This window comes from Nymphaea colorata, chromosome 1, assembly GCF_008831285.2.
Source record: "Nymphaea colorata isolate Beijing-Zhang1983 chromosome 1, ASM883128v2, whole genome shotgun sequence".
Taxonomy (NCBI): domain Eukaryota; kingdom Viridiplantae; phylum Streptophyta; class Magnoliopsida; order Nymphaeales; family Nymphaeaceae; genus Nymphaea; species Nymphaea colorata.
The window spans coordinates 22260103-22332191 of record NC_045138.2 but is presented as its reverse complement, the minus strand read 5'-3'; the positions used below and the strand labels follow the sequence as shown (position 1 = coordinate 22332191).

The 72089-nt window shown below is 37.6% G+C and overlaps 3 protein-coding genes across 4 annotated transcripts; all 3 read left to right on the top strand.

Annotated features, from left to right (window-relative positions):
- The first annotated feature begins 20529 nt into the window (after positions 1–20529).
- Positions 20530–31778, top strand: LOC116246003 (uncharacterized). 2 transcript variants are annotated; one of them, XM_031617669.2, is made up of 11 exons: positions 20532–20822; positions 20931–20976; positions 21462–21542; positions 26033–26149; positions 27041–27472; positions 28192–28580; positions 29472–29571; positions 29731–29790; positions 29865–29951; positions 30866–30994; positions 31124–31778. In XM_031617669.2, the coding sequence occupies exons 1-11, from the start codon at positions 20767–20769 to the stop codon at positions 31430–31432; spliced, it is 1806 nt and encodes a 601-aa protein (XP_031473529.1). In that variant the 5' UTR covers positions 20532–20766; the 3' UTR covers positions 31433–31778. The 2 variants fall into 2 exon arrangements, with proteins under 2 accessions (XP_031473530.1, XP_031473529.1); XM_031617670.2 differs by lacking the exon at positions 26033–26149 and having other exon boundaries at positions 20530–20822.
- A 7118-nt stretch (positions 31779–38896) lies between these two features.
- On the top strand, positions 38897–45689 carry LOC116257801 (pyruvate kinase isozyme A, chloroplastic-like). Its single transcript, XM_031634791.2, has 6 exons — positions 38897–39792; positions 41395–41485; positions 41639–41832; positions 42442–42563; positions 43960–44438; positions 45259–45689. The coding sequence occupies exons 1-6, from the start codon at positions 39241–39243 to the stop codon at positions 45558–45560; spliced, it is 1740 nt and encodes a 579-aa protein (XP_031490651.1). The 5' UTR covers positions 38897–39240; the 3' UTR covers positions 45561–45689.
- A 21232-nt stretch (positions 45690–66921) lies between these two features.
- Positions 66922–69542, top strand: LOC116265398 (BTB/POZ domain-containing protein At3g50780-like). Its single transcript, XM_031646015.2, has 2 exons — positions 66922–67740; positions 68172–69542. The coding sequence occupies exons 1-2, from the start codon at positions 67135–67137 to the stop codon at positions 69099–69101; spliced, it is 1536 nt and encodes a 511-aa protein (XP_031501875.1). The 5' UTR covers positions 66922–67134; the 3' UTR covers positions 69102–69542.
- Positions 69543–72089: the final 2547 nt, after the last annotated feature.

The window sequence follows — 72089 nt, the reverse complement described above, 5'->3', positions numbered from 1 at the left end:
CTACAGCATTGTCTCTGTGATGAAGAATAAAGCTGCCATGATGATGGCTAGGACGGACAAGGAGGAGCTCTTTAGCACAAAAGAATGGGTCACCTCTCTAGGCATGCATTAAATAAATTTATGTCAAATCTTTGTTTTGATTTTAGTATTCATGAAACTTGCAAAGATTACTAGACTGCCTTTTCTATAAATCTGATTTTAATGCTCATGCTCCATTTGAATCATTTCACTCTTATGTGTGGGGCCTGCTTGTTGGTGTATGGAACTTGATTCATACTGGACACTCATGCAATACCGTGGATCCTTATGTAAGAGCATTTATGTCATTTTGTACAAATGCGGGTTTGCCCTAATCCTTATGTTGTGAGGGGGGCCGCAGTTTCTTTTTTGGTCTTCTCTCTAAGAGTGTCTGTGTTCATCTGAAAGTGAATAGTGAAAGATCTGTGCGACCGTGGACATAAGAGATTATTACTCTGAACCACGTAAATCTTTGTATTCTTCCTTGTTGCTTTTATCCCCCTCTTGAGAGTGCGAGATGAGAGTTTTGTGTGTTGTTCCTAACACTGCTCCCGTGGACTCTTATACTATATTACTATACTATGTTTCACTAATTGACGATTTCTCTGAAACTATGTTGATTTACTTGTTGAAAACTAAAGATGAAGTCTTTTTTAAGTGTAGAGAATTTTACAAGCTAGTGGAAACTCAATTTGAAGCTCAGATCAAGATATTTAGATCTTACAATGGATTATAATTTAGTCTTTGTTTTGATCAATTTGAAAAGAAACACACAATACACCACCAATGTACTTGTGTTAGTACTCCTCAATAGAATGGTGTTACAGAACGTAAAAACAGTCATTTGCTTGTGACCACTTGTGCACTTCTTTTTCAAATGAACATGCCAAGGGATTTCTGGAGTGATACATTGATGACTGCTTGCTATATAACTAATAGAACTCCATCTAAGCATTTAAATGGTATAGCTCCTCTTGAGATTCTCCTAAACAGGAAAATTAAAGTTGGTCACGTTAGGATATCTGGATGCATAGTTTATGTCAATAATAGAGCATCGACAAGCTCAGTCCTAAAGCCACAAAGTGTAGATCCTTAAGTTATTCTTGTTCTAAAAAGGGATGTCCTTGCTATGATGTTAGTTCCTAACGATTTGTTGTCTCTTGAGATATTATTTGTTATGAGTTACAACCATTTTTTCAATGCAAGAATGATGTCATGACAGGGGGAGACAAGCTCAATGGGTGTTGTGATACCATAAATGTCTCTCAAGATATTATTTTTGATACGTTGCAATTATTTTTTTAATGCAAGAACGATGACAGACATTGGGAGCTAAGCTCAATGGGTGTCGTGATGCTATCAAGGGGTGACTATAAAGACATTGATGTCACTGTATCTATGATAACCGCTAATGGAGAGAATGAAGACATGCCTGTCATACCTATATACCAATTCAGTGAACCAAGTAATGAGGAACCGATAGAGACTATGGCGTGAAGGTCCGAATGGGTTGTTCCATATCCAAGGTACTTTGATGATTACATTATTTACTGCTAGTACATATTGCAAACTATTTGAGATACAACCACATGCCTAAACACCACATTACTTACATTGACTCTTCTACATACCAAGAGACCGAACAACAACATGTGTGGGCTTGTGCAAGGGAGGAAAAGTTTGTTGTTCTCCATACGAACTACACATGGAATATTACAATGTTGCTAGATGACTAAAGCAGTGGGTTGTAAATGGTTATACAAAACCAAATATAACAATGATGAAAGACATAAAAGCTCAATTAGCAGTAAAAGGCTCTACTCAAATGCGTTGTCTCAACTACAATGAGACATTCATTCCAGTAGCCAAGATGAATATCATAAGAGTTCTTCTATATATTGTTTGTAATTTTGAATGTCCTTTATTCCACTAAGATGTAAAGAATATCCTTTTATCGAGAGATCTGAGTGAAGTAGTATACATGCACTTAGCTCCTGTCCATCCTCAAGAAGGAAGCCCTTAGTTTGTGTGTCGTCTTAGAAAATCCTTATATGAATTGAAGCAGTCACCGAGGGTCTAGCATAAAACTTCATTATAGCTTTAGGATGTAAAAAAAATCGTAAAAAATTAAGACGATAGTTCTTTATTTATTAGACGGCCTGGAGAAAAACTTATTTTGTCCTCGTATATGTAGATGATATCATTGTAACTGGGAATGATTTGGACACTATTTCTAAAACCATGCAGTTCCTCAAGCATGCATTTGAGATAAAGGATCTTGAAAATTTACACTATCATTTGGGTAAGAAATATATACATCCAAAAAAACCTTATTATTGTCTTAACGCAAATACGTGCTTGACTTGCTTAAAGAAACTGAAAAGTTGGACAGTAAACTTGTTGATACCCCAATTGAGCCGTATGCAAAATTTGATGAAGCAAAAAGTGAGAAAGTTAAGGACATTTCAACATACCAAAGGCTGGTTTGTAAGATAATATATTTAACTGTTACCTGACGTAAGACCATTCACGCTATCAATATTATCAGTCGGCATATGCATGCTAGAAAAAGGTTCATATGAATACAATCAAAAGAATCTTAGGATAATTGGAGAGGAATCCTGCAGAAGGTTTGTGGTATAAAATCAATAAAAACACTGAGATTATAGGCTATTCAGATGTTGATTGGGCTGGAAGTTCAAATAGGAACTCTATAGCAAGATATTGTGCATATGTTGGTGTAAAGAAACAACATAAAGTCTCCACACCTAGTGCCGAGGTAGAGTACTATGCTATTACTGCTAATGAACTTATTTGGGTTAAATGTCTTTTACATGAACTTGGTTTTCAAGTTTATTATTCTATCTCTATGCATTGTGATAACCAAGCAGCCATCCGCATTGCCACAAACTCTATGTTCTACAAACGAACAAAAGATTTGGAGATAAACTATCACTACATTCATGAAAAGGTGCAAAAAAGAGAAACCTCCAGAACATTTTTCAGGAGCTTAAAACAATTTGTTGATGTTTTCACCAATGGCTTGATGTCCAAACCTTTTAATGACACATGAATCCCTATAACTGACTTGAAGGGGAGTGTTGAAGGAAAGTCGTTCTAATGTGATTTTGTGATTTCGCTATTATCAAATATCTTATGTTTTCTGGCTTATCATATATTATTCTTTTGGGATATTTTCTTTTTCTGGAAGTGTTATTATCACTTTATTTTTTGGCAGTGACTGGTGATCCATCTCATTTGCCTTTATATCCCTTGTACAAGGTGAGAGGTAATTAATTGAATAGAAGATCCCAGCTGTTACTTTTGTCACTGACGTAGGCCTTGTAGCTGAACCACATTACTCCATTCTCTTGGTTTCTCTCTTTTGTTTTTTTCTGTGTTCACAACATTGTTCTATCTGCCTCCATTAGCTTGAGAAACAAAAGCAACAGTAGAATTTTTGTAGTGGGTTGTTGCTTAGGATGTTATAGATCTCAGTAACAGATGAAAGAGATTTAAAGGATGTCATGATTGCAATGAAGCTTTCGTATTGTTTTGGAAAACCATTCAGAGTGTAGAAAACTAAATCCTTGTTGGTAATACTTTCACTATTGACACTCAATGAATCAATAGAAATTTTGCCTCAACGAGGTACTCAAGCATAAGTCAGACTTTCCTAATATTTTTCAAGTGTTGTTTGATTAGAAGAATTCCCAAGTTGGACGACGATGCATGCAATTACTCTAGTGCAACCCAAGTATCACATGTTGAAAGAATTCACATAATCCTGCTAAACACCTACCTTGATGCAACTAAGAGCTAGTTGGTCGGCATGTTTCCATTTAAAGTATCTTGGATTGGCAACAGACTTGTCGGGTTCAATGATATTAGTAGGAGCTTTAGATGAACCATCAATAAACTTAAGAAGGTTTTGAGAGAACATTACCAACTCAATCTTTGACTGCCAGAATCGGTAATTTGTTTGATCCAACTTGATGGAGACTAGACTAGCTGTAGTGTTTCATTACCCAACAGCATTCATAACGACCATGACAACACCAATAGAGAGAAACTCAGTCACAAGCAACACAATAACAAGCAATACCCTCAATGAAAGTAGACCACTGCAATGGCTCTAATACCATGTCAAAGTATAAGGTTAGAGGAAAAAAAGCAAATCACTTGCACAAGTTATAATGGTTCGGCCATCAAGCCTACGTCCACTTCTTTCTCTCTCAAGTTTAATATTTTTGTGAGGGAGGTCATAATCACTGTTTTACATCAACAATGATGCGACTATTTCCATTTTGACTTTTGATACACTTGCCACATTTGAGATTTTTAGTTTTCTTAATTTTATATATTCCTGACTTTGTGCCTTCCTTATCCTTCTCTTGCCTTATCTGATTCCCATGGTTGAAGGAATGTGATTTGTCCTCAATCTTCTCTATGACTTGGTTAACAGCCCAGATGTCAATTGTTGCATTCATGTACTAGAGAAAGTCCAGATTGTGAGAGCGCACCATTGTTTGAATGTGACCACATCACATAGATAAAAAAAAAAGTACAATAAATTTTATTTGCTAGTCATTTGAGTATAGATTGTACATTCAACTTGGAGTTGGATAAATTCAGCTTCTCATAAGACATTAGTTAATTTTTTGGACCACTAGATTTTGGTAGAATGTCTGAACAAAATGACTATTGAGATAAAGTGGCAAAGAAGAATGTACAGCAAACCAAATGAGAGGGAACCAGGAATCGGTCATCTTCATGTTCCATGTGTACTTTGGTATGTGATAGTTAGTAGTGATTGTAGTATTAAGGTGAACTTTTGTGTTACATATTAACATTCAAAAGTCAACAAAAATGTCTGCATATGTATTAGGGATGTTTCTTTTTTGTTGATGATCAATACTTTTTCCTTCATTTCTTTGAATTACAATAATATTGAGATTATGTGAAGAATCCATAGTTTATTAAGCCTGCATTTTTCCTTATTTTTTTAGAATTAATTACTAGTTATCTTTTTCTAATTCCAAACTTGATTAGGTTTGCACATCCAAATTTCCATTGGTATAGACTTCAGAGCTGTGTATGGTGTAAAAATTTCACCGCTATGGATATCTATACAGGGTGAAACAATTCTATTGCAATGGTGTTCGTGGCATTTTAATATCACAAGAATAGTCCTCAAGTTTTTATATATCACGTGGTTCAGATCCAGCAAAAAGGAGTTGAATTTGATACTTTTATGGTGTTTATTAGTCTAGGTCATGGACGTGTGGTGGTGTCAATATAGCATAATTATGGTCCTAAATATGGTTTTGATAAGTGATGACATTTTCTTCGGATGATATCCAACAAAACTTTATGCAATTTTGGATGCATGAAACAGATGATATCCAACAAAAAGCATCACCCAGATTGAAGTTCAAACTCTAACGTGCGAGCTACCTAATCCAAGAGCTACCAATGCTTTGCTGTTCCATTTGATCGCAAGTAAGATGCATATGCTCCTTTAAGCTCGATACCATGCATTAAGGTGCAAAGAAGTTTAGATGATTTGAGCAATAAACTCCATGCCATCATCGGTGTCAATATATTTTGACTTGGAAAAAAATTAGGTTTGATCATTGCATCAAAGTTTTTTTATATAAAACCCAAAAAGTTCTTTGATTTACATAATCTCACTAAGAACCCAATATGTTTTTTGAAGAAACGTCCATTGTAATAGGAAATGGGAAGCAGTGGTGCGTAATGGTGCATTTTATCTTGCTCACTCATCTCAGCACACAAAACCGATACATTCATATTTTAGTTCAACCAATGAGTCTTGTTTTGCATGCATAGTCTCACCCAGAGGGCTCACGCATGATTTACATAAGCTCATCAGTTAAATTCCTGTGAGTGCTACTCTTGTTGACTACAAATGCCAGTAGTCGTTGCTCTTGAGCTAAAAGGAGTAACTGTAACTCCACCCAAGTTACAAAGCAGCCTTGAACCCCTGGGACAGTGAGAACTGAGAAGGGGGAAGAGCCTTTGGTTGCGTCTTCAGGGTATCTCCTCATTTGCATATTTTATCAAAGTGAAAATGAGATATGAGCAAAAAAATATCCAAAGCTTAAGCTGAATCACGTGAAGATAATTGAGTAAGTTTTTTATGCAACATATATGCAGTAGTGGTTTGAGAACTATGCGAGCATGGCAACTTCATTAAAAGAAGTCGATTAAATTGGGATCAGGCTGTGGAAACACGGTGTCGACCTAGATAATACTCAATAAGTACAAAAACCGAATCTAATTAATTAGAATGTGTGGATCAAATCATAATCTAATTGATCTTATAGATCCCGTTGCTAGTAACTTCAAGTAGATCTGATGATTTTCGTAAAGCAACACAACGATATCAGAGGTAGAACATACATATGGATCTGCCATCACATACCATATTAAATAGTTGGTAGGCGCTGTTGTTCATGTTTAGGTATACTTTCATACAAATATAACTTATCATGGACCAAAAATGGGCTTGCTTAAATGATTAATTACTCCCACTGTCTACTTAGCCATACCTTTTCTTCCCAAGCTCCCCCAAAGAAGATGACCAACTACTGCCTCCCTTAAATGTGATATTATTAGTCTTCACATCAGGGTTTCCCAAATACCTTACACTATCAACTATATCTATATATATATATATATATATATATATATATATATATATATATATATAACTCATTTTGTCCTTTTGGCTACGTGTAGAAACCAATTCTTTGTTCCCCATTACAAATGGTGGTTTCTGCATACGTTATGTGCTCAATAACCAGTTTCTTGCTGACAGCGTTCTACCTTATCTGGTGGCTTTAATTAGTTTCTGAGTTGTTGGACAACACTTTTGTCGCAACCCAAGAATTATGGAATTTTTCATGCAAGTAATCAGCCTAACCTCTCTATTCCTATTGTATATGCATGTATTAGGTCAACCATAGAGCTCTTTGCGGTTGACCTAAATCCTTCAAAGTCTCTCTCTCTCTCTCTCTCTCTCTCTCTCTCTCTCTCTCTCATATATATATATATATATATATATATACCTCCTTGAGTACACATTTGTGCAATCCATTTAACAGTCAAATTAAATGAATTCCAAGTGCAGCTGGTCCAACTGCCGCCAACACTCGCTGATCCTTCCTTTTAGGAGAATATTGGGCTTAACTGCAACTAAAAACTGCAACTAGAAAGACTTTGCGATTTTGATTTCTGCTCTTTCAGATAAGTAGGAGGTTAAACAACCCAGAAAGAGACCTGATGACCCCCTCACTTTTCTTGTTGAGTAGGGTACGGTACACTTGTCAATTAGAATATTACAATCTCTTTGTCTATAGTTTGAGGATTACTTATCCAACCAACTATGCTATGCCCCTTAAGTGAATTACTTTTTAGTTTCTTCATCTCCTCTCATTGCCAACGAAATCTTTAAAAGAAAATTTTCAAAAGAACTCCACCTTTGTTGGTAGATCACAAGAACGTGCTTAAATTAGAATTTTTTTATTTAGCTGCCTGTCTTGCATGTAGCGTGTGCCCCGTCGGAAGTAAGTCCAGTGATCTTTTAAAGCTCTCAAATCAAGTACTACAAGTTCTTCACTCCCCAGCACAGGCTCTGCAGCGTATTGAATCTGCCTTGTACTCATATGCTTCCTAAACGAGGGAGAGCAACTCATTATCTAAAAATGAAACAATCAACAACAATTTATACGTTACGAACCCAAGAACATGTGTTATGGGCTAGAAATGACCAAAACACCCCTGTTAGTTAAATGGAATATCTCTCCCCAATAAGGGCAAAAGTAGAACATGGAAAATTTCATATAAAATAAGCAAGAAAGCGCTCTATCATAGCAAGAAGCCAAGGGACCTGACACATAACAGCAATGCCATAGTGCTAACGTTGGCTATTCACTTGCTGCTCAGTGTCTTTCAGTTAAGATATTCATAACAAAGCCAACAAATTGGTGACCACTAATTTGAAAAGCTTCTTACTTTAATTTGGCATGGATCCGTTAAGGAAATTATATGCAGAGTTGTAGTTTTGTCTGAGCATCTCCGTCGGATACGTTGAAAGTGGGGATGACATATCCACTAACCAAAGTATCCTGAACCACAAACAACCTCCATTAATGGTTCTATTATTAATTATGTGCTTTTTGACTTACCGAACCGCCATGAAAAGTCGCATCGGCAACAGGGTGGCGATAGGAGCAAAAGAGTTCAGAAGCTTGCCAGTTCCATATGAGCTAAAGCTGGACCAATGCACGATAGAGCATGGATAGTGGGATACAGAGATGGAACATGAACGTTTGCCGGGGAACCATCATCACTTTTATCATTATTTCAAAAGAGCATGAATGTTCTGAGGGCCATAGTATAAGTCATAGTCACACATAATGTCCCGGAGTTTTAACGGCAAGGTTTTTCTCGAGTACAATACCATAAGCTTGAAAAAAACAACAAAAAATATGGTGAATTTTTAAAAAACTTTAAAAACTAAAAATGGAGGACAAACAAAATAAGTAAGAAACTAATAATACCAACATCAAAAGATAAGTAGATTTGCAACAAATAAAAAATTTAAAAACTGTTTGACATTAAAAAACTGAAAAAAAATGAACAAACTGAAAAAAACACAAAAAAATGCGTTTTTTTGTTTTTTAACATTTTTTTTAAAAAACACTTTTTTTTAAGTTTTAAATGGCTAGTTAATTTTTCATGTTTTTTTTTTAAAAAAATGCTATTTCTGTGACTATGGAGGTAGTCGGGGTGAGGGCCGTGCTGATGCGTCTTCAATTCGATTTTCGTATATATTATTATTTTATATTGTGTATTTTATCTACATGAAAAGGTGTACCATAGACCACCCAAGTACTGAAACAGCGTTAGACTCTTCGAGAAAGGGGTTGGTCTCGCCTCTCGTGAATCTCCAAGGGGAGCATGTGAATCAACTAACTGATTCTTTCTTAAGGATTGTTTGTCTGAAGTTGGGTCAGCTCTGAAATATACAGAAAATGTAAGCAAATGCAATGCCACTTAAGTCTTCCCTTTCTCTCTGCACAAGTCATATTTCTAATTTAACGGTGAGAAGTTGACGCAGGATAGTGGATCAATTCTTTACCCATTTAGTTATTTTATTTGTCATTCATATTTGGACCCGGCTCCTTCGAGAGATCCAAACTGTAAGTGATTACAGACCCTATGTAAGGATCATGTCCTGTTTATTTTGGCAGTCCTTTAACTTCAACTTTCTTGGCTTTCTTTTGATCTTGTTTTCTGTTCATTGTGTTATTTCATCGTTCAATTTTTTTTGTTTCGTTTTTTTCACGGGGATGGGGATTAGAATGAGAAACTCTAATCACTGCATAAGAAGTGCATGTCTGTGAATATCGTTATCGACTACTCCCTACTAGTGGAAAATGATGCTGAATGCTCCTACGGTTGCCCACTTGCTGGTTCATCGAAGGCCTTAGATCTAAATTTAAAGGCCTTATGTGACAAAGTTTTGCTACTACATGTATGAGACAGGTTCGCCATATGAAACCTGCAGAATTTCACACTTGAACTTCGTCAGATTCAATTCATATGTTCACCTTTGAATCATTTTTACGTTGAAAAAGATAGATTTGACCACTTAAACTGGAGGATCTCAAATCTTATGGGCACAGATGATCAGTCTGAAAGTGCCATCAAATGATGTGTGTGTCACTGTCAACGCTTTGTCTTAGCCCCTCAAAGTTCCGTATATGTAGCTGGAATAGTTACGTAGTTATAGGCAACCAGCCTGGGCTCGAGCTTGCTCGGCTAAACTCAACTGGAGCTGGACTAATTTAATAACCAAGTCGAGTTCGAGTTAGGAAATATACTTGTTCAAATAAACGAGTTGAACTTGAGCTGGGTAGTTACGCACAATTGAAGTCGTGGAAAGAAAATATATAGGTGTTACACAAAAAAGAAGTTGACACAACAGAGTTCTTTGATGCTAGCAAGCACGATTTGATAGTTCAAACCTGGTCGTTTCCTTGTGTGTTAAAATTTGAACTTTTGGACAAATTTTCATCCTGCTCCGCTAAGCTCAAGCTACTTCTCAGCTCAAGCTTTTCCGAGCCAAGTTTCAGTTGAGCCTAGCTCAAGCTAGAAAACTCTAAGTCTACTCGAGCTTGACCTGAGCATTTTGGTACTTGAGCCGAGTTCGGACAGCTGGGCTCGAACTCGTCTCATGAACATCCCTACTTACCTACCCATATATGTTTCACTTTCAACCCATCTCCTTTTACAAATATGTAAAATCATTTGTGTACTTATTCATTTGGTAGGAAAGTGTAAAAAGACATAGTGCCCCATTATTTGTTGTTTTGGGTGTGTCCAATCTGACATATGTCCCCTGTTAAATTCCTACCTGCCAAAACATCTACCTTTATATCCCACATTTTTTGTCTTGGCAAGATACCAAAAATGGAGAAATTTAATTTTCTTACACAATTTGTCGTAAACTAAAAATCCAGGAAGGCTACTTGATTAGAAAATCTGTTTTATGCGGGCTTGCCACTGCGCCTAGCCAGTTTTTTTATACCCAAAAAAAAAAAAAAATCTTCGATCTCAAGAATCTTTTCTTTTTAGTGACCAGAATATATTACTGCAGCGGTTATGAAGAAAGCCATCGTTCATCTACCTGACATTTAATGACATGCAAAAGCTTTGATTCCTAATTGATCCCACACCAACACCTAACTTTTCTCATGGCCTGTCAAATTATGTAGCTTTTCACACCCAAACAGTGGAAAAAGGTTAAATTAATAAAATTAAACAGAAACCGGATTTCTAAGAGAATCTTGGAGGTATAAGAGTATGGCCTTAGAAATTTTAGGTTAAAAGGGGTTTCCTTTAACTAAACATTAAAAAAACATACGAATACTTGTGGGTATAATGGGTGGTAAGGTTAATGAAAAGAATGAATAGAAAAAGACAGTTTACCATTTTGCTGCAGTAAACTCTTTGTTGCATGTGTTTATTGAAAATTCTCATAAACTTAGATCACTAAATAGAAAAAGAAAGCAAATTAAGGATCTTTTGAACTTACAAGCAATGAGGAACACGTAGAGGCAGATGGAGGTATAGGTTACCTGTGGGCAATTGTCACGCGGAGCGGAATCAAAATTTTTTTTATATTTTATATTGATAGTTTTGCGAAAAAAAATTTATTTATATATCGAAATATACACTGGATAAATCGCTAAGCAAGAGTGGTGATGGACATCTGCAATATGGACAATCTACCGCCCGCCTGCTTCAATATTTTTAGACGCGCGTCTTATTTGAAATATTAGAAAAGCTTGATGCTAAATAAAAAAAATGCTCATAGTGTGGTCCCTTTGTATTGGTGACCATAAATCGTGTCTCTCACTTTTCCACGCGTCGTGACATGCTCGATTCCAAAAAAGCAGCAATCAGGCTATCCTCTTTCTTGAACGAATTGGTAAGAATTGGTTTGGTTATAAAATGTAAACTAGTTGGGATGAAAGAATTACACATAAAAACGATCAGAAAGAAGAAGGGATGAGGAGTTACACAAGTTTAGATATACCGTGTTCATGTTCGCCCAAGATTCAGATCTTTGGAGAGCTCCTCATCTTTAAAACAAATAATGATAAAAACTTGCTTGGAAGTTTAGATAAGGGTTATTTCACCGCTCTTAATCAAGGGTAGGTGGGATAGTCTTTTCTTTTTCTCTTAATTGGTCGCTAAGTGGTTTAAGTTAGGAAGGTTTGCTCGACCAATTAGTTAGGTTGGACAGTCCTCTTAATCAAGAGTAGGTGAAATAGCCTTCTCTTTTTCTTAATTGGCGGCCAGATGTGCATAATAGATGGAACCAATTGATCTGTCTCAAGTTCAAGAACGTCACCTTCTACATTTTTTAATAAACCTTTTGTGACAGTTGCTAACTTCATTCGACCACAGAAGTTCATCATGTTTAAAAACTAGCTAGCTATTGCACATCCTAGAACTAGAGAGGGTAGTTCAAAAACGCTGCAGTGATAATTTTCTGTAGGGATGGATAAAACAAAAATCTGTCTCTACTCCTTTGAAGCTGTTGCAAGTTATGAAGACATTGTTGGGATAGCTGAGAACTAATAAATCCAAAACATTGATATTTTTGTTCACTGTGGAATATGATTGGGCTAGGAGTAGGGGTGAACACGAGCCAAGTCGAGCCCGAATTCAGTCAGCTCGAACTCGGCTAAGCTAATGAAACTTCGAGCTCGACTCGGCTCGAGCTCGATAATAGCTCGACAAAAGCATCTCGAGCTCGACTCGGCAGTTACATGTTGAGCTTAAGCTCGACTCGATTAATGCTCGACAAACTTGTAAACTCGTTTGAATATATCGACTTGATTAGGACTCAACAAACTTGATTAAGACTCGAGCTCGACAAAGTAGTTACATGTTGAGCTCAAACTCAACTCAATTATTTGAACGAGTCGACTCATAAACTTAAGCTCAACTCGTTAAGCAAATGACTCGTCTCGAAATCGTTCACGAGCCGAGCTTTAACAAGTCGAGACTCATTGTTCACTCCTAGCTAAGAGGAAGGTTATTACTGATTATACTCGAAAAGTGATTTCTTTCCTACTAAATATTTGGGCTTTCCTTTGCCCCTGGTTCGAATACTAAAAGAGATGCAATGGGATGTTCTTGTACTTCATGTTAAGAGAAGACTAGTTGGATGGAAGCAGAAACTTATCTTCAGGAGATTAGGCATGTCATTGTAGCCCTCTGTGTAAGTGTGTATTGATTCATGGTATCAGCAGAGGCGAAGCTAGAATTTTTTTTTTCTTTTTTTTGAGGAGCAAAGCATTAAGGCTCGACAAACTCGATTAAGGCTTGAGCTCGACCTAGCAATTACGTGTTGAGATCGAACTCAATTCGATTATTTGAACGAGTCGACTCATAAACTCAAAGTCAACTCGTTAAGCAAATGACTCGGTTCGAACTCGTTCACAAGCTGACCTTTAACGAATGGAGACTCATTGTTCACTCCTAGCTAAGAGAAAGGTTATTACTGATTATACTCGAAAAGTGATTTCTTTCCTACTAAATATTTAGGCCTTCCTTTGTCCCTGGTTGGAATACTAAAAGGGATGCAATGGGATGTTCTTTTACTTCATGTTAAAAGAAGACTAGTTGGATGGAAGCAAAAACTTCTCTTTGGGAGATTAGGCATGTCATTGTAGCCCTCGTGTAAGTGTGTATTGATTCATGGTATCAGCAGAGTCGTAGCTAGAAATTTTTTTTTTTCTTTTGAGGAGCACTAATGCTTTAAATTATATTTTTAAATGGCATGTAACATGTAAATAATTAAATTTTTATGAGAAAATAATATGTAAATATATAATCTATGTGGGCCTGTGTAGGCAATTGCCCATACACGCCCACATGTGCCTCCGCCATTGGTGGTTCAAGTGTCCAATAAAAGTCTTATAGAAATTAAAGTTGTTGCGTAGGTCGTTTCTTTGGAGCCAGGATGAAGATGGTAGGAAAGTTCATTTCATCCTGTTAGTTGTAAACAACTTTCTTTGCCTGTGGGAGAAGTTGTGCTGGGTTTGGGAAAAGCGAAGGAGGTAAATCAAAGCCGCCTCAGTTATAAATCTTGATATAATGGAATAATGGGCACACATTTAACATGTTTCACTCTTTGTACATCTACATCCATGCCTACAAGCCTCTCTTTGCTCTTTTTTGCCTTTTTAAGCGAGAGTTTGCCATAAGTTTGTATTAATACATTAAAGTGATCATAACACCTTCCTTGGATTGGAGATTACAACTCATATCTGCATCAGAGTACATACGTGGGCAAGGAGTGGTAATAGTTGCAACAATTTTACATATTTTTCCAAATATTTTAAGACATTTGGATCAATATTTATTTACACATTTCCTTCTTTAGTACTAAAGTGGGTGTTGGCTGGCAATGGTTTGAGCCATGGCATGAGAGATCGAGAGAGAGGAGGATGATGATAATGAGCCTAAACCAGCATCTTCGAGAGAGAATAGAGACAGCAGGGCATGGCTATACTGCCTAGCTTGTAGATTTGTTGCCATTGTTGTCATTGGCAACACTGCTGCTAAGGCAGCCCCATCTTTTGTTTATAGTTGCTGCGTCTACAGATGTGTATGAATCAAATTCAAATGGCATATCTGAAGGAACTGATTAAAAAATGTTGGTTTTTGAAAAAATTTAGCATCTGATTGAGAATGTAGATCAGATACAGATTTAAAAATTGATATATGGTGGGATTAAGATTCTGCTTTGAATGATTATCCGTTCCGATCAGGTCGGAGTTCAGATTCAGGTTGAGTTTCAAATATATATCGTACATCTAATGCATATACATTTTGAAAGTTGGTTTCTAACATATCAAGTGGGATTCGGATTCCATTGTGTAAGTTAGAATCGGATGTGAAAATAAAAGTCAAATTGGTTTTATGAATATAAAAATCAGATTCAGATTTGCTATATTGAACTTTTCTTTATTCATATTCAAATATGAATATGTGACAATCTGCTTCAAGTGGTGTAGTTGGTCGGGCAAGCAAGCTTTGCATGTGGTACATTGCATGTGCTACTTTCATTGACCGTATACAGTGGGATCTCAACACTCGAGCAGAAAGGTGTATTGTACCATTCCCAGGTCCCAATACAGTCCAGGATCTCGAAGGTAAGTGGAATGGAAGGGCCTTCAGGCTTCAGTCTAGGATGTGGGCGAACCCAAAAAAAGATAACCATGAAGACGTAAATGTAGATCAGGTCAATGGATGAGTTACCTCGTTAATGTGAACCATACACTTGTTGGTGCAAATTATAAGAAAATGGAAAATGTATAAAAGCTTAGAGGCACATCTAGAAGGTTGCATTCTTTAGAAAAAGAGATGAAGAGACTGCATTCTCAAGTTACAACTAGGCTAACACCTCAAGAGATCTGTCTTGAAAACACAAAAGAGTTCTATTAAACAAAAGATGTTCACTCAAATTGCCAATGCCAGACAGAAAGCTAAAGACCCTAATTTATAAATATTGGAAGGACAAAACCCTTCATGAAAACCCCCAAACATTCGCAACTTTTAAAACTAAACAAACTCCTTCAAAGCATATCATTTCATGAAAAAACGCCTATGCAAAGGCACATACTTTAGAAAAATCATTTCTGTATTTACTTATTTTAATTTTAAAATATTTATGTTGAAACTTTATTAACAACGCTTTATAGCATAGTCATAGATAACACGTTTTTTTGGGGGGAAAAATGCGAAAAAAACGCAATAAATTAAATGGTCGATTGAAACTAAAAAAAAAACACATTTTTTTTAAAAAAAATTAAAACTGAAAAAAACACGTTACGCATTTTTTCGCTTTTTTTCACTTTTTTCATTTTTTTCAGTTTTTTTAATGTCAAACTGTTTTCTTTTTTTTTTTCATTTTCTATTTTCTATTTTCTATTTTCTATTTGTTGCAAATCTATAAATCTTGTGATGTTTGTGTTATTAGTTTCTCAATTATTTTATTTTTTCTTTATTTTTAGTGTTTTAAAATTTTTAAAAAATTACCATATTTTTTCCATTTTTTTCAAGTTCACCTATTATAACTGAGAAAAACATTGCCATCCATCTCTCTTGCTTCTGTCCGATGCATCAGCGGCTAGTTAGGGTTTTAAAAGCAAGTCAGCATCAACATGCGTTGCATCTTCTCGGCGTAACATCAGGTAGCGGATCATCCAGTCCTCGTAGCCAAATCCACTCTTCCTGCACACACAGGGATGATGCAGCCTTCACCTTCAACTTCAAGCCCGATGAAGAAGCCCAACCCACGTATTTACCCTTTTTCTATTGCTTCCTTTTTCCTGCTTTGGTGGGGAAGACCGAGCCCCACATTTACTATTTGCGCATTGAAGGCCCAAATGGAAAGTACCATATGAGATTTCTCGATTGTTGCTGAGAATGACAATTTTATTTTTGTTTAATCAGAGCCATGTCTTATAGGGAACACTAATTAATATGGAGATCGGGGGACCATCTTCTATTTAATTCATTTATATTTTATCCTTTGTTCTATGTACATAAGCCCTAGAAAATAAAACAATTGGCTGGCGCACTTCACATGTAATCAATAAGCAATATCTCTTGCCATTTTCTTTTGGTTGCTTTTTTTTTTTTTGCCTTGTTTGTTGATTTCCATCTTTTTCTCATTTTATATTTGGAAATGAGTTAAACAACGGTACAGCCACTTGAATTAGGCAGCTCTTGTCTGCAAAAAGAAGAAAGAAGACTAATTAAAGCTTCTTTTGGATTTATTTTATTTAGAATGCGTACTCTCCAATAAGAGCAGGAGCGGGATGCAGTGAGTAGAAAAAAGAAGTTTGATGCTTTCTTTTTCTTTCCTTTTTTATTATTTTTTCCTGCTCTGGTTGCCAACTTCAGATCCTTTGACGCAAAAAGTTGGGGCTTTGGAAATGCGGCATTCAAGTGAAGTGTGAAACTATTAAACTGCAGCAGACTTACGCGCTGCTTTAAATGCCCAATAATGTTGACTCTGAATTCTTCACGGTCTATTTTTCCAACAGATCACCGTCTCATTCCTATGACGTTGTGTTATCCGGCCCAGTGGGAGACTAGCCCAAAAGAGGTCTGAACGTAGGGGTGAACACGAGTGGAGTTGAGCACTTGAGCCTGAGTCAAGCTAGGTTCGACTAATGAAACCTCGAGCTCAAGAATAGCTTGACGGAAGCAGCTCGAGCTCAACCTAGCAATTACGTGTTGAGTTCCAGCTCGACTCGATTATGACTCAGCAACCTCATTTGAATAGAATTGATATTCATCGTTACGCGTTGAGCTCGAGATCGACTCGATTAACACTCAACAAACTCGTAAACTTGTTTGAATATATCGACTTGATTAAGGCTCAAGCTCTACTCGACAGTCACGTGTTGACCTCAAACCCAACTCGATTATTTGAACGAGTCGACTCATGAACTTGAACTTGACTCATTAAGCAAATGACTCGACTCAAACTCATTCATGAGTCGAGCTTTAACGAGTCGAGCTTTCACCCCTATTTGAATGTCCTTCCGCTTCCTTTACATGTTCTCCAACTAAACCAATTCTGTTATGCCTCAAGAGGCTGTGAGCTTGTGCTATCAAAATAAAATCAAAATAAAAAAAGACCAATGGATTTTGCCAGTCTGCCGATTCATGGACGGCCTAAATTAATAATGAATTAGTAGAAAATATTGTTTTATTTTTTATAAAAAATATTAAAAAACCAGAAAAAAGATAAGAAAATCTTGCATGACACGTGCCACCCTTAAATCGACCAGCGAATCGGCTTGATTGGTCACATTTTGGGGTCCATTTTTACAACATTATGGGCATTAATTGACAGACTTTTTGATAGGTCCCACTATTATATTGGAAATGGTTGGACTAGACCAAACCAGGGTAAAGACACAAGATTCCCACCTCTTAAATGCATGCGTCATTTGACTAGATCTGGTCCTGTGGTTTTTTTTTTCTTTTCTTTTTTCCCTTTTACCCAATTAATGCACATTCTACAAGCTTTTTTGACCGGAAAAGCATAGCTGCAAATAGTCATGTATGTCCGTCATTTTTAACTGTGCCCAATCTGATTCTCGATGCATTTAACTGATCCAAACCCAATTTATCCAGATCTTTTCAGTTTTCAATACTTCAATTTTGTGATTGCCATCGTCATGTTGCTTTTTTCTTTAGTTCTTTAGGGTGTTTAGTATCAGAAATGCTCGTACAATATTCATTTTGAAACATTGCATTATCCAGAATTCCTATTACTAAATACCTCATTCTGATTTTTTTCCGTTTTTAAAGCTAGAAAAAGTTTTGGGTAGTGTTCATGAAACTTATAGGTTACGGTTCGAGGTGTTTTGCTCCACCGAACTGATGAGCCAATAACGAACCCGTTATACTCCACCGAACTGATGAGCCAATAACGAACCCGTTATACTTTAGTTGACAGGTGTCTCATTTCTGACCTACGTCCAGAAACAACCTTGCTAATTAAGAACATGAGAAAAAAAGAAAAAGAGTAAAGGCATCTCTACCACCAAGTGTAGTTCCACACTTTTCAAGAAAAATGGATCGGGTCGGGTTCTGCAGTGCTTCGGGTTTGAAGCTGACCCGGAACTTGACTGGACAGATCCGATTAACTGGCCGGAACGGATATTAATTAAATCTTCCTCTTTTCGCCAGAACAGAACCACATGGACTTAAAAAGTATGGGGCGGAGCGCAGCTTGTTGGCACACATACATGTTAGGTACACCATCCCTCAACAAGATCATCCTATCTTAAATAATGACTGTGTGTCTCGGGGTGAGAGAGAGAAACAGTGAGAGACAAATGGTTGAATGGTTGTACCATTAATAATTCTGTTGCTTAATTACTTCAACTGTGATAGTAGTCCTTGTCCCCTCGAGATTAGAATGGCCTGATCTGAGGCACCTTAGTATAATCAGATCCGATAAGCCGTAGTAAGTAGAGTCAGGTGAGCCAGAGGTTAACAATTTATCATTTTGAAACCGCAATTCTCTTATTCCCCTTGCCTCTGGAGTTCTGGGCTACGTCGGAGCCTAGGTGAGAAGTGGATCGCCTTTAGTGGCTCAAGGAAATAGCACCCACGGGTATCAAAGTAGGGATGTGCCGTCAATACGCACATTGCCTCGACCAACTATACTACACCCACTTGAGGCAAAGCGATACCAAAGTGAGTCAGACTAAGAAGAGTAGAATGAGTTCAAGATCACCTCATTGAGACTGACAAAAAATGATGCTCAAATGCCCTTTTTAATGGATGAATGGTGCAAGTGCGTCACTCTCAGAACCACTAAAAGCATAAGAAGAGTGGGATCTGAACCCGATTTGAAAATGGGAACAGCCTGAAATCACAGTAACTTTTGCCTGAACTCAGGTCACTTGGAATCATGACCCAAATTGGTGGTCTGCCAACAGTTGATCCGTGGTCTTCAGAAAAAGTGCTTCACATATTTATCGTGTCCAGACTAAATGCAGTCAGAGCTGCATAATGAATGCGTGTCCTTGCCATAAATACTATGCAAATGGGGTTGAAAAATGAGCTCGATATGTCTTAAGAGGAGAGGGATGCCGGAAAATTGGATGTTCAGTTTCTGGCGTCCCTGAAAAAGAATGGGCAAGCGCTGCCCAACTGGTGATCGGTTCCTGATCATCTCCTAAGCTCAATGAGTAAAGACAAACTTCAGTTGGTTAAAAGAAAAAACTGAAAGACAAAAAGTTTCGGACAAGCGGTGCCCAACCTCATGTCGGGTTATATGATTTGCTTTTGCTACCTCAAGATGTTGCGCCCACTGCGCTTTAACTTATGCATCAGTGACCATCTTTTTTTGCAGTATAGAAAGCTAACACTTCTAACTCTCAAAATGAAGATTTCCATCTACCAGTTCCTACTCTAAACTGTTGTGCCAACCCCTGTGGGGACAGAAGGCAAAAGCTTGGTGCGATAACTTATCAAATGAATAACTTAAAAGTTAACAAGGTGAACACAAATATCCAAATAAAATTTATTGTTCTGTTAGGGGAACCAAGATGAATCTTCTTTTCCTTGAATTCAAGTGAAGCCGACCACCAAGCCTTACAAAAACAGCACCATGAAAAAGTTCAAGCAAATTAATAGGAGACTTAAGATTCTTAGAACGGCGACACCATTTAGGTGAAGCAGAAACCGTTCTTTTTTGTGATTTTAATACTCCTTGGTAGTCTTGGATTTACCTGCAAATAACAAGAGAAAGGAAAAGGCATTGGTTCGTCCGAAGCTACGAAACTATTGGTTGGTAGAGTTGGTCCGGATGGTAGGTCATCAAACGCACTTAATGAACGTGTCCTGGTTGCAGACAGACATCATCTCATTGGAAACCAGAATCTCAACAAATGTGGGGATTAAGGTGAAACTCATTAATCAGATTCCATTATAACATGGGCAGCTGTAATATTGGAAACTTGAAGCAGAACGAATTGATGATGAGACACATGAGTCTCAATAGATTTTTTTTTTGTTTCCTTCCCTTTTTTCTCTCCAACACTTCGGTTTTCGTATGTGTGCGGGAAAGGTCAAATAAAAGGTGCCTAAAGATATAAGATTCTCAGAGTAAATGATAGATTTCTTCCTGAAAAGGAAAACATGTTTTACATGGCACATCTGAGTGTTCATGTATTATTGTTGTCGTCTTATTATATAGAAATTTTTACTCATCCTGAACTAAGCTACGCTGGAAAAATGCAAGTGATTTCATATCTTATGCTTTACCAAACAAAAGGCGGGTAAAAGCTAAATTTGGCATTGATTAATGGCCAGTTGTTCAGATAAACAGGGAAGGAAACCAGGACGAGAACGGAAAGGAAGGCGGGGCGGTAATTTCCAGACAAGGACGTGCCCCATTCAGTCTGGAAACGGAGACAATGGCCCCCGCCACATTTTGCACCAGTGTACCCTCTTTTTGATTTTGTGCAGTTGCTGCACCACTTCGCTCTCTCTCTCTCTCCCTCCACCTGCTCCAATTTCTTCACCGACTCCTCACTTTGCTTGCTTGAGCCTCAGACACTGCCATTATAGCAAAGCATTCGGTATTTGAAGCAAGCACAAATGCCGGAGTCCTCCACGAGGGACGCCTCGCCGCCTCGGCACAGGCGTTGCACGAGGTAGTGTGTCATTCTTCGGCCTTTGAGATTTCCAATCGCTTTTGCGCCTTCCTGTTCCATTTCTGGTTTATGGGTATTTGACAATTTTGCTGTTTGTGTCACGTTTAGTGCTCCCGGTAGTTATTTGCGGCGGGGATCTCCGCGACTGATGAAAGTAAGATGATCATCTCTCCCTTCTTTCTGTTTCTGCTTCTAGATTTTGATCAATGTGTTTATTCGGATTGGAGGAGGGCGAAGTTTTCTTTATATTTTTTTTTTCCTTTTTAATTTTTTCCCTTCCTCATGGACGTATCGGCTCCTGGAAGATGCGTTAGCGCAACATTGGGAATTGATCCCACGTTCAATCTCGTGTTGGTTATTGTAATTTTCCATGTTTCCGTTTGTTGATTCTGTTATTTGACGCTTTCTGGAAGTGATGGTGCAAATTCGGTAGTACCGGGACCATCGGGGTAGATTTCTTAATGCTCTTTACTTTCACCTTCTTTTGTTCCAGGAATGCGATTGATTTGTTCCTTCTGCGGGTTGATTTTTTTTTTTTTCTTCCTTTTTTTCCCCGGCAGAGATCATTGTTGTAACTTGTACCTGAGTTCTTCACTTCTTCTTCTGTCAATGCTGTTTACTAAACCAATTAATTTACAGAGGTGGCAACTTGACAAAGATAGCATGGGCAGCAAGGGAAAAGAATCCCTCAACAATGAGCGAAATTCACTAAATCAAGAGGTGATTTCTGTGCTTCATTGTTTCTTTTGTTCGCTATTTATCTAGCTTCAGCATACAAGGGTTTTGAATTCGCTGAACGGGATGACATCTATTTTTCTTCTTACAAGGTCAATTATATATGAGACGGTTCATGTTGTTTTTCACAGTGATAGTACGATATTCTTTGACATAGTTGTGTCATGGAAGAAATTACATTATGATATTGCAAAATGATTATTTTGCTTTCACAATGCCAATCTACGCATGCATCCTCTGATTATCAGGGGACAATGCCAACCACCCTCCACTTCTTGGCATGTATGTATGAATGGAACAGATGCTTTAGGAAAATGAAATCTTCATAACAGAGCATGAGCCTGATCTTACTTGTCAAGGCGGTAGGCGCTGCCTGGAATACCACCCTCCACTTCTTGGCATGTATGAATGCAACAGATGTTGCATGAAATGGAATTTTCATAACAGACCATGACGCCTGATCTTAGTTGTCAAGGCACCCAGGCAGCGCCTGCCCCTAGGCGCGGACTAGGTGCTCCTAGGCAAAAAGGGCGACTTTTTCTTTTTTTGGTTTTTTTAGTTATGTTAAGTTGTTAACCATTAGATAATAAAACTATGTACTCACTGACTGAACTGTAAGCTTCTATTCCAAGTAAAACTTGAAAAGCTGTTCTGTTCAGTTCTAATTGACTGATTATACTTTGTAAGTAAAGCCAAAAAGTAAAATATGAAAAACTATTCTGTTCTTTGTTTACATGGCAGCTTAACAGTACATTTCCAGCTTGTTTACATACTGGAAAACTGTGCTGTTCTGTTCTAGCTGATGCCTTAGTTTGATACACAAAAGAAAACATGTCATTCTTGTTTACATACTGGACAATGCTTGCATTTCTCATAGACTATTTCAGTTATAGACCTTATAGACTATTTCATTTGAATCATTTCAAACAAAAATCATATCAAATCAGTACATATAATATACATACCAGTTTACAACAAATTGTACATATAACATATAATATACATATAACACACAAAACACCCTCACAAATGAGAAATAATCTGTATTCAGGTTGAAAAAGTAAGGTCTGCACGTATTTCTCTGATTGTCTTTTTAGCATAAAACTAGGTTTTAACATGGGTGAGAAGGCTGGCATAGGTTCTACGAAATATGTTTTAGAGCACATAAGATATATACAGAAACTCATTTATTTTATAGAATATGTACTTAGCATATGGCTGGAAATTCCACTTGATGAGTTGATATAAAATATGTAATTAACGTACAGCAAACTGTACTTAAAGAACAGAAATTATAATATAATGCATATAATATAAGCTATATCACATGGGTGCCGGTGCGGTACAGGTTCGGGTATGGAAGTACGGGTTCGGACACAGTAATTTTGAAAAATGTGGATACGCGGGTACCGCAAATTTTATATTCTCAAAAATGATAAAATGAAAAAAAAAAGCATTAATAGTCTTATAATCCACAAAAATTCTCAAAATTAAAGAAAAGTGGGAGGAAAATATGGAATCTTAGTGAAATGGAAATATAAAAGAAGGGAAAAATCAAAATTAGAGAAAAAATTAAGTTTGAAAATATAATTTTAAATGTTTTAAAATGCAGCCGTACCCAGCGGTACCCACATACCCGTGTCGCCGTACCCACGTATCGACACAAGTATCTTGGAAAAAATGGCGTACCCGTGTCACATAGAATATAAGTGTATATGGTAACAGTGTGTAATAAAATTACATGACTTAATTTGAAGGGAAGGTGACTTTTTACCTTCCCATGGACTAGGCGTGCTAGTGCCTAGTCCAGCCTAGGCGTGCTAGTGCCTAGTCCAGCCTAGGCGCACCTAGGCATCAGTCTAACGCCTGTTGCCTAAGTGTGATGGACTTAGGCGATGGGTGTGGACTCATGCCTGGGCGATGTCTAGGCGTGGACTAGTTCACACTTTAACAACTAAGTGCCTGATCACAATTCTAATATCCAACTGCAGTGTTTTAACTCCTCTTGTTCAATCAGGCCCAATTTTTCCCGTTAAAATTTCACACCAGAGTCAGCGCAATATAATATTAGCTGATAGAGGGCCTTTGATGGACAGTCTACCTAGTTGATAAATAAACGGCAGCTATTATCCAAACATGTGCACTATGCCAATTTTGTTTATTATTTACTTTTGAAAGTCAAACTGTGCTTAGGCAGCTGGCAAGATAAGGATATAATTAAACCAAAAAAAGCCAGAAATGATTTTTGTGAAAAATCCAAAATTTACGCTTCTTTAATCTTGTGAATTTCTCAGTATGATACTATATCCTTATCATAATATGGTTTGATATAGCCACTTTGTATATAAACCTACATAAATCTTAACCATCAACATAAGAATTGAGCAGTACAAATTAATAGACAGGTTGATTGCATGCTTTGAGTCGATATTTATTTTATGCCTGCAATTCAGGATGAAGGCAAACAAAAAATTGAAACAGATCAAATTCTTGTTTTCTCTGTTTTCCACTTAGCTATATACCATAAGAGGTATCGTCTTTTTATCACGAAAACAATGTAAATTATAAGCCATTTTTCAAAAGAAAATCTCTCAATATTTTCCAAATATCACTAAAAAGTAATAGTTGTGTTAATATCTCGATATTGTCATATATTATTGCAATAATTTCCCCTTCCTTCATAACACAAATCTGTTTTTAAATGTAGTTTTAGTGTACACTTCCATTATTTTTTATTTCAAGGTTTTACAAAATATTTTCAAAGCTTTGTTAATGTGTCTATACAAAAAGTAGTACATGACTCTTCATTTCATAATTTTTGTTATTTTTATATTTTTTTATTCTTGTGATTTCCTTTTGGGACTGAACTTCTTTGGATACTTGCACTAATTTTGAAATTAGAAGTGTTGCATGGACCTCTATCTCTTATACACAGAAAGTAATATCAGCCTCAAATGTGTCATTAAAAATAAAAATTCCTTGGATAAATTTTAAGGAGGGAAATACACGAATAGGGTACACACACTGAAACCTCACCACCAGAGCACACCACCCATCAACAACTTGTCGACAAATTTTCTTATTGTTGGTTTGATAAGAGCATGTGTATAAAGGTCCTGATGAATTAATATCATATCTAGTCTTCCATGTAAAGAATCCTGGATTTTTAGGATCCATTAAATGTTTATTCTGCTGAGCTTTTGTTCACATGACCTGAATTATTAACATAGAAGTACTTAGACTAGTCAATGTTGCAGCTGCCTAGAATAAGTCCACATTTATTGACACTGACCTGAATTATTAACATTGAAGTAGCTAGAATAGACAATCTTGTGGCTGCACACAGTAAATATGCATTTATTTGGAATTTGTATCACTAGTAACTTTCATATATGGCATCTGCTAGCGATCCTTGCTTCTACTTTTCTACGGATCATGAATATAATACATGTCTCTTTCACACACACACATTCAAACTAGTATAATACATACACCTTCTTTTTCATAATTTAGCATGTCTTGTAATTAATCTAACCTTGTAAATATGTTGCTTCTACTTTTGTAAGAATCATAAGTATAATGCATGTTTCTTTCATGCACACATACAGACTAGTGTATTTCAAGCACTTTTTATTTCATAATTTAACATATTTTTATTAATTTAATCCAACCTTATAAGTAATGTTTCAATTGCCTTAATACAGAAGATATGTTAAAAATTGTCACCAATATTGCTGAATTTTTTTCCCAAAATATGAATAAAATGGGAAAATGAAAAAGGGGAAAAAATGATATTTCGAAAAAAAATGCCAAAATCAAAATATTGGGAATTTATTGCACTATTTTGCCCCTGTTTTTTCAGACAAAGGTTCTTTTAAATATATTTTACATTCTTTTTTGCTTCTTTTAATATTTTCGTAACTATTTGGATTTTTCTTCAGTGTTTTTTTGTAAGAGAATTAGTAGAAAACTCAATTTTTCACAAAATTTTCTAATACTTTTGTATTTTTAAATTTTTTGATTCCTGAGATTTTGTGGAGAAAAATAAGCTTCCTGTTTAATACCTGAGAAAAATCTTGCAAATAAAAACTTGAGAATGATGTTTGTGGTAATGGCTAAAACAAACACTTTTCATACTCAGATGTGTTTTCCAATCAAATAAAAAGTTGAAGGCTCATATCAAACCAGAAAAATGATTACCAGAAACCAAGTCCTTTGCCCATATCCACCCATGAGTTGTCTTATGGTGGTTCTGATCTGGAATGTTGAATCAGGTGTTTTTTTTGTTATCTTAAAGAGTATGTACTGGTTGGTGCACCATAGTCATTACAAGTTAGAAATACCTGTTCCAAGAATGATATCTGTTATTTTGAATTCTGATGACGTTGGTAGCAAGTATGAAATTGAAAGAAGTTTTTGTTGTCCTTTACAGTAACTTCATTCTATGTTATCATTTTTCTCTTTTTCTGTTTCAGATTTTAATGCTTGAGAAACGACTGCATGACCAATTTTACTTGCGTTGGGCCCTGGAAAATGCACTTGGCTATAGAAGTACATCCTTGCCTGATAAAGATGTTTCTCCATTACCAAAGGTTGCCTTTTACCTGTTGGAGTTTGATACTTCAAGTTTAGATGCTTAATTGAAACTACATAATAAATCAAGGTGCCCGCACCAGAGCTGAACTGTGCTGAAACAGATAATTATTTTCTCGGGGTAACTGTCAGAATCAGTAGTAGGAATTTGAACTAGCAGGGGCACAAATACATGATAAAAAGAGTATAAATAAATATTAATAAATTGAATAATAAAACAAGGTTACATGTTTAGTGAAAATAAACAGTTAATTTTATTTATAACAACATATTCAATAAGTTAATTAGAATTAGATTTATGATAGTGGGCATTTAATGACGAGTAACATATGCAATCCAATATTTAATTAAAATGTCTTTAAATTTAAAAACTATAATATAACTATGCTGAAATCTCCAAGACAATTGAGGAGTTGAGACTTTGGACAAGAAAGGTAGAATGATATGATAACAAAAAGAGAGAAAACTTTCTTTATAAAAAGAAGTTCAAGCGAGATGGACTGGATCATGGGTGGACAACCCATCTTGACCCAGTGTAATGTAACTAATGTGCCTCTGCCATTAAGCTGTAACGTGAGGCTGCTTCAGGAAGGTTTAGTATTTGCCTACTCTGAAGAAGGCTGGAGAAATTTTCTCTCAATTTTTAAACAAAGATGACTGTCAAGTTTAAAGAAAGATGAAGTTCGTACTTGGCAAAGCATGGAAGGAAGAACTCAGAAGTCAGAACTACTGAACAGGCTTTGCTTTATTTTCAGTAACCCTTTCATGAAGCATTGTCTAATTCATGTCGATACATGAGATTCCCTTCTTTGTGAATATGTATTTAAATTATAAATTTACTTGGATTCTTGTCTGGATGGACAGTCTAATATTTGCTGCGTGGAATGCAGGCAGCTACTGAACTCATCAAGGAGATTGCTGTGCTGGAGGTTGAAGTTCTTCATTTGGAGCGCTATGTACTTTCTTTGTATCGAATGGCCTTTGATCGTTGTTCAAATAATTTTTCTTCAGCTGACATGAACCAATGTTCCACTTTGCCTTTGACTTGTCACGAAAAGTCTGTACATCAAGATAATGAGGTCATAGAACGGCAGGATGATTTTCATGTCCCATCCAGTACAATGTCTGTTCCCAATTATTCCCACAGTTCAACAAATAGTTGTCATAGTATTGGAAGTCCAAGGCAGATAGATTCCATGATACAGCAGAACAAAGTTTCTCTTTCACGGTCTGTTTCTGATCATGATAAGTGGAATTCACCATCAAGGCAAGACTATGAGCACTTGGATGGTTGTCATTCGAGGCCCAGATCATTGGCAAAGGTGATTAGTCTTTCATGGTTTTCTATGCTTCAAAACCTACTTCAAAGTTTAAATAAGTGGATTACAGATATAATAGATCTGAAATTTTTACACACTATTGTTATAATCATCAAAATATTTATGCAAGTTGAGATTATTGCTTGTTGATGACAAAGATTGCGGTATCCTACACTCTCTTGAAATAGGTAAACAGAGTCAACAGGTATGGGCAGAATTTGTGTGCAGTGACGAGGAAATGATTTTCTGGTGACAAAATGAATAGGATACATGTTCATTTTCTGATAGGTTCATTTTCAGAACACTTAGTCCTGATCTGACTGTTCCTCTTGTCCTTTCTAGTAGTTTCTACTAAATATATGCCTGAGTTCTCCTCCATAGCACAGGGCTCTTATGCTTCTCAGGACTATTCTAGCCTTATCTTATCATTTAAAATGTCTTCCTTGTCCTGGCAGTGGGCCTTAATTTTCTCTATTTTACTCTCAATGCAATGCCTGATCTCTCACGTTTTGAACACAATACTTAATTGTTATGCCGATCACTGAAATGTTGCTATGTCAGCCCATCCTTTTGTTTGCATGGCATTTAGAACTTTGCTTGAGCCTTCAGCTCACAAATGCATCTGGTTTTTAATGATGGTGGATAGAGTATCTAAAGATTCTATACTGTTCTCCCAAATGGCCACTGAAAAATATTTTCTCCATGATATTATGTTGTCTCAGAATATGAAAAATTCTTCGCGCACCACTTCTCTGGCTGATCATCTTGGGACATCCATTGCCGATCATGTGACTGAGACTCCTAACAGGCTCTCTGAAGATATACTCAGATGCATGTCTGCAATCTACTGCAAACTTGCGAATCCCCATTTACCACAAGCAGGATTGACATCTTCACCAACATCATCATTGTCCTCTGGAAGCACATTCTCTCCACAGGATCAGCATGATAATTGGAGTCCTAGGTGCAATGCTGAAGCTGCCACTAATCCTTATCGTACCAGTGAGTTGGGAGAAAATAATGGACCGTATAGTGCAATGGTGGTAGTGCCATGGATACATGTAGATAGTGACAGGTTAAGCTATGCAGCACAGATACTGCAAAAATTTAGGTAGTGTATTCCCTCATACTATGGTTATTCTTCTTAGAGGTTTGAAAACTTATTACTGTCATCATTTCTTTCATGGAACTTGGAAGCAAGGATGAGACAGTTTGAGGTTTGAAATGAACTGTTTGTTTTTTAATGCGTTACAATGTAGATTAGGATAATTATGACATGTAGTACGGCAAGTATTATCAAATTGTATAATATTGAGGTTTAGGAGAATTACCAAAAGTGATGCTTCCACCTTGTGATTGACCAGCTTCCTAATGATGTTCTGATAAACCCCACAGCATCAGACATATTTATCAAATAATCCAAAGCTTGTATTGAGTTCTAGGACCACAGAAGCTTCACACTCTTATCTAGATGGATCATCTTAAAACCTCCAAGTTTGAAGAGGTTTTCAGTTCAATACAGAGGTTATGCTTGCTTGCCGCAGGACCAAATCATGAGACTTCTTGGTCTCCATGAGACGTGTACTTGGGAGTATTACGTTGATGAACAACTGTAACCGGGAATCGTAGACACTAGAGATGCATATCTAAGGTTGAAAGTGGGTCAGATCTAGTTTGAGGCTTCTTGTCATTTTTTATTATACTGGACCAGACGCCATTGAGTCTCTAGTTTATTAGCTACCCTGCATCCAATCAGTTTGCAACCTAAGCATTGGCAGGTGAACAACGTGGTTCTCATCGTCCTAAAAAGGCTATTTACATTTTGATGAAAAAGTAATTTCATGGTCTCTTTTTAGGCTCTTTTTTTGTTGCTGAGATGTTAATGATGAAATAGTTCATCATACCTTAAGTTTGGCATTCAGTCCTTGTTGCATAGCCTTTTATGTCTACAGTAAGTATTGCCATAATTTCTAAGTGATAACACACCACTCCTTATTTGCAGATCTCTTGTGCAGCGTCTCGAAAAGGTTGACCCAAGAAAGATGAAACATGAAGAGAAACTTGCGTTTTGGATAAATATACATAATGCTTTGGTGATGCATGTATGTCTTGAGAGATTGTACTGATTCATTAGCTTTTGCTTACTGTCAAGGTCTTTTTTTGGTTCAGGAAGAAGCATACTGTGCTAGCCAATCTTTTTCTTTATTTTTTATTTGTATTACACTTGCTAACCTTTTTCTTCATTCTTTTGTTCTAAATAGGCATATTTAGCGTATGGAATTCCAACAAACCATTCAAAGAGGGAACCTTTGATTGTAAAGGTAATTGTGCATGCAATCTGTCAATTTACGTATCTATGGATTAGTTTCCTCTCTTTTTGACATGCTTTTTTCAGGCAGCATATAATGTTGGAGGACAAAGCATAAATGCTTGTTTAATACAAACTTCCATTTTGGGATGCATTCGCCAAACTTCAGCATCGGTATGCTTATATACATTTAATTTATGTCTTTAGCATCTTCTGCTCCTCCAACTGAAGTGAAGTGTGTTGACCTGAACAAGGGTCATGCCAATTGTTGCTGCAATGTTCTGCTTAGCGTTTTTCACCATGTGGTGTTTGATTCATGAACAAACATTTTCACAATTCTCTTTAAAAAAGTAGAATTCAGGTTTGAACATAATGGTGGAAAAATGGCCTTGGGAGTTGTTATATCTTTTTCTTTTGACAATATATTTTTTTCTCAATAGCACAACCTTTCAGTTCACAGTTTCATTTTTTCCTTCTGAAAAAAAATTGTTCAAACCTCATTTTTCACTTTTGAGAAATATTGGTTCAAGAATATAATAGCATGAGAAAATTTGACTTGATATACTGGCTGGGGCATACTTGAATCAACCAAAGCCTAGTGATCATCCTTAAGTTTGATGATTCTACAATGTCCGTGGTTTCTGTATGCATTTCCAACTTCAAGTACCATGTATGTTTGATTACTCTTCGATTAACTAGAATGTATACGACAGTTACATAAACAGTAATATATTATCCACGAATTAATACCTTTAGAAGTATGTTTAGTAATCATGATTGTATTAGAGCACTGAGAAGATCTTAATTATTTCTCAAGCAATCCTGAGCTTAGCCTATGTAACGAAAAGAAACATGCCCAAATGACCAGGCACAGTTTGTTCTTCTCCGAAAGCTTGGATTTTTGCGATTTCTTCCATCTGTCTATGTAAGGCAGATACTTCTGCTTGGATTTTTGCAATTTCAATCAATCTATTGCCAAGTTACCAAGTTATATAACTGTCAGGGCTTCTACTTGGGTTAGTGCTTTGGTCATAAAGTAATCACTAGTTTTCTCTTCTTTCTGATGCATTTTTCTTTTGAATATGCAGTGGTTGCAAACCCTACTGTCTCCAGGATCAAAATCTAGGTCTGGCAATGATCAACATGCATATGCCATTGAGCACCCAGAGCCACTACTGCATTTTGCACTTAGTTTGGGTGGACATTCTGATCCTGCGGTATGATCATAATCTAACTTTCTTGATGCATTGGCTGTACCCTTCGTTTCTGAATGAGAACTTTTGTCCTTTTACTAATTTGCTATTTCCCGTATTCTGCATTAAAATGACTCTCTTACTGGGATGTAGGTGCGTATCTACACACCCAAAAGGATATCTAAAGAGCTTGAGACTGCAAAAGAAGAGTACATTCAATCAAATATATTCATGCGCAAGGAAACAAGAATCATTCTGCCAAAAATTATTGATTATTATGCCAGGGATGCTGCTTTGAATTTGTCAGGCCTTATGAATGTTATCCATGACTGTCTATCTGGAGCACAACGGAAAGCACTACAAAAGTGTACTGATGGCAAGCCTCCTAAAAATGTCGTACAGTTTTTGCCATATAATTCTGTATTTCACTATATAATTCATAGAGAACTTGCTAAGCTATGAGGTGGAGGTTTTGATGGCGTCGTTCTTGTATAACATTTTAAGAAACATGATGTGCTTGATCTGCTACCACCTTCATCTGAGCAACAGACAATGCCCAACAGGGCAGGCATTTGTAAGGAGCGGCAACTGCCAATCGTCTTTGTCTTGAGCGTGATCCATCTGGGAGTTCGTTGATGTTTGTGGGGTTGATGACGGAAATGCTCTGCCTCCTCCTGCACGGTTACTTGACTGAAGTGTTTTTGGCCTATCCAATTCAATTTTTTCTTTTCATGGGTCATGTGAATATGTATTTTATGTACATTATATTGATTAGCCATGTTTTTTTATTTGAAACTTCTTATGTGAATATTATCTGTTTATCTTTTGGGCATTTTGTGTTAAGCATTTATTCTTTCAATCTATGTCACACGGGTACGGGTACGATAAGGGTACAGGTACGCGGACACGGCAATTTTCAAAATTTTAGGATATGCGGACACAGTGAATTTTATATTCTAAAAAATAAAAAAGGATAATAAAAAAAACATTAAATTAATAATTCACTCTTACAATCTCTAAGTCATAAGAAATAAAGTCTCAGATTCTCAAACAAAACATTGTTCATCACCAATTTCATAAGTCACAAAACATTGTTCATCGTCAATTTCACAAGTCATAAGAAAGAAAGTCTCAAACAAAACAAAGAATGTCGGGTTAGTAAAGTGGTTTGGATCGGGTCTGACCCAAACCCGATTCAAAACGTATCTTGCTGTGTCACGTGTGGGCATCTAGGTGTCGGAGTGTCTACACCGGTACGTGGCCCATTTTTCTGTGTCCGTGTGACATTTCAATAGTTAATTTGAGGTTGAGCAGACTCTTACCATGTATATTACTTATAAATAACTGTACGTTTAGCATTTGTATTTGCAATACCACATCTGAGTCAAGAGTGTGAGGAAAGGTTCTCAAAGGTTAATCGCCATTCAACTTTCTCAATTCTTGTGAAATGCCCATTTGGTTGTTCAAACGCATTTCGTCTTCACAAAGTGAAGAAGTAATCCTGGATTCAAGGAAAGTGGCTAGTGCAAAGTTGATTTACTTGCAGTGCTCCAGTTCATCCCCTTGTAGTTGGGTTTGTCTGCTTCTCTTGCATATTCACAATAATCGATACTGTTGGTAGCTTTGCCAGTGCCCAGATGCCCCATACAGCTAAACTTTTAACTGGAGAATCTAGCTATGCATAAACTCATCGTTGATACAACATGCATACTAAGTTTTCTAGGGAACCAACCTTTTCATCTTTGTACTAGAAGATGTTGCTGTTTTGCCTCATTACTGAATGTGCAAGTCTGTGGCTTAGAAGACGACTTTATGAAGGTGGTTGCTAAGACGACATGAGTTATGGGATCATTAGATAATGTAATCAAAAGATATTTCATAACTCTTTCTAGAGAGTGATAAGATGCCACTATACTACATACCATAATGCTGACAATATGAGGAGAAGCCTAAACTTGAAAGCTGTCACATGGGTGCGGGATGCAGGTGCTAGTGTGGGATGCGGCAAGTCCCAAAACAAATTGGTGCGGGTGCGGTGAGAGCATATACATATATTATATACATATATATGTTATTTGTTATATAAATAATTTTATTTGTTTATATTTTTGTACTTTTTTTTATCAAGGTTACCTTGAATCGATATATCAACGAAATCTCGGCCAAGACATTTTTCAGAATGGCTAAACTCACTTGACGTTGTGTCCGGCCGCACCAGCACCCGCATCAATGTGGGTATGGGTGCTGGTGTGCCACCACATTTGGCGCACCCATGTGACTTAGCTTAAAAGCTTGTCCAAATACTGAATCAAAGCTTGGCAGATTAGACAGAGTAAGACGGATCCATGTGATGTCATTTGGTTGTATTTGGCTATTTGCACCATTTTCTTTTTTCTATTGTCTTTGTTATTTTTGGTTATTTAATGTACTTTTCACCCACTAAATCATTTTAGAAAATCTTTCACAATTGACCATGAATATAAGATGAATATGATATATAAAGGCGTATCAGGGTAAGTGCTTTTGGGACGTTAGAAGCTGTTGGTGACCAACGGACATACAGTTTAAACATGCACTAGAAGCGAGCAATAAAAGCGACTGTAACCCTAAGGACGAGGGAATGGGCTGCCATAGAATACCACACGAGCTTTTCGCCATCATGAGATGATTTGACTATATTGCCTCCTTGAACATATCATGGGTATTGGATCGCCAAAAGGGGAATCTACTCAAGCACTTGGTGCAGAACCAATTCATGAAGATCTGGCTGCATCTTTCATCACCCTCAAACTCTGCTTTCTATAAGGTCCAATTGGCCATGTTACTTTTGAAATTCCATCTTACTGGTGAACTTGATATATCAAAACATTGACAAGGTTTGGCTTGAGCTGCCAAACTGGGTAGCTCAAGCCTGTCCTTAGGAAACTTTTTACATACATAATGAAGTTAATTTAAAACATTGGGATCGCAGTCATATTCAACACTCAAATTGTCACAATAAGAGTGGAACTTTGTTACCAACATCCCTTAAAATGAACCGGACCTATGCGAGTTAAGTCGTAATCAAAACCGAGGCACGATGTTAACCTTGACACTTGAACAGGCCATAGTCTTTTCCCTTTTAGCACCCCGTGAAATACATTATCTCCTGTAAATTTGTGTATATCATTGGCTATGGTGGATCTCTTGAAATACGAATAATCTCCCTAGTCAAACTTAGAGAAAGAATATAGATCAAGCGAGCTGTAGTATATAATACAAGTCCAAAAGCAATTGTTTTTTCACTTATCACTGCACACCCAGCAACTTGCAAGAGCTCCTCAAGCGGTCAATGCATAAATTTGCTGAGAAAATTAAGAAATCTCTAGACTGCCAAGAGATAAGCACTCACGGATTCGGAAATTTTAATTTGCTGTAGAGAGTAGTTCCAGTAAAAGAGATTTTCTTGCTTTGCTTTTCTCATCACACTCGGTGCGTTTGATGGCTAAAAAATCAAGCGTGTTAGCCTTTTCATGACGTCCATAGTATGTTAGGTTTGAATATAAGACCATACTTGCTGCAAATGAACTTTGACACCAAGAGTAATGAAAAAATGCCTAAATCTGTTAGAGGAAGTCAACATTCAAACTTCGAACAAATTCTTGTAGGAATGATGTTATTGCAAGGAAGCATGCACATCAACATATGCAAGCAAAATTCAAACATATGACTCCAAAAGTTCCCATAAAATCCATGATATAGAAAGAAATTAACCCACTAATTCAAGTAAATCATGCTCCAGAGGCTTGTTTTAAGTTGTAAAGGGTGAAGAGCAGCACAGCCACATGTGCATGATATCTTCATAGGCTGGTAGTTTTGCAGTGGGGAGTCATGGAGGGACACTTTATTGATATCAAGTTGTTCGATTTTCCATCTTCTGACAATGATGATTGAAAGAAAATTTCTATTGTTCGCTATCTCAATAATGGTAAAGAGCGTTTCATGAAATCAATCCTTCGACCTGCGTTAAACCTTTGTCGACTAGATAAGGCTTCAAATACTAATGATCCACTTGACTTCAATTTAGTTTCAAAACCCACTTCGATCCAAAAACTCCCACATGTTGGATTCAGTTTTGATAAAGCCAACCGTTGACACATCCTACTCCATACATCTGAACCTGTATCATACATGTTGCAGATGATCCAATCCTTTATTTCCCACAAAAGAATTGAAGCTCCTACCTAGGGAGATATATCTAGAATTGAAGCATTGGTATTGTGAAATTGTGCGTGAAAGCAATTAGGGACCTTTGTGGTAGCCATTATGGATTAGAATGGCAAGCTCAACTATGTTGGCTGTTGCAGCAGCTGCTTGACGCATGGGGTGAGGAGTGTGATCATCAAGTAGGCAATACTTGGTTAGGGGGGCGAGGAGAAGGAAGTGGATGGCGTTTGCTACTTTGGGACAAGAAAGGCTGTCATTACCAGCATGGCTGCCTTATATCCCAGGTTGGAACAACTATATTCCTCGTTTATAATTTACACATTCCCGCCGAAGGGCATGGTGATCAGCCATTTGCGTAAGGATCGCTACATTGTGTCTTACAGATTCACCATGAGAGTAGCAAGGCCACATGAAATGGATAGCCAAGTCACATGACGGTATGAGTCCTAGGGAATGTCAATTTGGAGAAAGGAAAAACAGAAAAATGAAGATGGGAAGAGGACAATAGAAAAAGAGGGTCATACTCATTGAAACTACTGTATCTATCCTCGATCCTGACATGATCAGCCTTCTCAAATAAAGAGTGAATTAATAACAATGCTAAAATACTTCAGAGTGAGGGAAAGGCTAGCAAACGATCACCTGAAAAGGTGGCCGAAAGGCTCCCCAATCCCTCTACCTTTGGTCCAGATCCACATTGGTATCAGTGATGGTAAAAGTGCACCTTCAACTTAGATACCAGTACATCCCACCACTTAAGGCATAGATGCATATTGCCTACAGGAATCGAACTAGAGATGTGCATTTACATACCCTTAAACCAACCAGCTAAGCTATAGCCATTGAGGCCACCAATACTGAAATTTATGGCCAACAAGAAGTGAACCAAGATTAAAACATATGAGAACAATAAATTCAGTTTCTAATGGAGAGTGATAGTGTATCAGTCCAGTTAGTATTCCATTTGAGCCTTATACTGATGAGGGAGCCACGGGAAAGTCAGTTGTGGCTAATACTAGCTTAAATTTTGTTTTTAGTTAGAAGCTAATTCTAATAATGTTATGTTTTATTTTGTTTTTAGTGGTCGAGTAGCTTTTTCTTTTGTTTCTTTTTCATTTTTGGGTTGCTTGAGTACTAGTTTTCTAGTTTTTATTAGAATTAATGGGTAATTGAGAACTTTGAATTTGCCTATCACACCAATCTCTTGATCAGGTTAGCTTCTGAATTAACCTTTGTAGCTTTAGTTTGCATGATGGTGCTTTCTTTAGGTGATTTAAGTCTTCTTCCTAGGTTGTTTAGCTAGGATATTAGGTTTGTTACATTTGTATTTTAGTTTAGCATAGCATAGTCTAGTAGCTTAAGCTTTACATTTAAACGTTTAATCTTTAAATTCTAATTTATTTTATTTGTTCTATGACTTAGTTTAATATAAGCGCTAATACCTCTGATTCCTGAAGTTGAATAGCTCTAGTTTTACTATTCTTTCTTGCTTTTTATTTTTTTTTCAGTTTTCTTGTTTCTGGTGGCATAAGCACAAGTAGAGGATGGGCTATGGTGAGCGCATCAAAGCTGTTCGACATCAAATTGAAGGATATCTCGTGCGTTAGTTTAAGATTTGATTTTTGTTCTTTTATTTTCATTAACTGTAATTAACTCTAATAACATAACTTTTGTTTTGCAGTATCTGTAAATCGAGAAATTCTTGAAAATTGCGGATGAATACCTCAATCATGTTTTCTATGTCCAACCCAGCCTTGTGACTAGCGTGAGCCAGTTTACAAATTTCATTATCTAGAGTTTAGTTTGCATGGATCTATTGTCATCTTTTAAATTATTGTTTGAAGTCGAAGTTGATGGCAAGGGACAATGGTAACCAAACCAAGTAAGGAGAAATTAGTCATGTCGAAGACCAAATCAGGTAAAAAAAAAATAACCAATGAAGTATATTATGACACTTTTAAAGTCAAATATTCTTAATGTCAGCCAAATAATTCAAAAAGGCTGCACCTTTTATTTAATAATTTAATAAGAATGTGTGTGACTTAAAGAAATCTAAATTTTCTTGTTGATTAATATGCTTTGTCAGCTATGTGGCATGAGTGCAGAGTGCGAGTGGCTCCAAGTGCGGATGTGGGTGCCGGTGCGACGTATCTCAAAAAATTTGGGTGCGAGGGTGCGGCGAGTGTGTATATATATAATATATTTATTATATATATATAAATGTATGTATTCATAATATATATAATGTTATCTTGTTTCTTAAGCTTAATTTGTTAATTTTTTTCTTTTATTACTATACATAAAGAAAGAAAGGGATAAGAAGAAGGAAAAAAAAGAATGAAAAATATTTTGAACTTGCATAAAAAAGGACACGGTTGGGGTGTGTGTCGGAGCAGCACCAGCACCAGCGTCATGTCAACAGGGGTGCGACCCTTTTTTGAAGAGTCTGTGTGACATAGCTTGGCAACAAAAGTTGATGAACAATCCGTCTTATTGCATTGGGTAATTTTTTGTTGTACTTCCGAAGAGAAAAAATGGATCCATGTGAATGCTCTAAGATAGATGATAGAGAAAAAAATGCATCTTCCTTTGATTAAGGAGTACCACCTATGCATTCCTGTTACAAAAAATTATGGATGTGTTTTTTGAAAGCAAGGTGTGGAATGGAGTAAAGAATAAATGAGATGTTTTTCATTTGATGAAGATGTGCTGCAACTGGTGCACCTTAAACAAAAAGAGAAACGGCCTAAGCTCCAACAGTTGATGATATGTAGCAACTGCCAATGGTGTCCAGACATTGTCACATTGAGCCCCCTCTAGATAGTGACATAAATTAGAAAGGTATATTCTTTGGATGTTATACTTAAGTGTGCATGTGGAGACTGACCTGCTAAAAAGCAGTTTTAGTAAATAGTATAGAAAAAAAAATCATCCATAAAAGGGAAGGAAACAAACAAATCTCAAAAAAATCAAATAAGACCGCTTACTCGTTTCGAGAGACGTAGTGCAATTGGGCGGCAAGGTGGCTCACAAAAAAGGGTTTGGGTTTTGTTCCTGTGGTTGCTGTCACACTCGGATGCATACTGAATTGAAGGACATATTTGTAAGTTCACTTACATCTTGAAGGCCCGGTTCTGAATCCTAAGAAAAAAAAGGAGAAAAGAGAGGGTTCAGCCTCTTACTAGGGTGGTCGGGCCCTCTCCATTTACCTGAAATGTTTGAATTGCTGGAAAAACAAACTGTTCAACTGGTCAAGTTTTACTGCACCTACTTGTGATGAGTTTGGATAACATTCTTATCCTTTTTCCATGAAGTATGGCTTCAACTATTCCTAAAGCCAGACAATTAATTAACCACCGACATATTTTAGGTAATTGTCATTTACTGGATATACCAAGTTATTGCTGCGAACCTCGAGATATCATTACAACAAAGATAAACAAAGATCAAAGAAACCAATTTAAAATAAAAAAAGAAAAGAAAACCACACCACTTAAGATCACTTAGACAACAACTCCACAGAACTGCAGATTCCTTAACAAAATAACTTAGAAAAAAGTCGAAGTAAAGAACTTTAGAAAGTGAAATGAAAAATCAACAGAAAAGGAAATGAGGCGAAAAAATTTGGGTGCAGGCACTTATAAAACGCAGATTAATTAGAACAAGAAGAAAGCTGGATTTGGTTATTAGGATAGGAGGAAAACAATATGAAGACGGCCCAAAAAGCGACGAAGTTTGAAAAGAAAAACTAGTTTGCCGTAGCGCTCATCGCGTGCGCAAGCCCCATCTCTTTGGATAGTTTCTAGTCACGACAGAACTGTTGTAGACCGATGCCCCAACTGCCGTACTCTCTCCCTCTCGTGTTCGGCCTCCATCGATAACTTCAATGTAGGATTCTGCCCACCATCTCTCTCTCCCCACGTGTTTCTGTCAGCAGTCTCATTTCTGCCCTCTTTCTGCTTGCAACTCTAGATAATCCACTCTATCTTCCCCAACAAGTCGCAAGAGGAAGGAGGAAGAAGAAGGAGGAAGAAGGAAGAAGGAGAGGCAAGAGAGAGACAGAGATGGCGCAAGCAATTCACGCCCTTATCCCTTCCTCTTCCCCGCGTGTTCATCTCCGAACTGCCTCCACCGCGACCACCACCATCCCCAAATCGAAGCCTTTCTTTATCGCCATTCCTCGATCCCCCTGCCTTCCTCGAGGTCGGTCTTCCCGGAGCCTCATCTCAGCCAGTTACGAGCTCGAGAACTCCTTTGTCGCGGCAGCCAATGGGAGCGGAGCAGCGCTGGCGGCGGGAGCCGTCATCGAGGTGGACGCCGTGAGCGAGGCCGAGCTGAAGGAGAACGGATTCCGCAGCACTCGGCGAACGAAGCTTGTGTGCACGATCGGTCCGGCGACGAGCGAATTCTCGCAGATAGAGGCGCTGGCCATGGGCGGAATGAACGTGGCTCGGATAAACATGTGTCATGGCACCCGAGAATGGCACCGGGACGTCATCAGCAAGGTCAGGAAGCTCAACGAGGAGAAGGGGTACGCCGTCGCTATCATGATGGACACTGAAGGGAGCGAGATCCACATGGGCGATCTAGGTGGCGCCGCCTCCGCGAAGGCGGAGGTATGATGCTTCCTGTTGTGCGCCGAGATTGAATTACTTCTCATTGCTGTCGTTCTACTCGCTATCATCGTCATTATCTTCTTCTTGTCGATGATGACGTTCGCTGCAGCTTGTTCTGTCCCATGGTTACATAGGAATCTCTAAGTACATTAGGATCCTGATTTTTAGTAATGAGAAACGGATTAAGCCAGGAATTGAACATCCCGGTTTCGGGAATCGCGACTCCCGTGATATGGGAATCTCCAGTTCCTAAGGAGTGGCAATCTCCATTCCCATGACATGGGAATCCCCATTTGCATGAGACTGGGATTCTGATTCACAAGGTTGGAAACCTCATTTCTTATTTTCATAAACCATGATTATGGAAGAATTCTTGATCTTTCCAGGAACTTCGAATCTTCTATTTCGTGCTTCACATCATTAACGGTTCCTTGTCTTCTTCAGTTCCAGATTGTGGAAAAATTCTCTAAAGTTTCAAACGACTCTCCCATACATCCGTTTTTTTAACTCTTTTCTTGCTCAAGCATTTTTATCATTTCTTCACTTGTCTTGTCCTTGTCCAAGTCTTTATGCTGTCACTATCTCTTCAATTCGTGACACTTTGCTAGAGGTGATTATGTATAATGGCTTATTATTTACCAACTATTAACGGTCTTTAAAAATCTCCATCTGCAACTGTCTTACTACGAGGTCCTAGATTGTTGGTTCATCAGAGCTTATTCCTACTGATATGTTTTGATTGAAAAAATGGTGGTAGGAAGTGGACTGTCATTGTATAATTGGTTTCAGGTGGCTACGAATTTTGTTAATTTTGTCTTGTTTAAGTTAATTGTTGCATGGTTTCGTGGCAGACACTCTCATCTAGTGTAATCTTATAGTGTATGTGGAAGCGGGTCTTACTGTGCATAACTGTCTTTTTTTTTCTGTTGTTTTTTTTTTCTTGGTTGTGTCTTAGATTTTGCAGTGATTACTTCCCAACAAAGAAGTCTAACTCAATAGATTCATTCTATTCACCCTTAATAAGCTTGTTAGTTTTGTCCTAGACTATACTTGTACCTTGTCTGAGCGTGTCCTGTTCTTGTTTTTGTAATTTGATTTGGAGTAGCTTTGTGGAAAAATTCACAGGTTGAAAGTTGCAACTTTGACCACCAGTAATTTTCTTTTAGCTGATTGTTTCCTGGAAGGAGTTATACATTCAGAATATTGCCTTTTCAAAAATCATGTTTTTGTCATGATAGGGACGAGAATGACCACTTTGATCTATTCTTGTGTGCATGTTTTACCCCATATATGGCAACCTTTAAGAAGTTATTCCCCAGAGAATAGAAGGTATCATAAGATTGTCCTCGCCAAGAGGTTCCCTTTAAGGAGATTTCTTTTTCCCCTGCAGATATTGTTGGATTAGAATGATGAAATTGGCATAGATGTTGTACCATATTGGTTTTTCTGAATGTGGATTCTCTGTGGTTTTGGTCTCATATGTTTTAAATTTTCAGCAGTGATGATGAACTTATCAACCATATGCTAAGAGGAAAATGTTTCCCTCCCTTTTGTGGTGTACTAATATTTGTTGTAAAAGATCTGGTATATGTGGTTTTGCAGGATGGTCAGATCTGGACTTTCAGTGTTCGAGCTTTTACTTCACCTCTTCCAGAACACACCATCAATGTGAACTATGATGGCTTTGCTGAAGGTTTCATTTTTAGGATCTTTTGTCATCATTGAAGATATTAATCTCTTTTCCTTTTTGGCTGCATACTTCTGTGTTTTTGCATGTTTAAACTGGCAAGTTTTGTCAGGCAAATTCCTGAAACCGGTTCATTTAAACAAATCTGCTTGGGTATAGATATCAAGGTGGGAGATGAACTTCTTGTGGATGGAGGAATGGTAAGATTTGATGTGATTGAGAAGATTGGCCCAGATGTAAGATGCCGCTGCACAGATCCTGGCCTGCTGCTTCCTAGAGCTAATCTGACATTTTGGCGTGATGGCAGTCTTGTTCGTGAAAAAAATGCTATGCTTCCAACAATTTCTTCTAAGGTTTGTGCTATCATGGTGTTTTACTATGGCCCCGCATTGGATTCTGTTATGTGTTTGATGGGGAAGACGTTCTTCACTTTGGTTGAAGAATGCCTCTGTTGTACATCATAGAAGCATGAAAAGGATGGGACAAAAAGTCAGACCCTTACAAGTCTGACTTTTTTTTACAATGTTGAAGTCATCCATGGTCAAAGACACCATGGGTGGTTTATAGAGGCTATCAAAGACTCCCATTGGTACCTGGTCCTGCAAACGGTCAAAATTAAGTGCGTAAGTCTTAAATTTGGTAAACTATAATGTTGCTATATGATGTGCCATAATTCTTCAACGAGTTGCTTCCCTCTTGTGTCTGTTAAGGTCCCATGTAAAGGGATATTGAGGAACCAGGAGTTGAAAGCTACATACTTTTCTGGTTATTGGACATGGAACTTGGATGAGCTTATTTTGATTATCTTACTTAAGATTTCTACTTCACCTTTTACTTGCTCATGGAATATTGTGCATTTTAGAAGTCAATGTGGGCAATTTTTTTTACTAAGAATCTTGTGGAATTGTTTAAAGACTTGAATTTTTTCTGGGACAGAGTCATAGTCTACCTTTGTTCTGCAGGATTGGCTTGACATTGATTTTGGGATTGCTGAAGGTGTGGATTTCCTTGCAATTTCATTTGTCAAGTCAGCTGAAGTAATAAATCATCTAAAGAGCTATATTGCTGCACGTTCTCGTGACAGGTGAATGTAAATTTGTTTGCCAGTATAGGTCATGACAGTTACTTCATAAACATATTATTTCACTTTTAGCTGCTTTTGAAAAAATTCAATTAAGGACTTATAAGCCTGATTAAAGAAATTATCCTGGAGCTGACGTATAGAGAATTTGTTAATTAGTAAAAAAGAAGTTTCAAATTTCAATAATTAGCAAAAAAATTCTGTCTGGCAACGAAAGAGAACTTTCAACAGTGACATGGAAATTATGGTTTGGGAGACAAAAGGGAAAATCTAAGTGTGAACTGTGAAGCATGGATGAGGGCACAGGCATGCTTTTGCACACACACATGCACATGTAGGTGGAACAAATGGTAGGTCTAAGTTCTAACTAGCCTTGTCTCAACCATCCCAACCACCTCAAGGGACATAATTTTTGTGTACATGATTACCAAGGCCTATTACTTAAATCTTTGTGTCAAATCAATGTACTCTGAAAGACAGAGAGACAGAGAGAGAGAGAGAGAGAGGAGAGAATGGTGTATCCCATACATATCCTACGCTATGACACATGCATGCGGCATTTGGGCTGCAGTATGCGGTAAAGGAGGATGAACATACTCGGCAGATGGTGGAGGTGATGCAGCTAGCTGACAGGCAGCATATGAGAGAGAGAGAGAGAGAGAGAGAGAGAGAGAGAGAGTACCAGGTTTTTTGACTGTTTATGTTTTCAAACCTTTATATTTCTCTTTGGCCTTCTTTACAACATTCTTTTTTATGGTTTACAAGATCTCTTCACTCACACACACAAACACACTCATACCTTTCTGCACCCACACCTTGCATGCATGTGTTGTAGATCTGGGCACCTTTTCTTTTTCATATTCTTTTAGTTGATCTAATCCTGAAGATATGTTCTGTTAATTGGTTAAATAAAAAAAACTGCTATAATAGACTATTTTTATGCCTAGATGCTTTTCTTATGCAAGCAGAAATAAGTCACCCATATGCCAAATTCTTGAATGTCAAAAGTCAAGGTCTTTCTAGAGCTAAGTACAAAGCAAGACATGTTTTAGATGGGACAGTGGAAACATTTATGTGCTCTATTTAAGTCAAAATAATGTCAAAGAATATTAAGTTGCCTGGATTTTTCTCAGAGATAAAACTGTCTGGACCTACATATGTATGCCTGTTATTATATGTATAGGTACAGCATTCTTTTATGTACTAAAGAGCATGTATAATCATAGCACCCTCATATTAGATTAAGAGCACACTTTCTACTTAAGAAACAATGTAAAATACAATATGCGTAAAAGTGCATGAGGTGGAACTAAACTGATGGACATAGCCCACTCTACTACAGCAAGGGTATAGCACAAGTACTTAGATCAGATGCTAAATGGCAATGTATATCTTGCAGTGACATTGCAGTAATTGCAAAAATTGAGAGTATTGATTCATTGGTGAACCTTGAGGAGATTGTTCGTGCATCTGATGGAGCCATGGTGGCTAGAGGAGACCTTGGGGCACAAATTCCACTGGAAGAGGTTCCCTCTGCACAGCAGAAGATAGTTCAATTATGCCGGCAGCTCAACAGACCTGTCATTGTTGCATCACAGCTGCTTGAGTCCATGATCGAGTACCCTACGCCAACAAGAGCAGAAGTTGCTGATGTTTCAGAAGCAGTGAGACAGCGATCAGATGCTCTCATGCTTTCTGGAGAATCAGCAATGGGTCAATATCCTGAAAAAGCTCTAACAGTTCTGAGAAGCGTGAGTCTGAGAATGGAGAGGTGGTGGAGAGAGGACAAGCGACATGAAGCAACAGTCCTTCCTGGTGTTGCATCTTCCTTCAGGGACCGTATTTCAGAGACAATATGCAATTCTGCTGCTAAAATGGGTATATTTTGAATTCTTAATTGATGCTATAGGTGTTCTTGTTGAATATACATTTTTATGGCCGTTTAGTTTTGTCATTTGTTGGAGAAAAGTCAATGCTTCATTTCTCCAGCTCCTTTATTAATTGATTGTTGTATCAAGAAGCAGCATTTTCTGCCAACACCATTGTTTTCTGGCTCCTTGTCCAATGGCATTTCATTCTTGCTTGAACTAGCAAACACGTCTTCCAATTTTTGTTTCCAAATTCTGGAAGCTCAGTTGTTAGCTGCATATTTTTTGCTTGTTCGTTCATGTTTTTACTTTTTTTCCTTTTTTGGCTTCTGAGATAAATGGGCTACATCATTTAATCTCTACATAGCCTTGCCAGTTGTTACCTGGTTTCATGCTAATTCATTGTGTGCATTGTTTTTCTGTTACTTCTGTGTCTCAAACTTATTTATTGGTTCATTAGTTGCTGCTCTGTTGATGAAGCATTGTACAACTTTATCTCTTTCTTGTTCTGCAATATTTAAGAAACTTCATGCTTGTTAACAATGAAGGCTTATCCTTGTATTATTATATCCTAATTTCAGAAAGCAAACCCTAGTTGTAAACATGTACATTTTCATTTTTCTCCACCCAGAGTTCCTTGTATCTGTGAAAATTTTAATGATACATCTTCTTCAGTCTCAGCATGTCCAGACTGAGGATTTATGCTTTGTTTTCTTCGTGTGATCTCTTTTGTTACCTTTGCTAGGTTCTCCAGGTTTCCAGGCTTAGCAAATTATAAAACTGCTTAAGGTTGATCATGACCTGACAACTATATTGATAATGACATGCAGCGAATAGCTTGGAGGTGGACGCGATTTTTGTGTACACAAAGACTGGATACATGGCTTCTCTTTTATCGCGGTGCCGGCCAGATTGCCCCATTTTTGCCTTCACAACAACAACCTCTGTGCGTCGCAGGCTTAATCTGCAATGGGGTTTGATACCCTTTAGGTTAAACTTCTCCGATGACATGGAAAGCAACCTAAATAGAACATTCTCATTACTAAAGGCTAGGGGTATGATACAGTCTGGGGATCTTGTTATTGCTGTCTCTGACATGTTGCAGTCTATTCAGGTGATCAATGTCCCTTAGATCCACCGTCTCTTGTTTGTCTACTTCAATAGTGAGAAACGTTGTTCGGTTGATCACTTTTCTTCATTCTGCATTTTTTTCTGTGGATTATTTGTATCCTTTAAGTCTGCTGAAGCTATTCTCATGATCTATGTGCTGTAAAGTGATCTCTTTGTGAAGCGTTGTAGGTGATTAATTTTCCTAGCAAAAGGAACATTGTTGAATGCATTCACAAGGACAGATCGGATTGATAGAAGTCTGATAACCGTGATGCGTAATTGGGTCTGAATCATTTTGGTTGCCAGAACGGAATGATGCTAAGGCCTTTCATGTGTGTCTAACTGAATAAATGGGTCAATGGAAGAGCTGCACAGTGTAGCTCCACATTGTGAAACAAGGACCAAGTCAGGAGAGCAAGACCCAAAACGGTTGCTGTAGTGGAATGCTGTAGCTCTCATGTGAGAAATCATAGTTTGATGTCTATGTTGTCATGTGGGCATTCACGGGTTGATGTCAGTGACAAGCAGAACCCCTTGACTGGACCTCCTCCTCGACCTATTTTACTTCCCCGTATAAAGTCTGTCTGGTTTCCCTTCAAGCTCCTTTAAAAATGAGGGGCCCATCACATAATTTTCCTAGGTTTCACGGTAGCCATTACTTTTCAAATGTTAATTTGGTCGCCATATGGGTGCAACCGTGCAAGCAACCCTTGTTATCAGTAACTTTGGCGAGAGAACATCTTGTGATATTTACAAATTTTTGACTTAGAAAATTTGGAAAAGTTGACATTTTATTGTATAAAGTATCTAAAATAATATGAGCCGGTGCACTAGTAAATTCCACATGAAACTGCGCTGTTTTAAGTAGTAGTAAACAGGTGGTAAGCACCAAGTGGTATGTGATGCGTGTCAAGTTGAAAAAACTCTTACCTAAGTGGTAAACCGGCCATTTGGTTTGCCTAAGCTTTCCCTTATCGTCTTCATAAGGCTTGGATTAGGACTCGCCCTTGTCTTCAGTTCTTCAGCCTCAACTTGTTGACTGTGGACATTGGACATATTCAACAAAATTCTCTCTGTAATGTGTCTCAGGAAAATTTGCGTTGAACTCCAACCATTTCCTCACATCGTCCGGAACAATGGAAGCTCAATTGCGTCCTGAATTCATCTGTTCTTCTGCTGTGCACTTTGATCAGCACAATCACCTTGTGGGTTCATTTCTAGACTTGAAGCTGAATGCAGAAGTTCATGCGCCAGAAATGCTTTGGATTAAAATGCGTGTGAAATTATACATATAGATGCACATTGAACCAGAAAGCACTTATAATTACTGTATATCTAGCTTGTTGCATCTCATAGCTAAGGCATTTGACTACCCCAGACGCTTGGATCTAAGGCTGGGCTGTCAGGCCCAAGGCTCAAAAAAGTCAGGCTCAGGCTGGCTTGACTGTCAACTTTATATCTGTTGGGGTACTCGGTTCGATGTCCACCTATATTTGAAACCTTTAATATTTTATATTTTAATATCTCAAAAACCCTTAAGACATGCCAAGAGTTTCTTAATGTGCTATGGGTGATATATGCATAGTTTTTAAGGGAGTGATCGGTGATAAACCAATAGTTTTTTAAGTGAGCCGATTAAAAGTGTCATATGCTGAGGAAGATATCTATACATATAATTGAACAGTGATTTTGGTTTTTTAGAGTCACCCAGCCATCTAACCAAGATAGTCCGATTCATCATGATGGACGGTTAAAAGAAAAAAAAAAGAGAAAACAATGATAGACATTTTCGCCATCTAACATTAGTTACTAAATTTTTTCTTCATGTTTTTCTCTCAACCGTTCATCTTCATCAGATGGATGGCCCTAATTAGATGGATGGGTAACTCTGCATAGTCAGAGTCACTATATATATACATAAGGCCTAGTTGGGCCACTAATGCCCGACCGGGGCCAGCCCAGTCCGATGGATTTTTTTAATCGGGCCGGCCCAAGTGTTTGATCCAATGACCTAATTACTATAAATTTGAGGATAATAGATTTAAGATTTTTATTATACTTCATACCCATAGATCTCAAGTCAGAGGGGAAAGGATCTAACTTAAGATGGATCAATTTTAAGATGCAAAGATTAGAAATTCATGATGTGATTTATGTCTTTCAAAAAAGAATTTCAAATTGTTATTAGGAACCAAGGATCTGAAGTTCTTGGATTTGAATTTCCAATATCTCAAATCACCTTCGATGTATGAATTGATGTGAACCTCCATTTACAGCAACCTTTTGGAAAAGGAAGACTCTAATGACCCCGCCCTTGCTAAACCATCAATAGTAATTTGAGAATATGCAAATTGTCTTAAACTAATCAGTGAGATGGGTGTCCCTTGTCATATCTAAATGCTACTGCAGGAAAAGGATATACAATACTTGGACTGACTAGCCAACTATTTTCCAGAAGTGTGAATCTTTGGTTCCAGGAAGATGAGGCTACATCATGAGCTAGCATAAGAGTGGGGCAGCGGTTAGGATGTTCACTGACAGTGTTGGTGTACTCTTAAGCGATGTTTGAATACATAGTATTAAAATGCCTTCCACTAAAATGTCAGACATTTAGTACCAGATAGTTGTCAGGTGGAACAAAAGTATCAGGTCCCACCTATCACATCTTGCATGATGACCTTGACCTTTTGTTCCATCTGTTTAGATGGAATTCGAATGACTTTCTTTCTCTCTCAAAAGTTCGACATGTTTCTAATGCTGAACCAAAATATTGGGACCAAGCAAAAACACATGAGATTAAAGTTTCATATTTGCTTTGCCATAGAATTTTCATGAATTGTTTAGTCCATGTTCTGCTTCTGTAGTAGAATACCACGTATTCAAATGTGGCCTTATGGGTAGTCTAAGCATGATTGGTCCAATTGTTAATGATAAGGTTGAAAGACAACCGTTTTAGAGATATCAAAGGAAAGAATTCCAGCAAGATCAATCAAAATTAATGATAAAGGAAAATAAAATCTTTCCACAAAATCAGATTTAGTTTTCTATGCTTATCGTTGCCAAAATTATGGGATCTTCACCTATTTAAGTTCTTTGTATGATTTGTATAATCAAAGCTCGTGATGGCCTTCCATGGTGAAAAACTATGCACGTTTAATGAAAATAAGCTTTTCATTGCTTGTTCATATTTATTTTATATTATTTTAACATGGTATCGAAGCAGAATGCTTGATGAATAAGAATAAAGACCATAGATGGCCTCTAGACAACCAAATATATCGCTGCCTTCTTCATCAAAGCGAGGACTCGATCCTGTAAAAAAAAATCTTAAGGAATTAAACTTGGGATTTCTGAATCGCTGCTAGAGCATGATATACCTTCACAAAAACTTCATAAAGCAAATTTGGGCTCACTGAATCACTGCCAAAGAGATGACATAATTACCTTTTACAAAGTTCTGCAGCAAACTTGGACTCTTAGATCCATCGTCCAGTTTGAGGGAGGATGTTAACGATAACATTGAAAGGCAGCCGTTTTAAAGAGATCAAAGGAAAGAATCCTAGTAAGATCAATTAAAATTAATGATAAAAGGAAATAAAAACTTTTCACAAAATCAGATTCAGTTTCCTATGCTTATCGTTGTCAAGATTATGGGATCTTCACCTATTTAAGTTCTTTGTATGCTTTGTGTAATCAAGTCTCGTGATGGCCTTCAATGGTGAAAAACCATGAACGTTTAATGAAAATAAGTTTCTCATTGCTTGTTCTTATTTATTTTATTTCTTTTGTTTTTTTTTTAACATCAATAACCTAAATAGTTGAGTAATCGACCATTCCCAAGTGGCAACAAGAAGTTAATTCCTTTAGGGAGCATTTGATGGCAGCCAATTTTACTGTAGAGCATAGATAAATATCTGTGGTTTGAAGAATGGATCCTGCCCCATCACACGTAAATAATTGAATTTGTCTATTTTTTCATTAACTACTTAATAATAAGTTTTCAGTAAGGAGATATTCAAGCCTAGTTCCGCCGGTTGTCTTGAGAGTGAGTTGTTATGGTCAAAAGTCTTTCTCCCTCTTGTGCCTCGTACAGTTTTTCCCTCTTTCTCTCTCACCCCAACTCTTTTCTCTCAATGCTTTTGGTCATCTTTAAATGATAAAGGAGCCAACTGAGAAAACTATCGGTACTTCACTTCATGATCATCAAACAAATTAAGTAAATTAATATACTTTCAATAGCTAGCAAGAGAAACAAACTGGGTCATTTGAGTTGTCCTTAGCATTAGTAGTAAGGATCAAATTTTCTAGAGTGAGAGGGAAATGGAACTTTAATTACGATGCACGAAAAAGCGACACCAAAAGTCTATCATTTCTTAAACTGTTTTTGGGGAATGCAATCAAATAATAGGATTAGACATATGAAAACTTATAAGATTCAGCAAAACATCATGGACTTTCATTGCATGTTTATAGGGTATTAAACTAAATAGCCATTTGTTGATGATTCATAACTTCAATAAATAATTTAAAAATTATCATTTTTATTATTCTAGAATGTTTGGACATCAAAATATTACCAATACAGTATACGAATCACAGGACATATGGATGCCATTATGTATATATGAAACTTGAATGGTGACTTCACAAATATGGATATGAGGAGAGATCAAACCTGAACCGTCCGATCTACAATCAGATGGCACATATCTTTCTCCTCTATCTCTCTGTCTCCTTTCTCTCCCCCCTTCCTCCTCCCTTTCCCACTCCCACAGCTGCCGCTCTCCCCCTGCCATCACTGGTCAGTCCACTGGGGCTCCACCAGGCAGCACCACTTAGAGGTCGTTTGATTGCTGTCCACTGGGACAGCACAGACAGGATGTCTTGTCTATTACACTACTGTCCTGTCTTCATGAACAATGGTAGCCCAGTGGGCCAGTGGGTTATAAATGCTGTTAATGGAAATGGAAAGGTCGCTAGCATTTTAAGAAGTCCTTTACTTATTCAGTTAGCTGATGAGGTTAAAAATATTATCCCAAACAGGTTGATGCTCAAATTATGATAGTTTTCCTCTTGAAATTTGTGGAACTTCATCACATGCACCATCAGTGGGAGACAGATATGATTCAGATATAACCAGGCAGGAATTCTCAGATGGTGTAGACACAGGTGCAACCAATGCTAGCAACAAGGATCACTTTCACATAATATCTTCATGTACAAAACCAATTTTCCATTTTGCTAAAATCAATATAGCATTTTGCTATTATTTTCTTTTGTACAAACTCTGAGAATAAAAAATTTGCAAATTAAGGTGATTAAAAGCTCATTAGCTTTCTGACTGGCTTGAACTAGAATCATCACCTAGGCCTCCCAGTTGAATTGCAGGGTAATAATGATTTGGCAGAGCAGATGGATCTTTAACCCAGCTTTAGACTTTCTAAGAAGTTGCTTCATGCAGCAGTAGTCCTCTGACTTCCATTATATGCACCACAATGCTGTAACTGTTATCTTTGTACAATTTCCCTTTTTTAGTTCATTCAAGCTTTCACTGGAGATGCCAACATTTGATTCTCTGTTTTTTCTTATTCCAAATATGTCAAGTCTGAAGGTCTAAACTTCGGGCTTGTAAGAGATCTTATTAAGGCTGAAATATATCTTATTCGCCCTTTTCTGCTGCAATACAAACCCCATTCTTTTCTTTACCATTCGATTCTACTAAACCAAAACCAGAAATCTTTGGGTGCAAAATCAAGATCTAGTAAGATATTCTTGGGCTTGATCTTCAAATGAACATTTCACAAGTCACATCAATGATGCAGATATTCAATTGCTTGTAAATGAACTGAAGTTCACTAGAGAACCATTAATTAGTCATGAGTTCATATGCAGAAGTCCTTTGGGAGCCTTTGACGAGTTGCCCGAGAAGGAAAATGATGCTCTTGTGGCAGATCTTAGTTGATGAGTTGTGTGCCATCTCTGTAAGACTTCTTAGCCAATTCTGTTGGTGCAAGAGTGCTAGCTTTTTACTCCTCTGAACATTATGCCATAGGCATCCTGCCCAAGTGAATGTCCAAAGTTGTTAGTCTTCTTCTGCTTTTCCTTGGTATCTGCATCTTGGGAGCCTGAAGGATCTACAGTCATTCAAGAACTACTCAAAGTTACTCAGGGCCTTTGTTCCTTCTTTGGCTTTATTTTGCATACTCGCAAGGCAAGAAAAAGATTACTCCAACTTTCGAAGAAGTTCCTTCATGCAGCAGCAGTCCTCTGACTTCCATCAATGTTGTCACTGTTATCTTTGCAGAATTTCCCTTTTACAATTCCTTGAAGCTTTCACTGGAGATGCCAAAATTGGTTTTGTACATAAAGCTAGGGAATTAACATCAACATTGGCAGCGATTAAGGGATTTTGATCACAGAGTTCTTGTTTTTGGCCTCCTAGGAGTTTAGGACAGACAAGAAAGAACCACTGGTAAGGACCAGAAAAGGGGAAAAAGTTCAGAAGGAAATCTCGTTGCCATAATCCTCCTTCGATTTTCCTATACATGAATCAATCTTCTTAACTGACATGACAAGGATCAGCCTATACATGGCAAGCACCAAAACCCAGAAAGAAAGAAACAGAAGGATCAAGATAAAAAAAAAATGCAGCCTTTCATGATCGGAAAGGCGAAGAGCCCCTTCGGGTCGGCCCCTACTTCAGCACGATCGATAGCCTGCCCCAAGCAACTGGGCGATTCCAGAGAGGACAAACTCGCCATCCATGGCTGGCGCCAGCACGTTGTCTTGTTTTGCGCTCTTGATCTTCCCGTACTGCTCCGCATAGCCATGAACATTCTCGCATTCTTGACTCTGGAACCCCTCTCTCCCAAGACACCAGTTTCAAGTGACACTTTGACGACAAAGAGACGAAAGGTTGAGAGACGCCGGAGATGGTGTGCTGGGGTGATGAAGTACGGTGGAGGCGGGCTGAGGAGATGACAGACACGGGCTTCTGCAAACGATCGACTCGTCAGTTGATGGAATGGAGGAAGAGAGAGAGCGGTGGGTGAGGGGGAGCTTGAGAAGAGAAAAGGGGGAGAGACGAGACAGAGGAGGAGGAGAAGCTCGACGCGAAGAAAGCTCGGGGTGGGAGATGGTGTTATGTTCCATGCTGTTCCGAGGGTTAGCTCGGAACAGTGAGGGATGGGCGGTAATTTATACCCTTCTTCGATTGTCTGTCATGTCTATCCTGTACCACGGACGACATTTGATAGAAAAATTATTGAACAGGACACACGTGTCCTGTGACCATCAACCTCTTAGGGAAGCACCGACGGGCCCCCTTGGCAATGGCAAGAGGAGAGCCCAGCTTATATAATATATATATATATATATATATATATATATATATATATATATATAATCATGTAAATCCACATGAAACAAAGAGAACTCCCTACCAGACTTGGAATTCGACAACTTCCTTGTTTTGTCTTGCCATCTTCTCATTATATTTAAGTGTCCTTTGAACAAAGAACAATTCCCATAGACCTGGATTGACTCTTTTAGCTTGTCACGTTGTTGGGATTTTGAAACCAAGTCTTGTGGTAGATATATGCCTTCAACCAATCGCTCTCTTTTTTCACAATTCAAAAACACAACATTTGTTAATGATCTTGTAAATCCACAAGAAATAAAGAAAACTACCTCCAAAGGCTATGAATCAACAACTTCTTGTCCTTTCTTGCCATCTTCTCATTATGTCAAACGTCTTATGAAGATTGAACAATCTCTATAAAACTACATTGGCTCATTTAGCTGGTTTTATGGCTTGAAATCTTAAAACCAAGTTTGGAGGTAGATACATGCCTCCATATGCTTCCAATCAAGAACCTCCATCTAGCTTGACAATTGAAGAACACATCATATGTTTGTACCAATTGACCTGTCATAACTCTTGCTAGATTCCACCCTCCAAAGTTTGGAAGCCTCCTCTTTGTAAGCAATACAACAATGTTGGTTTTTAGCCACAGCTCAAGTCGTTGGCAAAATCCTCCAAAGCTGTGGGGAAATGCCGTTAGGAAAACTACCGTGGAGAATTCAGTTTTCAACAACGAAAGCCGTTTGCAATAGTATAGGGTTTTACCAATGCACATCGGCTGAATTTTTTTAGAATTCCCAATAGTACTCGCCGTGGGGAACTCTTAAAGAACTTCCAACCACATTAGTTGTGAGGAGTGCTTGTAATTCCCTGCAAAAGTAGTTGTTGGGGCTTAATTCTTAATTTTCATACTAGCCAAGGCCGTTGGGACTTCACGAGTTGCCAACATCCATTGTAAATGAAATTTTACACGAATTTGAAATGGGCTTATCAAAATGAGATTGAGAGAGCTGCGATGGTCCCTGAGATATCCTTCATACCTTTTTTGCCATTTTCAATGGTCCTTGAGACAACCATCTAATTTCTTTTGAAACTTATTTTCCAACCACTATTTCAACTTAAATGTAAGAGAATATGAAAAACATTATCGTTAAATTAGACATCATCCATCAGTTATTTATAAGGTAAAATAACAATAGAAAATAGATGATGTATATGTTTCCTAAACAATTTTGAAAATTCTTTTTTTGAGATATGTCTTCATTATATTTTATTTTGTGTTGCCTTGAAAGAAAGCTTCAATGTTGTCTGCAAAGAAAAAATTCAATGAAAGTTTCAAAATTGAAATAATAATATATATTCAATAAAAATATATTTATAAATTACTCAATATATGGTGTCATTTGATGATGATTAAATAACACACATATGTGTGCTTGCTTCAATGTGATATCATCAATGTGAAATTACTTTTTTTTCCCTAAAAGTTGTCAATGTCTTAGCAACTTACATGACCCTTCATCATTATTATAGTCACCATCTTTATTTTGTCCAAGACAAGATATCTGGAATAAAATGCTAACATTCTTTCGCTAAATAACCTTTTGCAATTGAACCTTTAGGAAGAATTTTATTTCTGACTTAAGAGTCATGAGATATCTGTTCAAAAAAAAAAAAAACTTTTCAATAAATAATCATATCATTAACACACAAGAAATAGAATAATAAGGTACAATTGACATTAACCTCTCAATGGGATACGTCTATTGATATTGCACAGGTCACCTAAAATTGTTTCCTTGACCAAGTATACATGTGGATACATCATGATATCCAGGAAGGAAGAAGAAAAATCTTCTCTAGTTTGCAAAGTATGATACAAATGTCTATCCAAATGCTGAAAATCATTCTCAATTGCTGCCTTTGAACATAACTTCTTAAAAAATGTACATAACTCAAAAAGGACATTGTTGATAATTTCAGACAATGATCTTGTAATAGCTAATGGAAGAACATGGTGCATCAAAATATGAGAACCATAACTTTTGAGACTTCATGTTTTCATATTTTTTAAATGCAAACCTGTTTAAATATTTAATGCAAAACCATAAGAGCTTTCGAGGTTTTTAAGAACCTTACAATTTTTTTTTCATTAATTGTCATTGAAAACAAAACAGGTGGTAAACAAGCTTTATTTGACATCTTGATTAGATGAAGTGAGTGTCTAATGTTCCTATCTTGCATATCCAGCTTGGCCTCTTAAGAATCTTTCATTTTCCTGTCTATGTTCAACAATATATGCAAAATACTATCACACATGTTCCTCTCAATGTGCATCATATCTAAGTTATGTTGCAAGACATTATACTACCAATATAGCAAATTTAAAAATAATACTTGTTTTCTTTCAATTGAATGAAAATATTAATAATTGAAGTTAACTATTTTTTTTTAAACATATTTGTAATGTGTTATACCTCTAAGTAAATGTTACTATTGGAAGTAGTTATTGGTGCACCTCGTAGTTCTACATTTCCATCAACTGTCTGCATCATACAATGAAACACATCATTATTTCACAAAAGTCACTGATGGCCCATAAATAGATGTGGTTGTAGATTGATAATGAGAACATGCTAGTTTACCCTTAGTGTCCCACCTTGATAAATTTGTTTATGAAGGAAAATCATTGATCGTCCATAGCAATGCAACACACATTTTGACTTTTTATTTTTCAATGCATCATAATTATTTACATTGTCCCACAATCTTGTAGTTCATTAATGGGCATCTGTAAGTATATATTTATGTTATTTCCAATACTTGATGTGTCAGAAATTAATAATCTCAAAATCATGTTTGTGTGTTTCATAACCATCTAAGGGGGCAGATTAGAATAACAACTAGTAGCTATGTGTTGTAACTTACACTCATTGTTCTGAATGAATTGAAACCATTAGTTACTAAACCATGCATGCAAAAGCAATGTTATTATAATCAAATGACATCCAAGCTCTAGAATCTGCTGGATGTTATAAAATGGCATCTTTGATGTGGCACTCATGATGTCATGACATGTAAGAAGCACTTTTAGACAGCATAAACAACTTTGAAGCCTTAAAATTTGTGGAAAGTGTCACATCACTTTTGCAAGAATTTTGCTCCATCCACCCATCATGTCTCTACACTTTCATTTCCCCTTTCCCTTCCAAAAACTTTCCATCTTGAAATATCATATATGTAGCCGATATCTTTATTTGCATTTTCTTTCCTATACAACATGCAATCATTAAGACATATGAATCTTGTTATGTTTAAATCCTAAATCACCAATGATCTTATGCATCTCATAATAAAATGACAGTAACAAATTCGCATTTGACAAGAGCTCTTTCAAAAACTCCAACAACAGATTAAATCTTTTATTACTCTATCTGCTTAAACACTTTATTTGATAAAGTCAAACAAAAGTTGACAACTTTGAAAATTTGCATCATGGATACAACTATTGTTCAATATCTTTCAAAAGTCTAAAAAATGCATACTTCTTCATTGTTTCCATTAATGTTTCACTAACACCATCATCATTGCTCAAATTTGTAGTTGAGCTTGTAAACATATCAGCTAACAAATCTTGCAGGTCAGCATCATTTTGATATTGCCATGAACTTTTTCTTATAAAATACTTTGTTGACATGCGCTCTCCATGAAAAATCTAATTTCCATAAGGACAAAGACAATGATAAATCATGTCATCCCCCAAGTTCTTCATTGTATTAATGTTACACTTGACTCAATGTCATCTAATGTCATTTATCATTGCATTGTTTTGACAGAATATTGCACAAAATCAAGAACCCCACAAAAATGCTCATCATTGATTCTATTTGTAACAAACAAAATGTCTGTAAATATATTTATTATAAAAAAATAATGACATAAACTTTCAGTAATTCCCCTTTCAACATGCTTGTGTTTACCAATTTAACTTTTTTGAGCCATATCGATTACTTCCTACAACAAAAATGATTTAGTTAGTAAAAGAAATTATCAACCAACTAAAGCCATGCAATTGTAGCCACAAGGTAGAATCAAAGAGGAACACCTTAAAGAACTAGGCCACTAAGAGAGACATCGATCACACTGTTAGTAGTGGGCCATCTTCATTTTTTTTCTTCATATACAAATACGAAGTTGTCTAAATTGATTACACACACATAGAGAGAGAGAGAAAGAAGGTGGATCCCTTCAAGGAATTTTAGGCTCACGATGCTTTTAATGAAATAAGGATAGGGACAAAAATGAGTAATACATGCCCACAAGTATACATCAAACCAGAGACATATCAACACATATAAAGGCTACACTGCTAGTAGTATAAGTAGAAGCATGGTCATGACCCATCCAAAAATAGATTTCACTCACAATTTTCTTTAATAGCTTAGCTGTTGGGTTGTAGGCACTTTTGAGGGCCTAATAGCATCATGACAAAACGCTAGCCTTAGTATAAAGAAAACAAGAAAGTGACAAAAAGAAGCAAATAGTCACACCAAGCACCCATAAGCATTTCAAACATGCCTACAAGGATTGTTCACTCTCACTAAGCCATGACAGTAGAGAGGCCTGCTTAGAGATGCACAGACGCACAACAAAATTAAAAATAAACTTTTCGTTCACTAATAAATGACATATGTTGGATGGAGGATTCAACCCTTGTTCTAATAAAATGGGCTAGCTGAGCTGGTTGTTTTGTAACTAAGATATTAAAAGTGCAGATGAAGAATTTATAGGAAGAGTACTAGATGAATAGGTAAAGCTGACAAGACAAATCTATAATGTGTATTGATTGAACATGGAAAAATAAAAAGGCGCCTAAGATAATTTATATCTCACTAAAATTGTCTTGCATTCTTCTAACACTTCCAGACATATGAATTTTTATTGGAGATGCTCTTGTTCATGAACTAAGAGCATGATCTTTCACCTTTCCAACATCTAAGACATCTAGAGATGGTTCACAACAACAAAAATTCCACAAAAACCTAAAGATGCCAAAGTAAAAGTTAATAAAAAAAATTATTAATACAACAAAAATATACTATAATAATTGTTTCTCTTTTTTACTTAGAAAATTATATGCTTATCAAAACTTAAGAAGAGCTTTAAGGTTGTGATGCCAAACAAAAGGGTAGAATACGAAAGATGATAAACAGCACAACAATTATTCTATTTACAAACCATAGTCAAGATGCTTCAATATCTTATTTTTGCTTCAATACCCTACTTTCACATGGTCAAACAAATTTATTCCTTATACTGAAATTTAAAAATCCATGCATGAAACACATGGACATGTGGAGGTGGTAAAAAGAAGCTCAGTTACTTGAAAAGATTAGGAGGAGATGACCTTGTATACAACAGAACATGTCAAAATAAAGATATATTAACATTTGCAAAACAAGAACATAGTAATCTAGAGAATGGAAAAAATGAATAACAGTTGTCGTTGCTAACCATTTGAAGTTGGTATACATAAGACATTTAATATATGAGCTTGATGAGAATCAAAGTTCCATTTGTATCTAACTAAATTGGTTTATTATGGAAGGCTTGTGATTAAATGCTAGAGCTAAAAACCAAGTTTGACTATTCAGAAGTTTAAGTGAAAAAGTACTTGTCAAACATATGTTTGGTCTTTGAAACACAAATTGTTCTATGGCCTAAATGCATGCACAACTTGAAAAGGCTAATAACTTTGATGTCATTCAGTTTGGGTCCAAAATGCAACTATGGACTAGGGCCTTGAATCTGTTTTGCTAACAAATTCTAGTTAACTCAATTATTTATAAATTTTTGAAGTTCTAACCATTGCCAGATCGATTACTTGCAAGTGACAACACCAACATCAAAGATCCCAAGTAAAACATGTTCATTTTCTTGTGAAAGTAAAAAATAGCTTGTCAATGACCCATGAAGAACATACACATATAGTTTATAATAAGCATGGTTAATTCGAGATACATACAAAATGGCAGTGGAGAGTTTGATCTTGTTCTCCTTATGTTGACATAGGAGCTCTCATGTGTGACATGATGTCATTGGGTGGTTATTTCAAAAATAGTCCAGTACAAAATTTGGGTGGTTAAGATACTGTGTTATTGCATTCCCTTTCATGATTAAGTTTTGAGCATGTGCAAGGTAATAACACAAAGTGAGAAGCAAATGCAACATAGTTACATGCTCTTACTACCCATGCATTAGCAAAGTTGGCAGCCTAACTCAAATGATCTTGATCTAAAACTATTTTCATGACACAAAGAGCAAACATTCTCAGTTGAAAGATCTGGTCTTGTAATGCATTTGAAAGGCAAGAACTATCATGCTAAGTCAAACGATGATGGATGATCAAAACAATTGGGAAGCTAATGTTGGTACAATTTTCATAGGTGATGGCTGCTAGCATGACACAACATACCACAATTAATCGTTTTGTACATCAAAACTACTAGACTATTATAGGCTGATGTTGCAAGCTTCACGGTCATAGTTTCGTCTTATCAGTTGGATCTCTATTGAATAGATTACATGTGTTGTCAATAGAGATTTTTAATAATTTAGAACATTTGTATAATTCTTTATAGGGCATGATTTTCATTTTTTGCCATCAGTTCAATATAAGAGTTGGTTGTCCCTTGTCAAATAAGATTTGCTGATTCCATAACTGAAGCCTCCAAACCTCCATTTGGTTGCATTTATGCTAACATAATAATTGTGAAGCACTACCAAGTTCCTCAATCTACATATTTCTCCTAACTGATAATGTGTAGCTTTGCAAAAGCCTATTGCAACTCATTCATTTCTGAATGTAAAAGCAATGTGATTCACCTTTAGCTATTTAAAGTGAATTCATACTAGCTGGTTATAATTGTTAACAACCTGTATCAGGGACTGCACCAGTTCCATGCTGAATTAAGACCATGTTGACAGTGGTTATACAACAATTTAACTCATGTTATTATCTTCTTCTTTTTTCTGTTGTCTCCAAAGTCAAACTCGATCTTAGCATCACTATGGAGAACCATATAGTTATATTAGAAAAATCATTCCATAGGAAAATGTTATGTCAAAATACTAAAAATACAGAAACTCATGTTTCTCTTTTCCATGCCAAAAGTTTTTTGACACTAAAATGAAACATCAAGATGCCAAACATGCAACTTGAAGCCTATAAAGGTTCTAGAAACCCAAAGTAGATGACACTATTTATGCATACTTTTTTTTTTCCATTTTTAAGGGTGAGTTGTTCATTCCACCGCCCCTAAGGGGGCGTTTGATGTGCCGAAAAAGAACTGTTCATCGAGAAAAATAATTCAAATTTTTGAAAATTTTCCATCGTATCAAACATGGAAAGATTTTTTCGACCGTTGAAGTCGAATTCCGGAAATTTTTTCCGGAAAAAATTTTCCGTCTGGAGAGACGGAGATATTTTTCCGGAATTTTATTTTTGCTCGTTAGGGCACGCGAGCGCGTCTTCGCGTTTCTTCTTTTCCTTCCTGTGCCGCAACCACTCCCTCTTCTTTCTCATCGACCCACCCACAGAAGGCTCACTCGCGTGCCTCCTCTCCCCCTCCGCATCACAGCTCCATGCCTCCACGCCTCCTCTCAGTGCAGCCGCTAGCCTCCCGTCCCTCTCTTTCTCGCAAGCTATTGTCTCTCTCTCTCTCTCTCTCTCTCTCTCTTTCATTCTCTCTCTTGTTCCCCTCTCCAAGTAGGCATTTTGAATCCCTACGGGTGCATCGACTGAAAATGAAGCTCTGATGTCTGCCGTGAGCATCAATCCCCTTTTTGTTTTTGTATGTCTGCAATGTTTCTTCTGAGGTCATGTCTGCACGCATGTTTTTTGTTTCTGTTCTCATGAAGAGTTTATTCTTCTCCTCTGCCCTCTCTGATTCTTTCTCAGGCGTTTTTGTTTATTTTTCAGCCTCTGCCGTGAGCATCAATCCCCTTTTTGTTTTTTGCCTCTACCGTGAGCATCAATCCATTTGTGGGTTCTTCTCCTTTTAGAGATTCCTCCCTAGCAGGGAACTCATTCTCCGGCGACCAATTGCTTTTTCGGTGGAAAAGAGAGAGAGGAACGCGAGGAAGAAGAAGGGCACTAACAGCAAGGAAGCAATCTTTTGAGATTTTCAATTTTCTCTTTTAATCGTTAATTTTTCTATTGGATTAATGGTTTGGACAATTAGCTTGCCCATCTGAATGTAGTTTTAACAATTCATGGCATGAATTTTGTGATGTAGTGGCTTTATTTTTTATTCAGGTTTGCTTTGTGGGTACTTACGTTGGGTAAATTTTGGGGGTTTCCTTAGATATGGAGAGAAATTGAGTGAACTGAGTGTGGAGGAGTCAATTTCAGCATGTTTTTAGAAAGCGTATTTTCTTGGACTCCCAAGAGGGTTGTGGTGCGTATGGTCTCCTCTTGTGGAGGAGTCAATTTCAGCATGTTTTTAGTATAGTGAAATTAAAGTACGTATTCTTGTTTCTTTAGTTTGTTGAAGCATGGATGGTTACATTGAAACATGCAATATATTGTTAGGACATCTGATTTTAATGTTTGTCTATGAGTTGCTTAATTATTTGGTGTATGGATCATGAAAGTAGATAAATATAGTAGATTGAACATAATTGACCTCTTGCTTAACCTTGATTTGTTTAGTTACATGCTAAACAGATTCAAGTTTAGATGCTGATATCGAATTTAAGTTGCTTAAATTATCCTTTATGACTACTTTATTGTATCATGTATGTTTGAGTTGCTTGATGAAAGAATCAATTAGGATTACAAGCTTGGTTAAAATATGAAAAATGACAAATTATGTCATTCCATAGAGATTGACTTGTCAAGAACTAGATATTTAAGAATTGAGACCGAACTTTAATGAAGGTTGCTTTCATTTCAAGGCAAGCAGTTGTAATGAGCAGAGAAATTTATCGGAATATTGATTTTTTGTGTAATTGTATAAGGAAGAAAGCGATGAAAGAAAAGTAAGAAATCAACAAGAAACCAGAAGGAACCAAGTTTAGCCTAATTTACAAATTAAATAGGTTGAATTGTGATGGTTCTGTGTGGTCTGCTCTTATATGTTTGATTATGCAAATCTTGATTGAATTATGTGAATTAAACTAAGAACCTGCTCATTGAGTCATTAATTGCTTCAGTTGTAAAAGTGGCACCCTTATTTTGATTAAGGTGACTTCACATTTTCTATGGTAGACATTTTCTTATGCAGGTCATTCATTTGTCTTCATGTCGTTATTTTCTTATGCATGTTCTTCATTTGTAAATCCGGACAAATGTTTCCATATCATCAAACTACGAATTAAATTTCTGGAAATATATTTCTGTACCATCAAACTCAGAAATATAGAATTGTAAATATATTTCTGAGTCATCACACACACACGAAAATTAGAATCGGAAAAATTTTTCTCATTCCATTTTTCCATTTCCCATATTTCCAGCAATATATTTCCAGAAATTTTTTTCCAGGCCATCAAACGGCCCCTAAGAGAGGCCACTGGCCCCTCCTGGATTATCACAAAGCATGCTTCAGGCCCTTTTATGGGCCATAAGTATAACACACTGGGTCGTAATAGTGACCACTCCAAGACTCGAACCTGAGTCCTTAGAGGAGCCCGACCACCTTGCCGCTGCCGCCTAATATGCTACTTGATAGTTGATCCTCCACTTATAATGACCATGATCAGTAATTCTCTATATAAGAAGTCATCCACTGAGGGATGTGGCTGTACAAATAGACATGTCTCCAAATAAACTCAACACAAAATCTCTTGCTCGTTTCTAAACAGAAGACAGGTAATTCTTAACCCTTTTTCCTAAGAGAAAAGAGAAAAGGGAAAAAGGGGGTGCAGGTAGAATCGGAGCATCTTGGAGAATCCATCTTTCTGTTTGATTCCTCATTTATCAAGCTAACACCATTTCACCATACTCTCTACCCATTCAAATGTATCACCCACATATACAATATCAACCCTATATTCAAGCCAATTTTTGTAGTCACATTTAGCAGACACATAATAAATCCAGACATCAAATATGATTATTCCCTTAGCCTTACATGAATCACATTTTCTCTTCAAGCTATCAACACTACTGATGTCTTAAGCCTGAACCACAAAAGCAATGCTTCATGTACACACCAAATTTAAATCAGATCCCCTAACAGAGGTAGTGCTATCATTGCTTTTTTGTGATATTCATGCTCGTTATGTTGGCCTGACACTTGAATTGGAGAAAAACATATAGTAAGCTACCATAAAGTAATCAAATGTTTGTATCAACCATAAAGTAATCATAGCAAAAAAAACCTTGCAAAGATGATGTTTTTCAAAAGGAGGTATAAGCTAGATTTAGTGTGTAAAAGATGTGGGTTTCACATCATCCCATAAGAAAGGGGAAAAAGTCAAAGATGCAGTTTCAGTTGTCTCACACCTAAGGGATTACCATTATTTTTGAAAGTGTACATCTAGCAGTGTTTTGTTTCTTCTAATTCATGTCAAAAGAATTTTAGATTTAAGTTGCAATTAAGGGATAAAAGTTAGAAGCACCATGAAATCAATATGATTCATCTTTGTGGCAGATAGTGGCCTCAAACTATGGTTGTCTTTAGTAAAGCAAGATGATCCAACAATAGTAGCTATGCCCTAAAAACATTTTTGCACAAATGGATGGAGAAGAACCCTAATAATCATTGTTAAGTAAAATAAGCCATAATGACAAATATTATGAAGTCCAATGAACCGTGAATGCGGAAAACTACCAAAAGCAAAATTGCTTGTTTTGGGTGTGCTGGTTGATGGAGTAAAGGAAGACAGAACAATCATTTTCAAACATTTTAACAAGGTTCAACGTGTCATGTCAAAAGAATTTTAGATTTAAGTTGCAATTAAGGGATAAAAGTTAGAAGCACCATGAAATCAATATGATTCATCTTTGTGGCAGATAGTGGCCTCAAACTATGGTTGTCTTTAGTAAAGGAAGATGATCCAACAATAGTAGCTATGCCCTAAAAACATTTTTGCACAAATGGATGGAGAAGAACCCTAATAATCATTGTTAAGTAAAATAAGCCCTAATGACAAATATTATGAAGTCCAATGAACCGTGAATGCGGAAAACTACCAAAAGCAAAATTGCTTGTTTTGGGTGTGCTGGTTGATGGAGTAAAGGAAGACAGAACAATCATTTTCAAACATTTTAACAAGGTTCAACGTGGATTGCCAAACTTCAGAGATACTTGTGAGGAGTTTGGTGTCAATAGTTTACAACCGAAAATATAGCAATCAGCTTCCACATATAGCACACAAACTTTTTGATGCAAATGGCACTACTGATGGACATATTCGCTGCCACAAAAATCAGGAGCAATCAGGTAGTTTCCCCTTTCCCTCCCAATGGCTTCCCCTTGATAGAAGGAAAGGAAGGAAATGACTATGGCCCTCTGCCCATCTCAATATTCTGAAATGGTATAGTGAAGAAACGTACTAGTCACCATGCGAGCTATTGCTGTTGCAAAACCTTTATCCTTTTGCCCTGAAATTTAGGATGAATTTGCTTGAACTCTTACACTATGATAGCTGATGAACTTCTCTTTCGGTTGCCCCCCAAATGAAACCCCAAACATTGCATGCTATAACCTTCATTTCAAAATGAGGCATCCCTCAATTCACCCCAAGGATTGCTTCTTTGGGTATGCATATGCTTTTCCAATTCCCATCTATTTCTCTCAATTCAAGATGAGGGAAGCAGACATTGCTTACATCTTTAAACAAAACCACCACTTTGCTCCTCTACTTCCCCTTCCTCTACAAGCATGACTCTTACCTGAAACATCATAAAGTAATAATAGCTTTGGGTGCAGAAAAATATTGTCAATCACATGCGTAGAGCATGCACATGATTTGATGAGGTTTGATCAATGGAGCTTTCACTTACACAATCACATTCAATTAATGTTTGGCCATATTTAACAAATCACCATGGCCTTGAGATTTTCAGTTACAAGATTCCTCATTTTCTGGATTTTGCTTGCCGAACTGATTACAATCGAATCTAGCCTTATTGTTAGAATTTTAGCATCTCGTATTCATCTCCATTGTGACGGACTTTCCTCCTTGATGGCTTGCAGTAGTTTTGTCAGTTGTATCATCAAAACCCTATGCATCCTTGTTTTGTCTAACATTTCCTCTCAACTGCATGGGGTTGTCACAGTATGCCTCTTGGTTTTAAGATATATGTGACAATCTGAAAATATCTGTGATATGATCCTTTGAGGATATATGTTGGATATAAAATTGCTTTTTTGCAAGATTTTCCTTGACAAAAAGTAAATCAAACTCCACATGTTTGGTGTGATTGTGAAAATAGGGTGTGAATCCAAGCATGTCACTTCAATGTCGTTGCACCATATTGTTGGTATAACATTCAGTTTGATGCTAAGCTCAGTCAATAAATATTGCATCCATTATATATCGCTGCATTTGTCAAAGCCTTGTATTCATCAATACTTGAGCGGGATACAATAGATTGTTTTCTGGAGCTTCAAGTGACAAGTGTTTTGCAAAGAAAACAACATATCCGCAGTAGAATATCGACCTAGGGGCTACCAAGCCCAATCGATAATTGTAAAATCATTTAGGGATATGTTAGATGAGGCATGAATAAATTACTACTTCATGTATGGTGGCCTTTAAGTAACACAAAATTTTCTTGACAGCGGCCTAGTGATATTCATTTTGAGAATGCATGAATTCTACAAACTCTACTACCCTCATTGTCCTACAGTAAAGAGTAGCATCATTGAACTTTCTTTCATCATCACATATACTCGTTGTGGCCATGGGAGCAGTTATGGATCTAGCTTCTTCCATTTTCACTCTCAGGCGAAGCATAATATATTTTTGCTACCTCAACACAAGTCCACCTGACGTCTTCTGGGCATCAATTTCTAAAAAAACGATGCAGGTCTCCTAAGTTGTTAATGGAAAATTCTTTTCCACGTTGACCAATAAGTTTTATCATTTCTACTTCACTGCTACCCATGACTATTATGTCATGAACATACGCTAAGATGAATACCTCCACTTGATAATCGTACAGAATGAACAAAGATGTACCGATCTAGCAATTTCGAAACCACGTTTCCGTAAATGAGTCTTTTAACTCTTAAGTATCTGACAACCAAATTTGCAATGAAACAATTTGATGTACAATTCAAGTTTTATAAATTTGAAAATCAATGATCGTAGCTTTGTTAGCCACATGAATAGATTCGTAATATGTAAAGTACAAGATTAAAAACAATTTCTTGAAATTTGATGTGTAAATCAAATTTTGTAAGAAAGGGTCTCAAAAATATTCTTTTTGACTCATAAATCCATCTTAAAACGGAAAAATAACATATTTGTTATCCCTACAATTAAGACAACACAAGTCGGTCAGTAGAGTGAAAATTATCAAAAATAAATTAAAATGTCAAATGACAAAGACAAACTATATATATAATCTTTAGATTCTTCCGATCAGGTTTATCTATAGTTTCTATAGATAAAGAAATCCTCCAACCCTGTGGACATTTTGGAAGGAGGTTGGAAAGGCTAGAGGATATATAAATATACTGCCATCTATTAATTTAAAAAGAGGAAAGAAACATATTGATGATGTTTATGTTTTCCGTAGATTAAAGTGATAAAAAGGCATGTGCTTCTGCTTTTAAAAGTGTGGTTTGTTGTTGCCATTCTTTTCACCGCATGGATTTCTTTTTTACGTGACTTGACCAGACAAAGACTGCTATATGTGACAGCGGCGTCATGATCACGAATGAGGATCCCACCCTCGTAACTCTCCCCTCTCCCACTCATCTCCTTCTCCTCCTTTTATATCTTCACCCCCGCTTCTTCCTCCCTCGTTATTCGTAAACAACTGCTCCTTTATAGAGAAGGATCTTATTTCCACTGTTCTTTACCCGTCTTAAATTTGAAAAGGAGGCTCCCCGAAATCATCACCTCTTCTCACGCATTCTCCTCATCTTCTTCCTCATTTTACCTTTTAACCACGCGTGTTCAAAGACAGACGCCAATAAGATTCCCATGCTTCACATCATAACTACCAAGCCTCGCCTCTCTCTCTCTCAATCTCTCTCGCTCGCTGAAGTTCATGGCGAACGCAGGATCAGTCGTCCATGGCAAAGCCACCTCCAAAGTTCTCGAAGAAGCAAACAGGAAAAGGATCAGGTTAGCACCTGTTGCCGTAGCTCCTTCTGATAGCCTCTGGTGTTGCCCCTTCCCCGCCGTCTCCGCCACCGCCACCAACAGAGCAGTTGCATCGCCAGCAACCGCTTCTCAACAAAGTTCAAGGTCGCCTGCCATTCACATCCCCAAAACGTTACCAAGCGCGCCACCACAGAACCGCGCCACAGCTTCGAAATCAGGCCCGGCCGCGCCTCCCACATCGACGGCCGAGGAGGAGGAGAGGGTGACGGTGGGGTTCGGCGAAATCGAGAGCAGGGACCTGCAGCTGACCTTGTCCGGGAAGCAGGGGCTGACCGTCCGGTTGAGGGTCCACAAGCAGGTGCTTATCGCTAAGAGCAGCTTCTTCCGAACCCGCCTCTCCGGCCGGTTCAGTTCGCCGGCTCTGGTGGAGATCCGTGGATGTGGGGATGTGGAGATGTACCTGGAGACCATCGGGTTGATGTACTCCAAGGATTTGAAGCGCGCCCTCCTTAAGCACCACTCCCTCCAAAGAGTCCTCCGAATCCTCAAGGTGCCATTTTCTTTCCTCTCTGTTCCTGCTTTGATCTCCTTGCATTCGTCAGTTGGAAAAGTTTACAACCTCCAATTCAAATGAAGGACGGGTTTGTAGATGTGTTCTTGTGTACCCAACCGAGTTCTTCTTTTTTATTCAAATCCTACTTTTTGTTTCTTATTCTCTTATTAATTTTAACTATTAACTGCATAATTGGTTTGGAGATTTGATTTCATTCTTGTTTGCTTTTACTTTGTCGCCGTCTTATTGTTCACCAATAGTCCAAGCTTGCAAGCGTCCAAAATAATTCCAAATCCATTTAGAATGTTTCACCAGTTGGAACATGTATAGTTCTTTCTTGAACTCAAATCTAGATAGGACATTAATGGCGGACTCTCAACTTAGTTTATCCTTAAATTTAGCTTGCTGTGCAACTGCTGCAAGTGCAGGTTTCCAACTCAATTGGCTTTCACCCGGGAGTCTACGCCTGCCTCGTGTACATGGAGGCCGTACCCTGGGTTGGGGAGGAAGAGGAGCAGCAGGTGGTGGCTGCGGTTCGTAGGATCCGACCCGACGACCCGGAAGTTGAAGCTCTCCAAGCCGGCGTCCTCCGGCGGCTGGGATTTCCTCCACCGTTTCCCCAGCCACCGCCGGACCAGCCCATTTCACAGATCATCCAGCTGCTGGAGCGGGCCACCCACGATCGAGCGCGAACCCAGACCCAGTCCCTCCTCTCCAGGCTTCTCCTCTTAAAACCGGCGAGCTCCGATACCGCCGACCCAACGGCGATCACCGAGGCCCTCCACGTCACCTACCACGCGTGCATGCACGCCCTCCTGGTCCTGTTCGTTCGAGCGTCCGATGCCGGAGACGCCGTGGGCCCCATTCCGGCCCTGGCAGCACGGCAGGCGGAACACCTTCTGTGGGTGGTGGGCGTGCTGGCGGGGCGGCGTGCCGCCGGCGACGTGGTGGCCGCGTGGTCCGAGTTCGGGGAGCTCGCGGGGCTGCAGGCGCGGGTGAGTTCCGCGGTCAGGCGGTCGGCCGGGAGGGTGACGGCGAGGCTCTGCGTGGCGATCGGGAAGGGGGAGGCGTTCGCGTCGAGCGCGACGAGGTGCGCTCTGGCCCGAACGTGGCTGGGGTGGCTCATGGAGGACTCGCGGTGGGTGGTGGCAGCGTGGTGTGGGGAGGAGCGGGCGGAGGTGGAGGAGGGGGTGTGCAGGACGGTGCTGACGCTGCCGGTGGAGGAGCAGGGGAGGGTGCTCATGGAGTGGGCAGCTATGTTCTGTCGGGTCGGGAGGGATGGGTGTCTGGACCTCAGGGCCGCCTTCGAGATTTGGTGGAAGAGAGCCTTCACCATTGGCAACAACCGGCAGCGGTAGATTCCGGCCGTCAAATGGATCAAGTGCTTTCTCCCCCTCTTCCTGTTGCTAGTGTGTGCATACAAAAGCAATTGCAGAGACGGCTCTTGTCATTTTCAGGCTGTTCTTATAAATCTTGCTCTTCCAAAAGGAAAAAGAAAACTCTGCATCTCTTGGGAGGGCTCATGTTAGATGTCCCTACATGAATGGCGTGTTAAATGAGTCCAAGAACCTAAGTTTGTGTTGATTTTGACAATTAAAACCAGAGGAAAGCCCGGTGACTCTGAATAGCGAATGGAATAAAAGTACCGTGCCTCGACAAGCTTGGCCTCTAATGGAGATTAATTAAATGATCATAGCAGGTTATTGGGAGACTCAAGCACAGACAAATTTGACTTACAGGCAAAAGGGATTAGCCAACGCAAACCTTCTTGCTGAAAAGTTTGAACCAGCACGTGCAATTGAGTTCTTTCCCCGAGTGCGGGATCCCCATTTTGTCATTTCTCGAGAACAAACCTGAATTCTAGTGATTATTTGATTGAAGGAAGCTCAACGATGGTAAGAAATTTCAAAAGAATCTTGTGCGGTATATGAACATAACTAACCGGATGTGGGACACACAAGTATATTCTTGGTTTCGTTAAATCTAACATGGTACAGCTAAAAATGTGAAGAATCTTATACCAGATCTGACATATTAGCAAGTCGCAACTTTAAGTGCAGAAAACCAACTTCTTGCAGACCTTTTTTTTTTTTTTTCAGTAGTAGTACCTGTTTTGTTAGGTGTGTGTTTTTTCAAACCCGGCCAGAGTCTTTTCTTTTGAACGTTGTTCAAAAACATTCGCTTCTCAATTTGAAGGGAACATCTGTCAGTTTCTTCCATTCAATTGTCTGTTGGAGTGACCTGAACAATCGAAGACCCTATAGATGCTCCTCCATTTTTTCCTTTAACCTTAGGGTATAGGGCTACTTCAACTTAAAAAAAAAAAAAAAGGTGACGCAAGAGAGAGAGAGAGCCCTAACGACCACCGTCTCTCTTCCAACCCCTCTCCACCCCAGACATCCAAGGATAGCAGGGAGGGAGGGAGGGAGAGAGACAACGGGAGAAAAGAGAGAAGAACCCTAAATCGATCGATGCAAAGGAGTAAAAATCCTAGTTAAGACAAATAAGAGACAAATAAAGGGAAGGAGCGAGAGAAAAAAGAAGAGAAAGAGAGAAAAATGAGAGCAAGATTTCAAAGGAGAAAGGGCTTGACTAGAGGGCAGCTCAGGGGTGGGAGATGCTCTCTTGATGTTTTGCTCTGCGCTATTCAGAGGGTTAGCTTAGAACAGCGTAGAATCAAAGGTAATTTATACCCCATATTCACTTGTCTTTCGTGTCCATTCTGTATTGCAGATGGTGTTTGATAAAAAAATTAATTAAAGAAGACATGTGTGTTCTGTTCTGCATGTCTTGCATGTCTTGTGGTCATCAAACGCCTTCTTACGGCGAGACACCCACCAACAAACTGTTGTGTACCTCAAAGGGACTCGAGTATCTCTTCTTTTCTTTTTTCAAACAAGAAATTAGTTAATAAGTTAGAATTGTCATTGAAAAAACTCTTTTATCTTACAATCAGCTAAATCGTTGTGGGAGAGATGGACAATCTCCACCATTTATTTTGTTGACGACAGACGGTTATCATTTAAAGCATCAACCATGCGGATACACTGGCTGCATTTCATTCAATGATGGAAATAATTGAACAAGACAACTCGGAATTCAAAAAGCTTGGCAGATGAGCAGGAACATGTGCGCCCTCTTCTCATGCGCAAACAAGCAGTAGCACATGAGGTCATTATTACTCCGACATCACAAACTAAAAGAAGGGCAGAGTGTTTGGAGGGCAAGGCCAAGCATGACGGACAAAGTAAAAGTTGGCGGGTTAATAGTTTCCTCCCTGCTGACGGCTGATAGTACTAAGGAAATAGAATCTTGAGAAGTAGTCATGTCGAACAAACAGAAGCATCCTGAAGATGCAGCAGTAGAAACAGTCAAAACCTGCAAAGAATATTCACGTATCGCCAAGGACCGCCCCTTAGACTCATTAAATGTCTAGCTGAAAGATATATATGCAGACATATGAAAATTAGCTTATTCTTACAAGGGGATTTGACTTTTGACTTGGCTGGTAGTATATTTGGTGCATGTATGAAAACATTTTTACATAAATGATATGATATGATATGGAAGCAGATGCATGGGAAAAAATGTCACTTCATTTTTTTCCTCCATGACTGGCAAGAGATTGAATGTCTCAGGATTTGGATTTCTCGGCTTTAGGTACTCCATCAATGGATTAGAGACATTTTGGCATCAATAACAAACTGCTACTGTCTAGTGAAACTGCTCATACATGAAGATAGATTAATGAAACCTTGATGTCAACGAATCAGATTTGAATCTGATGTATTCTTAATCATATATGTTTTTTCGAATATTCACATACTCATATTCGAATTCGAATAAAAAAAAGACATATCTGAATCCGATATCTGAATCTGAATCCAAAATTCGATTTTGCAATCCGAAACTGATTTTATATTTATATCCGAATCCGAATTTTGAATCGGATTTTGTCAATTTTCAAAATTTAATAGCATTAGATACAAGATATTTATCTAAAAATAAATCTGATCTGAATCTGTATCTGAATCTGATCAGATATTTATGTATATCCGAATCCAATTAGATGTCATTTATTAAATCTAAATCCGATCCAATTTCTTAATAGGATATTAATTTTTTTTTATATTCGATTTTTTCGGTTCAGTTCGTCAGATGTCTGATTCAAATCGGATATATTGACATCTGTACATATAACACAGTGTTCGATGACCAACCCTAAATTTTGGGGTAAAATCACTGGGCAGTGACAATCTCTTATATGGGTATTGAACATCCCCTTAAAGTAATTTAGGTTTTGAGATCTTGATGCTGCATGGCATTGTAGGATGCGGGTCTTCTAA

Coding starts and splice junctions, on each gene's coding strand:
- LOC116257801 (XM_031634791.2), top strand. CDS start 39,241: ATGGCGCAAGCAATTCACGCCCTTATCCCTTCCTCTTCCCCGCGTGTT. Junction 41,833..42,441: donor TTCCAACAATTTCTTCTAAG/GTTTGTGCTATC, acceptor TTTGTTCTGCAG/GATTGGCTTGACATTGATTT. Junction 42,564..43,959: donor GCTGCACGTTCTCGTGACAG/GTGAATGTAAAT, acceptor TATATCTTGCAG/TGACATTGCAGTAATTGCAA.
- LOC116246003 (XM_031617669.2), top strand. CDS start 20,767: ATGCCGGAGTCCTCCACGAGGGACGCCTCGCCGCCTCGGCACAGGCGT. Junction 21,543..26,032: donor GAAATTCACTAAATCAAGAG/GTGATTTCTGTG, acceptor TTTCTGTTTCAG/ATTTTAATGCTTGAGAAACG. Junction 29,952..30,865: donor TTCGCCAAACTTCAGCATCG/GTATGCTTATAT, acceptor TTGAATATGCAG/TGGTTGCAAACCCTACTGTC.
- LOC116265398 (XM_031646015.2), top strand. CDS start 67,135: ATGGCGAACGCAGGATCAGTCGTCCATGGCAAAGCCACCTCCAAAGTT. Junction 67,741..68,171: donor GAGTCCTCCGAATCCTCAAG/GTGCCATTTTCT, acceptor CTGCAAGTGCAG/GTTTCCAACTCAATTGGCTT.